Raw genomic sequence first — 72089 nt, 5'->3', positions numbered from 1 at the left:
TCATTCCCGAGTCTACGTTAATTAACTGAAGACGAAATTTTTAATGTGAAAATGCGAGATGTAACATAAGATGTCATTGATTACATGTTTTAGGTTACTAAATCAGGTTTAGTATAGGCAACTATTTCTAAGTCATATAACGCGATGATGTAGACATATGTACAAGCAAAGAAGTCTCGCTCAGAAAGAAAAATCATAGTACGCAAGACAAACCAAGGGGAGGAAGAAACAAAAAGCATCCAAGCAATAGGGTCATATCCATGTGCATACAACAAACACTTCGTTTGTGTGTTAGACGCCTATATTGTTCGACTTCTCAAAAATGTACCTAGTACGTTTTAGATCCTTCAAAAATATATTAATTTTGGAAGATTTGATATACATCTGACAATATTTTTAAAGAATTCGAACAATATAAATTTATGACACATATTTAGCTAGAGAATACAGTTGCGTAGGCAGCTTCATATATGTTGTTTAGGTTGTATATATATACGATTTCTTTTCGTCTTTTTAGTTTTGCTTTCTGTTTTAATTTGTTGTATTATTATACTATTTGTGACAAGTTGTTAGGAAATATTTTATTTTATTAATGAGATAGCAATAGTTCGTAATGTCCAATTACTTTTGCTCGCCATGCATAACTTGTTTGTTTGTCATTTGGAATTTGTTCTTTATGTGCATCTGCATTAAAAAATCGGATATATTCTTCAACAGAATATAAAGAGCAACGATGATGTTTCACTTGCTATACATATATTATAGGATCGAAATAATCAAGTGTCAATCGGAAGTTAACATAACAAATTTTAAACGGCGTTAAATTAGATGACAAAAGAGAAATATAGTAAGAAAGGAAAACTAAAAGTAGCATATATCCTCTGTAATTGGAACTTGATCATTATACTAAAACTCAGCCTCTAGCTAGGCGTGCTCAACTTGTTTTCTTAATATATAAAACAAAATTTATTACATTAGAAGATCAGGGGGGAAAAACAGATAAAAATTATACTGACATCTATAGAGTGGGAGATCGAACCAACACCACTAGACTGTAAGCCTAGTATAGTATTCATACTCTAATATTTTTCAATTTTGTGATTAGGTTTAGATAAGAGATCCTGACGTGATACATTTTCGCAACGATAATAGAGTACAAACATGATCTTAAACAGATTCATCTCCCATTACTGCCTGATTTGAAGATTTTATCTCAGGTAGTTCTTTGTCAACTTGTTCAACTTCTTCATTAGTGCTCAATATTTTTGAGGATTTTTGTTCCTTGGTCGTACCCCATATTACTAGGTATAATCCAATTACAATAACAGCAGCTCCAACAACCCTACATTCAAGCAACACCAAATGTCAGGGATTTTCGCATAAATAGCCGGCTGAATTCACTGTTTGCTTTTTCTAGCCGGTATACATAGGTTATACACTTATTATACATGATGTGTGTATATATATATATATTGAGTGTAAGTGTTGGGCGGGCAGCTAATGAATTTCAAAAACCATCTTTCTTTCAATATAAACAATATTTACATAACATATCATTTGTAATTACATAAATATATTTAAGATAAATATTATTGGTAACCTGATAAAAATCGTAATTAACATACTATCATATGTTAAATTAGACGGATAATATAAAAAGGTATTAGTGCATATAACTTAAATCCATAAAAAGAAGCAAAAAGAAGGCAAATAATTATTAAAATTACCTTCCCAAGTTAAGTTGCTCTGATAAAATGAATGAACCCAAAATTGCAACAATAACCATATTGAGAGGATTAAAAGCAGTGACAAAAACTGGTCCTTTGACGTTCATTATTAATCCCGAAACATAATAGCCAATTCCAGAATTCACAATTCCCTGCAGGTAAAATAATGACTATATTATATATCTGATAACAAGAATAATAATTCAGTATAATTAGTAATAAAAAAATGAATTAATAATTTTCAAAAAACTTACACAATAAACAGATGCAATTAATTTACTACTGCCCCATTGAATAGACCAGACTGCAGAATTTCCTCTTTCAACCACAAGTGTAAGTGCAGTGCCTTGTAAAGCCCCAGCCATACATATTAAAGAAGTGAGGGACAGTCCTGCTGGGTATGCCTTCAATGTAATCATCTGTTTCATTTTATGTGATGGTATTTGATTAGACATCAGAGTCGTCATGTATAGACGTTAATTAGAACGAATTTAACTTCTATATATTACGGTGTTAAATAGTTTTAACGCTTTCAATATATTTTTACCTATTGTAGCATGTTACTTGCCTTACTTTTCATGTTACTAACCGCACTTATTATGAACTGTTACTTGTAGTTATCTCTTAGGTGACTGATACTGTAAAAGTTCTGTTACTACTGTCAGTATTCTTCAATTAAAGGGATCTTTACACAAATAGTCTGTCATATTAATTGTTTATTTTTCCTAGTCACATACATAGATTATACACATGTAAAATACATAAATAATGCTTATATTATATCTTTACCGGCTATTTTTAGTTTAAGTGGTAGAGAAAACTTTAAAACACTCTGTTACTCCGACTCTTAAAAAATATTGTCGTATTCGTATCGGATCCTCCAAAATGCATTATTTTGACTTATAGTATATACTAATAATGTAAATAATTTTAACACTCTCAATGTATTTTTACCTATTGTATGTAGCATAATACTTGTCTTAGTTTCCATGTTACTAATCTTACATACGATGGACGGTTACGTGTAATCATATCGCAGGCGTTGATATTATAAAAGTTCTTTTACTACTGTCATTATACATAAATTAAACCCTAATTAAAAGGACAAGCATTGATAGAAAAAGATTGTTGTCATACTATCCAAAAATATTATCGTATCCGTATCGGATTCTCTGAAAAGTACACTACTTTAAAGGATCCGCATGCACGTATCCGATAATATTTTTGAAGAGTTCGAGCAACGTAACATATACAGGAGAAAAGGGAAAGTGTAGTATATACCTGAAGATTATAAAAGCAAGCCCAGCAAAAACAACCAACTAAAATGAAGAGAGCACCCTTAACAGGATTTAGCTCAGTAGGAGAAGCAACACTAGTTGTAGCAGTAGAAGAATGTTTGGTCCATGGCAATCCAATTGTAGGTCCTCCAACAAGTGTCATTACCATTGCACCTCCAAGTGTTATTATTGTCCCAACTATTTTTGCTTGGCTATGTATCTTCCATATATTCACATTCTCAAGCCTAAATATTCAATTTATCACCCATTATTCCATAGGAATTACCTTATATTAACAATGTAATAAAAAAATTTACATTATATATATGATCATACAATTCAACATATTACAACAATAATAACATATTCAGTATAATTCTGAAAGTGAAGTCGGGGGAAGATGGGGTGTACACAGACCTTATCCCGACAAATTCAACAACATATTATAGAAGGATATTTGTCTTAAGCTTTACGTTACTACTTACTTAATTTGGGAAAATGACACTGTATAGCCGCTCTCAATATAATAGCCGAAGAAATGTAAATTTGAATGTATATATATATATATATACAAAAAATACACAAATTGTATATATTTTTTCTGCTACCGGATGTAAATAGTTTCTGACGCGGGCTGAAAGTGAAAAAAGACCTGCTAATTTCAATTATTATAAATAGTAATTTATTATTATATTTTAAATCACCTGATAATATACAAAAATTATATTTTCTATTTATAGAAATTAAACTTTATCCCATATCATTGGAAATGACCTGATCCACTACCCTACATCTGTACTTTCTAAGTTTTCTTTTATTTTTAATTTGATAAAAGACAATATCATCCCATCGCACCTATGCATTAATCATTGTATCTTAGGATTTGTGTTTGTCTTGACCTAAGTCCATTTTCATGAGTTCTTAAATAATTTTATTAATGAACAATTTCCACCAATCTAATAGAAGTAATATTTAATTTAAGGAAAAAAGTTGGATTATAAATTAAGTCCACGTAATTAACTAAGTTGAAAAAAGTTATTTTTATATACCTTAGGATCCAGGCTAATAAAAATGTGATGGCTGGTAAAACATTACACATTGCTGTTGCAAAAGTGGCAGTGGTAAATTTCATCCCAGCATAATACAAATTCTGGTCGATAACAGGCCTGCAAATAATAATTTCATTTGAAAATTCATTAGATTCAATATAATAAATTAAATCAAGAAAAAAAATAAGTGTTGGTAGTATTAGGAATATTTACTCCAACAAGCCCAGCAACATAATCTTCCAGAAAATGGAAAAAGTCATTTTTGGTCTTATTTTCCTGTATGTTAAAACAACCAGAGATGGCATTAGTAATTTCTATAAATATAATCCATCAAAATAAAATAACATTTCAATGCTTTAGGTATAGTGGCAGATCCATCCAACCATGGTTCATAGGTTCGGCAGAACCCATTATTTCGGGGTCAACCCCTATATATTTTAAAAAAACAAAAACTCCTATATATAAATAGATTAGATATAAATTTCAAATTTCAATTTCTTAACTCAGAATCCACGTCTATATTCTGGATTCCTTCACTAGCTCTAGGCTTTTGCCTTGCATGCATTCATGTGTGTTTGTGGATAGTGGTGGAGCAACATACGTAAGTTAAAGGGTAGTCAGTTGAACACTCTTTGTCCGATAAAATATAATGTATAAAAGGTCAAATATTGCTATTACTTCTAACATATGTACAGTACGTTAAATCTTAAAGAGGAGTATAGGAGCAACGGTAAAGTTATCTCCGTGTGAGTTATAGGTCACGGGTTCAAGCCGTGGAATCAGCCATTGCTACTTACAACAGGGTAGGCTGCTTACATCACACCTCCTTGGGATGTGACCCTTCCTCGGACCTTGCGTAAACGAGGGATACTTTATGCACCGAGCCCTTTTACATTATGTTAAATCTTGAACAACTTTGACAAAATTCCTGATTTCGACATTGTTTGTCGGTGTGTGAGGAAAAAGGTAGGAAGGGGAATAGGAGGTGGAGGGGTGGGGTGGGGTGGGGTGACGTTAAGAATCAATCACTTCACTGATGCTTACATCAGGGTAGACTGCCTACATCGCACATCCGTGTGATGCGGCACTTCCCCAGAGGGCAAACGCGGAATGCTTTGTGCACCCAGCTGCCCTTTTACACTGCGTTAAATCTTGAACGGGGGTGGGGGTGGGGGTAGTAAAGATCACCTTTCAAAGAGAGCAGCAAAAGGAGCAAATACAACAGCAGCAAAAGCATTTCTGTAGACAGCAAAAGTATAATGACTCATTCCATGATTAAGAGCAGATTTAGCTATAATAGCTGAGCCTGCATATCCAAATTGCAAGAATATGACTGCTAAATATGGCTTTGCTTCTTTCAAAAATTTAATTAAGCATTCCTTTGTACTAGTTGACATGCTTAATTATGTTTCTCTCTCTTTTCTCTAATAACAAATGATAGTATTAGTATTGTTTTTAATTGTTTTGTAATTAACAACTCTGACTTGAATGGTATATATAGGGAACAAATTAAAGTGATTTAAGCACGTAATCTTTATATAAATTAACCTATGGATTCCACTATCTTATAATGGGAGTGTTCAGTTAAACACTTTCTTATAGCTAAACAACTTTAATTTCTATATTAAAAAGTGTTAGGAATAAGTTCACTAATAAATAATCTCTCTTCCCTTAATAGTTTCAACTTGTTAAAAGACATTCTTTTACATTCAGTTGGATTATTGTAAATTAAGTACCTCCGGCGTTTCATTTTATGACGCTAAATTTAAGAAATTGACGGAGAGTTTTGACATGTATAAGCTAAATACAAAACACTAAAATTGTCTTTTTAAACGAGTGGTGGCGAGAGTTTCACATGTCTTTTCATTTTCTCTCTCCTTAAAAAAGAACTTTTATATCAAGGAGCAGATGCGGAGTCAGGATTTGAAGTTTATGGATTCAGAAATCTGATCTGTTTAAGTTACTCGGTTCTAAATTAATAAATTATATATATTAAATAAATTTCTTAAGATAAATACATAGTTTGTTTGGGTTCGTCCGAACTCATAGGTCGTGCTCTAGCTCTGCCCCTGTCAAGGAGATCCCAATAAATCATGTTTAAAAGTATATAATGAGGATGCTAAGATTAAATAGTTTTCGAAAAAAGAAATGTATCATTCTTTTTTAATTAAATTAAAAAGAAAAGTGAAGCACATAAATTGAGACGAAAAAAGTGTCCATTGTTTTCATGTTTAGATTCTTGCTTTTTACATGATCAATTTGTAAATTTCACTTGTACACAAGTGTGAGTAAAATCTTTTTGTTTCTTTAAAGAAAATCAAAACCAAAAAAAACAGGTGGCAGAATCAACATAAAATATGATAAAAACATATGTGCTGAAATGAGAAGGAGATAGAAGTATCAATTATTATTGCACTAAGAAACCATGCCATCTGAGTGGACTTTCAGATTAGATCAAACTCTTTAAAATAATAGAAACAACAAATCAGAAATATTGCTTTATGGTATATATATTTATATCATAAATATAAAAAGATTATAAAAATCAAAACAAGTATATTGATTGGAAGTTCAAAAGGATTAGGTGAAATAATCAAGATGATGTTTTGTACTTGTATATTACATGTGAAAAGTGAAAGATTATTAAGCTATGAAGTGTACACCACTATTGTTTTGGAGTTTGTTTGTGTGGATAAATTGGGAAATTGAAGTTGAATGTTAACTTTACGTTGTCTATTAAAATTTCTTAATAGCTGAAAATTGGTGTTAGGCATTTTGAAATATTTGTTGAAGATACCTTTGGGTACTTTCTGAAGGGAATTTCAAGTTTAACCCAAAAAGGAACTAAAGTGCACATGCATTAATAATGAAAAAATTCTCAACAAAAGAAGGATTGAGATCCATTCACCTTTAACTAGAAGTTTCGGGTACTGAAACAAACAAAATATCGGTAAAGACTTTCCCCCGAGTGAATTCAGGGTACACTACTAGAAAATTGTCTAAAACCGTCAAGAAATACCGACCGAAATCGGTCGGAAATTTGGAAAAACCGACCGATTTCCGACGGACTTTAATCGGTCGAAAATATGTTGCTCGGTAAAAAACTAGCTAACGAAGTCGGTTGCAATTTCCAACCGATTTCGATCGGTAAATTAATTTTCACAAACAATCCAAAAAGAAAAAATCTGCCGAGAAAATCGATTGAAGTCGGTCGGTAATTCAGTCTGTATTTTCTAAAATAGTTTCGCATTTTTGCGCTAAAAAAAAGCGACCGAATAAAAAAAGTTAAAAATAAAATATTTTGGAAAACCGACCGACTTCGGTCGGTTTTTTGACCGACCGAAGTTGGTCGGTTAGCCTCGGTCGGTTTTGACCGAATTTCTAGTAGTGGTAGCCCAGTGCACGAAGTATCTCGCGCTTACGCAGGGTTTAAGGAAGGGTTGCATCCCAAGGGGGTGTGATGTAGACAGCCTATTCATCAAGTGGCTGATTTCACGGCTCGAACCCGTGACTTATAGGTCACACAAAGATAACTTTAATATTGCTCCAATGCTCCCCTGAATAAATTTAGATTAATTAAAATCCCAACGCGAGTATCCGGCACCAGATGAACACACACACACCCAAAAAAAAAACATGAATGAATGCTAGATCATTTCTGCTTCTACATGTTTTCAGATGCATGTTACCGTTTAAGGTAATTAGGTAAATTAAATTTGTAAGGAACTCTACCAACTATAATCTGGCACATATATGTACATCTCCCATAAATGATAAGACAAGATAACGACTTATATCATGTTAATTAAATTGATATATACAATAACAGACAATCTTTTATTATAAATCTGTTAGTAACAAATTAACAACTCGAAAATAGAGTAATAACTAATAACCAACTAAAATTATTGCTCTAGAATGGCAATATAATTGGCAGAAAATTTAATTGGTTCAATTAATATGAGCACTATTAATGAGTTTCAGCTATACTAAAATTATAGCAAAGCCCTTATTAATTCCATTCTTTTCCGAACTATATTTGTATAATCAGATTATTAAAACAATCTTTAGACATTAAAATTACCAAAATTATCATGCTAGCTTATTGCTAAATAATTAGTTTTTTCTTGATATATTCTTTCTTGAGTGTTCAGTTTCTGTCAAGAATAGTAACTTATAATAATTTAAGTACTACTATTATTAATATTTTATGTGATCTAAGAAAATATTACTTTTAGATAAGATTTAATACGTAAAATCCGCAATCTACGCTTAAAATTTATATTTCAATTTATTTGAGTTATATATGTTGCAGATAAATAGTGGAGTAATTAGTGGAGTAATATATTTTTGAATTTGTAACGAATTAATCAGAAAAGACAATGATATTCAATGGTGCTTTTTTATTAAAATGACAAGTAGAACTTTCGATGTCTCCGTTATCATGTATCTTTTATTAGCTAAACACTTTCTTCATTAATTAAAACATTTTAGATGGTAAATACTGGCACGTGATGATACATGTGCAGATAAGACTTAAGTTTATTTTTCTTAATTTATATCATGTCATCTCAATTTTGTTCCCTAAGATTTGTAAATATTATGGGTTCATCTGAATACAATAACTTTGGCTCAATTCATGTATATTTATTGAAACAATTACTATAAATACGTACGAGTAATATATTTGAAACCTAATTTATTAAATAGGTTGTGATAAAATTCCAAACTTAAAACAGTAAAGTCTAAATCCGGAATCTCCTCTATTTAATATTGTTATCGTAAGTTAAGAGCCCGTTTGGCCATGAAAATTTTTTTTACTTTTTTCGAATTTTTTTTACTTTTTTCGAAATTAGTGTTTGACCATAAAATTTTCAATTTTTACTTGAAGATTAATTTTGGAATTTTTTAAAAATTTGAAAAACTCCAAAAAGCTGTTTTTCAAAAAATTTACTCAAATACCTAAAAAAAATTCAAAAACAACCCAAAATTATATTTATGTTCAAACACAACTCTAAGTTTCACATACCATTTTCACTATTAAAAAATCCTTTTTTTTCAAAATTTTACAATTCTTATGTCCAAACGCCCACTAAGTAAAAGATGACAATGTAAACCACGATTAGAAAGAATTAGGAGGGACAGTAATGGGTTGTCTTAGTTCTTTAGGAACCATAATTTGGAGTAAATTAGGTCAGTACTTTTACATAGGATTTCTGATATTTTTCATTATCTTGTAATTGATAAGATAAAACAGGAAAATGCAGGGACACGTTAATGTGACAAATTAAAGTACTTTACATCCCATCTGTAGATTAATTAAAACAGTATGCAACAAACTATAATGTGACAGTTTCACAAACATTAGCTGTGGGCAAATACAAATCATTCCTAGTCAGATGGCGTTCATTTTGGGCAGTGAATGCCCTACTATTTGACATTTGCTGTGATTCCCTTGAAACCATATGCCTATTGCCCTACTATACGCGGGTTTCGGAGAAAAGTCGGACCATATGAGTCTATCGTATGCAGTGTTACTCAGCATTAATTCTACAAGATACTATTTTCACGGCTTGAACCCGTGACCTCATGGTCACATAACAATAAATTCACCAGTTACACCAAAGCTAACCAGCAACTTTACCTGTGACCAACTTTTTCCGACCGTAAAAAGGGAAAAAAAGTAAAAGTAAAAGCATGACTAGATAGAGGAAAATTCAAATTGGTGGACATACCTTTTATTGGAGTGTCATCCAATACTGTTTCACTTAGAATTTTTTTTTTTTTGGTTAAAAATATACTCCCTCCGTTTCAATTTATGTGAACTCATTTGACTGGGCACGAAGTTTAAGAAAAGAGAGAAGACTTTTGAACTTGTGGTGTAAAATAAGGCACATATATTTTGTGTGGCTATAAATCATTGCATGAAGGTAAATTGTTTCCAAATAAGGAAAGGGGTCATTCTTTTTGGCACGGACCAAAAAGGAAATAGGTTCACATAAATTCGAACGGATGGAGTATTACACAGTAGTGTCACTGCTGGGGTATTGTAGAACCCCCAGGATTGCAATGTTTTGAGATATGGAGTCAACATTACATTCCACAAGATACCTAACAACTTCAGTTCCTAGGATGTCTGCCCAAGAACATCATTAGCAAACATCGGAGGAACTGATAGTAGGCTAGAGCTACCCAAAAAAACTGTCTTCGCTGCTTCCTTTGTCATTGCATCTGTCACCCTATTCTGTTCCCTGTATGTGTGTTTCACCACAACTCTGTCCATCCTTTATATTAATAACCTGCATTCACAAATTATAGGATCATATGTTAGGTTACCTATGGTTAGCATTTGTACGATTTCGGTCGAGTCAGTGTTGATGTCCAATGGGATCCAATTGTTTTGTTCAGCAAGTTGCAGTCCTTTTAGGAGAGCTTTCAATTCAGCCAAAGTGTTTGTTTTATGTGGTATATTCTCCATGTACCCCATTATCCAATCACCACTATGATTTCTGAATACACCATCTATTCCTCCTATGCTTGGGTTGCCTTTTGCTGCTCCATCCGTATTCAGCTTAAAGGAACCTCTTCTGGGTGGCTCCCATTTGACCGTGATTTGGAGAGTTATTTTGGTAGAAGTATTTTTTACCAACATAAAATATTCAGTAGCTTTAAAGATGGTGTTGGCATTGTTGATTCTATCTTTTTTGTTATTGAACAAGTTGTGATTTCTACATAGCCAACAAGTTGTGATTTCTGCTTCACTTAGAATGATTCTTATATTTGTGCAATAACCACAACAAAAAACTGTATAATTTCATAAAGTGGGGTTTGGAATAGTAGAGTGTACATAGACCTTATCCTTACCCTGGGAAGTTATAGAGGTTGTTTTCGATAGACACCAGCTCAAGAAAAAATGAAGGAAAAAAAAAACAAAAACAACAAACATAACAACGACAAGATAAAGTTGATAAAATAATCGAAACGAAAAAACAACATATAGTAAAAGAAATCTGTGGATAAGAAGATACGTTTTCTTATATTTATGCGTATATAATAATTTTTTAGTATTAACATGTATGTATACACAAGGTTGAGACCATCTTAATAAGGTACAATCAATTTGAGATAGGAAGTAAAGTTTTAAAACCATCATAATCTTAAAACAAAACTCACAAGTGAAAGTGTGACAATAGAATGATGTTGCTTGTACAAATCCTGTATATGTTAGAGTACATTCAAGATTTCAAGTTTATAGGGCAACTTCTTTGTGATACTTCTTTGTGATTGGATGCAAACTCAAATATGTATATATTTTTAAAATAAAATAAAGTATATGATCATTTGCAGATCTAACCACTTGTAATGGGATATATATATATATATATATAATAGAGTCACAATAACTCTAAATTTATCTGAATTCTAGAATGGCCTTTGTATATAATCGGTTCAATTGAACCCATAATTTTTGACGTGGAACATAAATTAATGTGTAAAAATTTACTAAAATTGTAACAAATAATAGATTGAACCCATACTTTTAAATATATAATGAGTTTAATGCTAAGAACCTTAAACATTGAACCCACAAAATTTAAATCCTGAATCTACCTCTGAGACAACTTACCCCCAACACACACTCTGGGTCATGAATTATATCTAATATCTTGCTAAGCTGTTTTCTTATGAGTCCTTGAAGCGGGCTCGCTTTACCCGTTAAGAGTAGGTAACCCGTTCCCTGTCTTTATTTTTATTGCATTCTATCTCATCGTATCAAATCTGCTCTTTGCATGTTTTCATGAATCATTGGACAATGTTTGCGACGCGGAAAGTACGTTGCCATTATTGAAACAAAAAAAGTAATACTAATGTTCGATTATCAAGCGTTATTGTAAAATGGACAGGATTCCTTCATACTTAATCAAAGACGAATTCATGTCCTGAGAACGGAAAATGTCACGACCCAAAAACCACCAGTCGTGATGGCACCTAACTCGATCCACTAGGTAAGCCAACGAACAGTCAAAACAATGCAAATGAGATTATAGGAAAAATAGTGAGGAATTATCTTAACATTTACAAATTAACCCAAGAACTGGTAGTACGAATCATGAGCTTCTAAGATTTGAAATTTATAAAATCGATACAAATAAATACACGATCTATTTGAAAATTACATAAACAGATTAGCAACATCTAAAACTACTAAGGACAAGTGGCAGTTATATATGGAATGCACGAACATCTTCACAACTCCCGACATCACCAGCAGCTCTGCTCCAAAAATTTACACGCAAGGTGCAGAAGTGTAGTATGAGTACAACCGACGCCATGTACCTAGTAAGTATCTTGTCTAACCTCGTCGGAGTAGTGACGAGGCTTTTTAGTTAAAAGATGCTCGCTGATAAAATCTATACCGTAAACTAGCAATAGAAATAAACTACAATATAACATAATAGATTACACGAAAGGAATGCACAAAGCAATAGCGAAGTACTAGAAGAGATCACAATCCAACAGTTTTCAATATCTTGACCAATCTTTTCTTTAGAGCGATAACTAATAAACCACAATAGTCACCCCATAACTTTCATAGCATGAGCAATATACTCTGATATCAAGTCAACTGCACGGCAACAACCTTCATGCATTCATCTCATCCTCACCAAATATGCATAAAACAATACCAACTGGATGGCAGAAATGTCGATAACAGTAATAACAAAATAGGAAATACACAAGTAACAATGATGAACGAGGATATACATAAGGGCAACAGTAACAGACTAGGCGGAAAGCATAAGAGCAATGACAACAATTAGGAAAAGGAGTATAACTTCAGCTAATTGGCATGGTGGAGGCATAAATATAGATATAACAAATAAAAGGGGAACACATGAGCTTTATAAGTTAACACATAGAAGCATGAATGACTAACATAGTAGAAGGTCTGTATTAAAGTGCAACAAAGTAGATATGACAAAGATGTAATTATGACAGCAGGAAGTAGGCATGGTATTTGCAAGTTTAGAAAGTAGAAGACATGAGCGAAACAATAAAAAATAAGACAGAGAACAAGGACAGGGCATTAACGACAAGTCACATAAGAACCATAAATACGACAATAACAGCTCAATGTAAAGGCATAAACGTATACACAAGGAAAAGATATCACAATATATGTCCCTCGTCCTCGCCTGCACAGAAACACCCATTGTGCTATGAACTCATGATAATTTTAAAGCATGATAAATAAATGAAATGGCATGGCATCACCCTTCGTGCTTTACACTCACATAACATGGTATGGCATTACCCTTCGTGCTTTTACTCACAAATGATATGGCACAGCATCATCCTTCATTCTTTTACTCTCAATAATATGGCACGGCATCACCCTTCGTGCTTTTACTCTCAAATAATATGGCACGGCATCACCCTTCGTGCTTTACTCTCAATAATATGGAATGGCATCACCCTTCGTGTTTTACACTCTCCCTCACATGATAATGTATATACAATGGCATGGCATCACCCTTCGTGCTTTACACTATTCCTTACCAAGCATATGTATATCAATAACAAACAAGATAGGAAGCATAAATAACGTCAAGGAGAATGTTGAAACGAATATTCCAAATGAATCTCAATTACAACTTTTCAAGCCAACAATAGTTCAATAAACTCGTAAGGACCTTATTATTCAAGTATTTTAACAAATCTCACGAATGATCTAAAACACGAGTATAGAAGCTAGTATCTCAAGAATATCGGCCGTAGGTATTAATGATTACGCATAATGTTGGCCGAATTAGTCACATCAATGTATTCTCAGAAATTTCATCAATTTTGATCAAGTTATAATAAGCTAAGTCTTAGTTTCTAACATTTAATACTATGTTCTTGGTATCTAGGAGTCAAGTAAGGCATGAACCAAGAATGTCACGTGATTCTACTAAACACAATTTATAATATAATTTATCCTCGAGCATGGTTAACCCTGGCACATGCATATATGTTCGTCAGCTCATATATGTATCACATTCGCATGTAGTAAACAATGTCAAATAATATGAAAAATTCCTTCAACAAAGTTAGGCAAGACACTTACCTCAATTCGGCTAACTCAATACTCAATTTAGCTTTTTTCTTTACAAATTTACCTCCGTCCGGCTCAATCTAGCCAAAGACGACTTAAATACATCACACAATGCAAGAGAAAATAATTTCAATTAATAAAGCTATGACGTTTATACAATTTCCAAAAAGTCAACCTCGGGCTCATTCGGTCAAAACCTGGGTCCAAGGGTAGGTCTTGACTACCCATAGACTCACGAGTCCAAATACGTGTTTTGTTTTCAAATCCAAGTTCTATTCGACTCTCAAATCCCCATATTTTTATATTTCAAAACTTTGACAAAATCCCCAAATTTTTCCCTTGATTTCTCATGAATTTGATGTTAAAATCTTATTTATAATCATGAAATGTAGTTGAGAATAGATTAGAGGTACTTACCAATGATTTGGTATGAAAAACCCTTCATAAAATCGCCTCTCATCGAAGCTAATCAAAATATAACAAAATAAAGTTAAGTCTCGGAATTCTCAGCTATATGCAGGCTGCAGATGTCGCATCTGCGATTATTTGCGAACCTCGCAAATGCGAACAACTCATCGCAAAAGCGAGTTTGAAGTTCTCTGCTGACTTTGCAAATGCGACCAAAAAGGTCGCAAATGCGAACACCGGTCATTCGCAAAACAACCACTTGGTCGCAAAAGCGAACTAGTCCAGCCTAAGCCTTTATCGCAAATGCGATACTGAGTCCGCAAATGCGAACTCAACAGGCTTCGCAAAAGCGGTAAGTTCTTCACAAAAGCGAGTCCCTTCCCAACAGCCCAGCTTTTCAAATGCGAGGCTGCTTCACATTTGCGACAAATATATTGCAAATGTGATGACACCAGTACCAGCACTCAAAATCATAAAAAACCATTTCGGAAGCAATCTGAAACTCACTCGAGCCCCCGAGGTCCAAACTAACCATGCACCCAGGTCCAGAAACACAACACGAACTCGCTTGCACGATCAAATCATCAAAATAACCTCTAAAACCACAAATCGAACACCAAAACGCATGAAGATCAAAATAAACTTCAAGAACTTCTAGAATCGCAACCAAGCATCCGAACCATATCAAATCAACTCTAAATGGCACCAAATTTTGCAAACAAGTTCTATATGACGAAACGAATCTACTCAAGGCTTCAAATAACGCTTAACAACCACGAAATGATGAATTGCACCTCAAGTCAAAATCAATAGACTTTGAAACTTCAACTTCTGTAACCGATGCCAAAACCTATCAAATCACGTTCAATTGACCTCAAATTTTACACACAAGTTCACATTTTCCATCACGGACCTACTCCAACTTTCGGAATCGAAATCCAACCCCGATATCAAAAAGTCGACTCCCGGTCAAACTTCCCAAAAATTCAACTTTTGCCATTTCAAGACTAATTCGACTACGGACCTCCAAATTACAATTCGGACGCGCTCTTAAGTCCAAAATCACCCAACGTATAGGCGGACCTACATAGGGGCTTGGGAGGTCACGAGAACCCGTTAGCCTCGGCAAAACCTTGTATATATATTTTATGTGTAGCTGCATATAGTTTGGGGACCCCTTAAATATTTTTCTTGGCCTCCTTAGTAACAGAAAGGTGCGTTGAAGCCGATGGTCGGGTGTGTTGCATGAGTTCTGTTCCTTTAACTGACGATCCGATTTCGAAACCAGCATCCTGCAATATTTGTTTTTAGCTATTTTACTTTTTATAACGGGAAATATGTACTAGTACTAATGTACAACTGTACAATTTAATAGTTGGCTTATTTATATTTTTTATCTTCCTTTTTCTGAATTTAATTTTATTGTATAATTATACATAATAGTCAACTTTATTATTTTATTCGTTCTTCAAAATCCTACCCCCAAAATCAAAAATCTCAAAAGGCCAAAACCCAAATTCGTCTCTCTCACTTCAAAATAGAGAAGGGAATACAAATCCTTCTTCCTCAATTTCTCTCATTACTTAGAAAAAGTAGCAGGCATCAAATCTCTGTTTAGTGTTTTTCTTACTTTGACAATTATTTTTTATTTATAAGAGCATGGAGAATTGGAGGTGGAGGTTATCTGATTTTATTTAGTTTTCAAATTTTTTGTTCAACAATCGCCAATAAAAATATTTTCAGTAAACCCTAAATTTTTAATGTCATTAACTCTTTAAAAAGTTTCACTCTCCATAGTGTGATTAACTTTTGGAATATAGTGTATAGATAACACTATTGTTGAGTATCACTGTTCATTTTTGGTTTTGTGTGGTTTTCGAATGGAGACATGTTCACTTGCTTATTTACTTGTGAAGTTGATTCTAATTTTATACGTCGCGATTACAACGGTAGAAAGAGCACTTTCGTCCAGTATATAAATGAATTGTGTAGTAGTATTAGTGATGCATTTTTAAATGATTGTTTAATTTGTTACTTTGAAAAAGAAGTATTTGCAAATGTAAGCAATGATGCTATTATTGACCGTTTTCAGAATATTAAAACGCATTGAGTTCAAGTATGAGTGGATGATATGTTTTTGTTATATTAGTATCAAATTAGATATTCTATAACATTGAAGTTTGTATTTTGATGTAAGTTATGCCTTCTTTAGTTCTTTTTTTGGGAAAACTGTAGATATTAATGTATGTCGCGAATTACTATTAAGGCCACTAAGCTAGTTTTACATTTTAAAGTTTATTCCAATTTAGTCCATGTGTGTACAAGGATGTGCAGAAAAACTTTTTTATTTATTGGAAAGCTTGTTTTAAAATTTGTGTTCGCAGGTCAATTGAGAAGTTCGATGAAATCGAAGTGTAAGCTCTTCTTACTTTATTTTTGCTTTTTACTTATCAAGTTTATATTATATAGTGTATTATGTTGCTTATCTGGTCTATCTTGGAGTTTATATGTATTCTTTTATTGGCTAATAAAATTTTGGGTAGGTCACTCTATGGGGAGAAATTCAAAAATAGACGGATTTATAAGTGGTCATTCAAAAATAGCTACGGTTTCAAAAGTAATTGAAATTTAGCTACTTTTCAGTTTAAAGACAAATCTGAACGAAAACACTATTCAAAATCCGAAAAAATACTCCAGCATAATATACTAGAGTTCCAGTATAATATACCGGTCCAGCATAATATACTGGAGATTAGAGCACTGGAGCCAGCAAAGTATACCGGTCCAGCATAATATGCTGGAAGTTCATACACAAGTGCACCGAACTCCAGTATATTATGCTAGACCGGTCTCTGTTGCAGCAAAATAGTGGTTATTTTTCAATGACTTGGCAAACGCTGGCTATTTTTGAATGGCCAGTCCGAAAACTGGCTAGCCCGTGCTATTTTGCAGTGGTGCCCCCGTCATATTCAAATTATGGGTCCGTCTCTAACCCAACGGAGCTAACGGAACTGACGAAACTCCATTCCGAGACCTCAAACTACCGAGCGAAGTGCAGATGCTCAAAACGACAGTCGAATAGTTACAGAAAACATTCTGGTAGAGAGCGTTTTCTCTTTTAATAAATTTTATACAATGCAAATTCGAGTCAGTCGGAACCCTAATACAGATATCAAAAACGGAATAAGAACGAGCAAAGAAAACGTAGTGCTGGAAATTAAAGGTGAAGGAAGAGGGCTCGTTTCATTTTTACGGCCTCCAGATTTAGTCTACATGACAAACACCTCATCCTTTCACTTTATCCCTAATCAGTGACGCCGCGAGCAGAGCAGCAATTCTATGTGTTTTTCCGTAGGTTTTGTAGTGTGATGTGACTAAGCTACTTAATTTTTGGACTTAAGTTTGTGCAGTAACGGTCGAAAAAAAAATTCATTATCAGCGTAATTTAACATATTATATCAATTATTTTGAAGGAGAATCCTGGCATAACTGTAAAGTTATTGTAATGTAATCACAAGGTCACGAGCTCAACCGGTGAAAATAGTCTGTTATAGAAATGCAGGTTAAGACTGCGTATAATAGACCCTTGTGGTCCGACCTTTTTTCGGATCTCGCGCATAGCGAGAGCTTAATGCATCGAGTTGCCCTTTTTTTACTGATTATTTTAGGTTATCAATTACTGTTTAATAAATAAAAGTAGTTTGCCTTACATTATAAGTGACCTGATAATATTAATATTTGTTAACACCATCATCAATATAATATGGAAACTTTATCAAATTTCTCAAAGTAATATCATAAATTATAAATCCCTTTTATGAAATTGATATGAATATTTCAAAAATCAATAAAAAGGGAATTATCCGAAAATGAAGTTATGATTGTTTCCACAATTGTAAAGGGGACGACATCTCGGAGATTTGCATCTATACCCGCTTTTGGGTCACCTTTTAACTTGTGTCCGTTTTGCAAAAAAAATTGCAAGTGTACCCACTTTTTCGCGTAACTTCAGCATATAGGACTAAATTAGCAAAGGCAATCACGCAAAACTTCAGCATTCTAGTAGACGGCCTGAAGTAGCAAGTGTGCTAAACCAAGTGTGCTGAAGTTTTTGTGTGTAATTGCTGAACTTAAGCATAGTAGCTGAAGTTTTGTTCTCTATTTGCTGAAGTTTTTGTTTGTAATTGTTGAACTTAAGCATAGTAGCTGAAGTTTTGTTCTCTATTTGCTGAAGTTCTTGTTTGTAATTGCACTAAATAAGCTGAAGTTTTTTTGTCCTTGATTCATTAGTTTTGTCATAAAGCTTGTTCAAAAACTTCAGCAGAAGATGCTAAAGTTATTTAGTTCATTTGTAAAAACTTCAGTACTAAATAAGCTGAAGTTTTTTTGTCCTGGATTCATTAGTTTTGTTATAATCATACTACTATAAAATAATCAGATTGTCAACAGTATCTAAATCATAAAATTTTGAAAACAATAAACGTGAAAAGAACATAATTATCATGAAAAGAATCACTAAGTGTGACCTTAAACTTCTCATACGTGGAAATATTCACAAATTATTGTCTATTAACTTACGTAATTATTTATAATTTGTTTTTAAATAATCGGATAAACATACTTATGGCAATCATCCCATGAACTGAAGTTTCATAGCAGCACCAACAGCAGCAGCAGCAGCAGCAGAAGAAGAAGGAGTAGGAGGAGGAGGAGGAGAAGGAGCAGAAGGAGAAGAAGAAGAAGAAGAAGAAGAAGAAGAAGAAGAAGAAGAAGAAGAAGAAGAAGAAGAAGAAGAAGAAGAAGAAGAAGAAGAAGAAGAAGAAGGAGAAAGGGGGCTGAAGTTGTTTAGAAAATGGGTACAAGTTAAAAAAAAATAAAAAATGGGTACAAGTTAAAAAAAATTAAAATGGGAGCGACCAAATAGGGCGCCCCGTGCAATTTTTACCGATATCTCTAGTTTATTGGGTCAAGTGCACATATAAGCCAATTTTAGGACCTATATTTGTAAGTTTAGCCACTTTGGAAATAATTTCCGGCATACGCGATCGAAGTTGCAAATATTTGCATCTGAAGGTATAATTTTTTCCTACAATTTGACAGATTACTTACAGTGGCGGAGCCACATTGAAGGAAACTCCTTCGCCGGAAAATTACGTTATTTTGCTAGATAAATTTTTGTATTATGTACATTTACTATACGCTGACTTCCCTTGACTTTTTGATGTATCTAATTATTTATATTTTGACACCCCTTGATGAAAATTATGGATCCGTTACTGATTATGCAAGCAAACTTCCGACGTACTCGTCTGAAATTAAGTTTGGAAGCCTCAAACTTCAAATATGTATTTCTGAAGTTTGAACTACTAATATCAAAAGTTTGGCATATTGCTTGTTCAAGCAAACTTCCAACATATGCGTGTGAAATTTGGCCTTTAAAGTTAGGCTTGCCAAGGCCAAACTTGTGATATACGCATCTGAAGTTAAGCTTGGAAGTCTCAAACTTCAGACATACACTCAAAGTTCAAACATGTATGTCTGTAAGTTAGAATTATCAATTTGAGAAATTTAACACAACGCTTGTGCAAGCAATTTGGACATATGCGTCTGAAGTTTGGCCTTGGTTTTAAGTTTGGTTTGCCAAGGCCAAATTTCTAACATACACCTACACGTATAGAGTTGAGCTTGGAAGTATCAAACTTCGAGATGTAATATATGTTCGAAGTTGAGTGGTTTTTCTTAAGTTTGAACTATCAATTTTCATCCCTACAAATGTTTCCAATAATTTTCACTTAATTCAAACTCACTTCTCGAATTCGAAATTCAAGACTCACTTCTTCAAACGTGCAACAATGATGATTTTTAAGAGATTTTTCGGTTCCAATTTAGTTCCTGCAAATTAATAGACAAAGAATCGTCAAAGAGTTTCAGCCGTTTCTTTCTCATGCAAGAACAACTTGTCATTGTCTTAGACGAATTGCATTACATCAAAAAAGACATAAACCCAAGAAGCAAACATCTACTGTAACAGGAAATTAAAGGACTACCATTAGATTAGGGAAGCCTTTTTTTTCTAAATCAAGTCTAGGAAATACTAATAAACAATTGAAGAAGATAATACAAATTATAGGAGAATAAGGAGAGCTTTCATTCATTCTTCTTTTAAATGGGTCAATTACAAACTGGAAACAAAATCTGCAAATGTATCGCCAGGTCCGAGGACAAATAGTGGAGTTCATTCTCTCACAAGAATTGAAGGGAGTACAGGACACTTAGTTCTGACATTTTATTTGTACAGATCTAAGATACTATAAGTATTAATTGAGTTGACCAATACAAAAGAAAAAAGAGCACAAACAATATGCCCCTGTTTCCCAAAGAATCAAAACTTTTATCAGAAAATAGTTTGTAATCGAGTTAGATCTCTTATTTCACCATTAGTCTTGGTACTTTGTGCAAAGAATACAACAAGGCCTCAGCTTCAGAATGGAGAATTAATTGGATCCTGTTGCAAGGCTTTCTGGACAAGCTCGGTCTGTTCTTTCACATGAACCTGTTGGAAACCAGTAGCTGTGGCAGCAGAAGGAGCACGACCAACATATTTTATGTCATCCATATCACCTCTGCCAAGTGCTTTCATTGCAGTGCAAAGACGTGGGGCAATGTAACTGTATGCACCCATGTTCATTGGCTCCTCTTGGCACCAAACAATCTCCGCGTCTGACAACACGACAGTTAAACGAAATTAAATTAGCTTTGCTAAACATTTGACATAACTTTACAGTAGCAACCTCTATAAAAGGTGCCATCAAAGCCGAATCAGTTAGTCTTTGTCTACATGCAGTCCTGCCTTAAAGGTATTGCTAGCAACTGTGCTTCAGGTGCAGAAACTTATCGTATTTGCTATAAATGTTTAGTGCAGTTTCTGAATGTTTTAAAAGAAAACATAGCATTCCCTGTGATTCAACAACAAAGGATAGGCCAAATATTTCAGAAGACATACTTGGATATCGCTTCAATTCACGTTGAACAAGGTCGTATGGGAAAGGAGAAAGCTGTTCCACCCGACAGATTGCAACGTCTTTCCCATCAACCTTCTTCCTCTCCTCGTCAAGCTCATAATACACCTGGCATAAGGCATGAAAGCATACTTCAATACTAGCACCTTGTGAGCACAAAAGAACAGTTATTGAAAGAAAAGTGCTGCAGTGCCTTCGGGGACATTCAGTAAAAAGGTTTTCTTGATTAAAAAAATAAAAAAATAAAGAGCGGAACAAGTAAAATAAACTCAATTTTTTTTTACTATTATCCATGCTATTTTTGTCACCCAGTCTGCAACCACACACGTTTATTGCTAAATGAAGCAACTATTTGTGTCTGACATGAATATCAACAAACTTAAGAGGAAATACAAATATACAACAGAGCAAGGGGTCAATATCATAAGAAAGAAATAAGAAAACGCACCTTTCCAGAGCAGAGGACCAAACGTCTGATACCCTCTTCAAGATCTGAGTGGTCGTTCTGATCTTTTATCAAACGCTTAAACCGGGTACCTTGTTTGTCAAAACCTGGGTGACCTTGGACATCATCAAACTCAGACAGGTTTGACTTGCACTCCTTGTGACGAAGCAAGTTCTTCGGGGACATCACAATAAGAGGTTTACGGAAATCTCTGTGAATCTAAGAAGGTGGTGATGCGCTACATGAGAATACATAAGTGACGAGCTAAAAATTTAAAAACTTGCAATCAGACATACCTGACGCCTGAGCACATGGAAATAATTTGCAGGAGTTGTCACATTCACCACCTGCCAGTTACATTCCTGGATCTGTTTCCTCAATGTAGGTTCCATCTCCGGAATGACAAAGGGATTATCATCACTCATCTGCCATGAAAATCATTGAGCAAAGGACGAAATGAGCTATATACTTTAGAAGCATCAAAGTAACACACATTCATAATGACCCTGGGGTCAAGTAAAGATCTTCCCCACTTTTTGGAGGAGAAAATATATAGAGAACCCAAACACCATGTCCACCATGCGGCTAATTGCGATTGATCTCCATGGTTAACTAACACAGTAACATGTAGCTAGTCACTAGCAAAAGACAAATAAAGATATCCTAACCTAACAGTGCAAGACGCAACAACTCTGTAAAGGGAAGATGGAACATGATACTCTTCAAAACTGCTTTGAAGTATAGGATATAAATGCAACGACATTGCCGTAGTATGTAATTGGACCTTATTACTATCTAGAATACATCGCACAATGATTGCATTCATTAGATTCATATGGCCTTGACTTGTTCCATCTTGACCTTTTTTCTCTCACAGAGAAAGTCAGCATGTCAAATCATATTTATTTCAGATGAATCTTAAGGCTCCTTAGCCAAAGAGGAAGGAGCAAGTTCTTCAAATAAGAAGTAATGCCTTGTGGAAAATGGAATTAGCAACAATACCTGGAGGAACCGTTCCAAACGTGCACTGGAATGCTCAGGGCCCTGGCCGTCATAACCATGTGGAAGAAGCACAACCAACCCAGTCTGGCGCAACCACTTGGCCTCTCCACTGCTCAAAAACTGGTCAAATATTACTTGAGCTCCGTTGGAAAAATCACCAAATTGGGCTTCCCAGAGAACCAAAGAGTTTGGATTTTCCATTGAATAACCCAGTTCAAATCCCAGAACACCAAACTCTGAAAGTGAGCTGCACAAAAAAACAAGGGCAAACATAGAGTCATATATAGTCCTTACACAGCCCTTATACGTTAAAAAATTGGAGACATAACCACTTCCGAATTATACTCATGCAAGAGTTAACTCTACAGAAGTGATTGACTTTGTTATACTCATTCAAGCATGTGTGTTTTTCTTGCCACTAGAGAGGCCCCACCCCCTTGGCTCTATGATGTCACGATAAATGCATGCTTTAGTGAACACAATATGTTCTCTGTTTTAACCTCTTCACAATAAAGGTTCACTATCTTCTTTTTAATTCAGTAAATAGAAGATTTACTAATTCTATTATTTTATATATCAATTGAAAAAGAGAATCGAGTCCCATTACATATAGATGGTGAGCTAATCAATATCAGGTATCAAAGGGAAATTGTTAAACTATTCAATTATATAATAATTGAATGCTTTAATTATTTATTTAAGTTGATTCAAATTATTCTGATGTTTTATTACTTCTTTATTTTTGTTGTCGTGGCAATAATTGTTTTTAATTCCTGGTAGAAAGAAAATATTGAACGATTTAGCGTATGACAAGTACATTGTGCTCTAGGAAGCTCACTTCAAGCAGTAGAACATCACTGATCAAACCTCATTGGATAATCTTGATTATGGTAGTGAGTGGCTGAGCAGAGATTTTGATGCAAAAGATGAACTGGACAACTGGTTATAGGAAGAGATGATAATTTAAAACAGATTAGTGTGGCAAGGGCTTCAGGAAGTCAAAAGGGACCTACAAGGCGACAAGGAGGAAGAACAAGAGCTAGCCAACCACAGCTTCAAAATCTCAATCCCAACATACTAATATACAAGAGGGGGGAATCAGATCAAGAAGAGATTCAGATGTATAACAATGATGATGCCAATGAGGCCTAACCGTGCTATGGATTAGATGAATATGCTAATGATTACAAATATGAGTAATAAACTTCATTGATGCTTTGATGCGCTTTTGCCTAACCAGACTTCTATGACATTGCTATACTTTTCATACGGATGAATTTCTTTGTTTTTATAAATTAAAAAAATTATTAATATTTCAGAATAATTTATGTAAATTTTCTAGCATTATATATATGTGGAGGTAGAAGGTCTTCAATTTTCGCTTCTATTGACTAAATCACAATTTGTGCTTTAAGGGCAGCAGGTCTTGGTGCATTTTTGCACTTTTCACCTTTCACAATACTGTAGCCCGGAAGGTAAAGATATATATCGTTAGGTCATCTGTAAGGTAAGTATTTTCTCCAAATCACGAGCTGAAACATTTTGAATACCAACTGTTCAGCGGGTTGTGAAGTTCCTAGGCAGAAGAATTTTGCAATGACAACATCAAGGATCAGTTACAGTGTAGTTTCATAAGCATCCGGAAGCACTTCTAGTTATGCAACGATAAGTAGTACCACAACTAGATACACTCGGCAGAGATCAAATGGAAACACAAAATCCAAATGCCTAGACAAAATATCCAGATAGAAACTGAAATATATGAAAATAAAACACTGCAAAATTTGCATAATCAGACAACCATCAGAACATACCTGTTGCTCACGGTGAACATCTCTTCATTTTGGTTCATCATAACATGATCAAGAGGACAGTACTTTGCCCCGGTCTCCTGATCATGAAGAACAGAATGTCTGTGACTGAAAGTACCTCTCTCAACATCCTGACCACTCAACCTAACATGATTTCCTTCAACAAGCAATGTTGCAAAAGCAAGTGCTTCTCCCAATGCCCAGTCAACACGCTCCCCTGTCTCAATCATTTTCTTACGCTCATCATAAACCTTTTTGATTGCTCTGTGAGGCTTAAAGTCCTCTGGAAGAGTTGTGATTGCTTTTCCAACGTCCTTCAAGATCTCAGGTTTGACACTACAAACCAGCATTTATCTTGAGTCTCACAATGCAAGGTTGAAAATAAACTATTTACAGCAAAATAAAAAATAAAAGTCATACCCAGTGTTTCTGACACGTGAAAGCTGTGCAGGTGACTTAAATCCAGACCAAAAAGCTGAAAGCCAATCTCTTTTTTGAGGGATATAGTCTTTACTAGCAACAAACTCCTCATTAAGGATCGTATTGATCTTGTTATGTATCTTCTCCACATCATCTTTTGTCACCTGACCAGATTGTAGGAGTTTGTTTTGATAGATCTCCAATGCAGAAGGATGACTTCTGATGACCTATAACAACCATTGAAGAAAAATAATAATGCTTTGACTGCAGTCATGAGGAATAGAAAAAGATCAATTGATTTCAAGAGAAGGTAAACATATTTATATTGTTCAGTTACATCAGTTTTAACTGATAACAGGAAGTTAAATGAGTAATTTCAGCCCCATATGTGAAGAGAATATAATTCTGCATAGAGCACAAGGTATTTCAAGAGCTACTAACCTTATACATCTTGGGCTGGGTGAAGGATGGTTCATCAATTTCATTGTGTCCAAATCGACGATAACAGACAATATCAACCACAACATCTGAGTGGAACGTCTGGCGCCATTCTGCAGCAAGTTCACAGGCATGAACAACACCCTCAACATCATCGCCATTGACATGGAAAATTGGAGCACTCAAAGCCTTAGCGACATCAGTGCAGTACTGAGAAGATCTTCCAGACCTTGGATCAGTAGTAAAGGCCACTTGATTATTCACTACAATGTGAATGGTCCCTCCTGTTGTGTAATTTGGAAGAGCACTCAAATGCAATGTCTCGTAAACAACACCTTGCCCAGCAAAGCTACCATCTCCATGGAGCAAAACACCCATGTTCTTTGTTCTATCCACATCATTAGAATAGTATTGCTTTGCTCTAGTTTTTCCAACAACAACAGGGTCCACAGCTTCTAAGTGGCTGGGATTTGCAACCAATGATAGATGAATTCTCTTACCACCTCTAGTAGGTCGATCATACGAGGTTCCCAAATGATACTTGACATCACCAGTTCCCACATAACCAGCTCCGTCCGCAGGTTTTGTACCACCGCTAAACTCACTGAAAATTTGCCTTAGTGGCTTTCGAACAACATTACCTAAAACATTTAATCTACCTCTATGCGGCATCCCAATTACTATGCTCTCAACTCCCAGATCTGCCGATCTATCAAACATCTCCTTCATGCCAGGAATCAAGGTCTCACAACCTTCAAGCCCAAATCTCTTGGCTGCCATCCACTTGGTCGCCAAAAAGTTTTCGAACTGAGTACTCCACATCAACCGGTCAAGAATAACTTCACGTCGTTCGCGGTTGTATTCCCTTGGTGTAGGAGTCTCAATACGTTCTCTCAACCAATTACATTTATCACGATCAGGAATGTGCATGTACTCGAAACCAATGCTGCCACAATAAGCCTGCTCAAGCCTTGTCAATATCGCCCTCAAGGTCTGCACAGGGCGATTCTCAGACAAGAAACCAGACATCCTCCAAACACCAAGGAAGAACTCTCGGTCCAGATCAGCTTCAGTGAACCCATATGATACTGGATCCAGAACATCTGGAATTTCCCTCTCCTCCAAAGCCAACGGGTCCAATTTGGCTTTCATATGACCATTAACCTGATAAGCTCTGACAAGCAATAGAAGATTCATACTTTCCTGAATCGTCTGGCCAGAAATCCCAGGCGATGTGGCAGCTAAGCCAACAAAATTCCTGAAAAAGTTGTCCCACGATTCATCCACACTATTTGGATCTTGTTCCCAAGTCCGCTGAAGCTCCTCAAGGTAGACACTGCTGGTACCATCTAAGAAGCTATCAGTCAACTTTGAAAGTGGTACAGGCCTCGGGACAGGTGCAGATTGCGCCTTTGGCCTGATAACTGTGGTATGAAAATATCTACTTTGTGATGGAAGAAGGCGACTTCTTGGCACGTAAGAACCACCCTGAGACACAGCTCTTCTAATGGCAAGCTTTGCCACACTAGATCCAGCTCTAAACCATGCCATTGTTGTAAATCAAGCCCTCAAATTGAATTTAAAAGTACTTCACAAGTTTCAATAAACCCTCAACCAACTAAACTTCAACACACAATCATTATACCTTGAGAAATAACCTAGTAAGAACAACAGGAAAAATACAACAATCAATAATTTGAACGGAACAGCAAACAGACAGAAATCAGTCAACACTCATAATCAATATCTAGAATTCAAGTAATCTCAACAGTCTAGTTTTTGGTATTAGAATGAAATGGCTCTGCATCGATCAATATGGTTACTGATGATTCATACAGTCAACATCAACTAGGTTGGAATTAAGGTGCAGTGGATTAATAAAATAGTTTAGCTTCCTCTTTTTATAAAGGTGGTGTCCAGACCAGCTTGCGCACATCTTGACTATTCCACTGAATACCTACTACCTTCCACCAGCACAGGAACCATATAACTTTGCCTCAACAGTTTAGGCAGATGGAAGAATCACCTAGTGTTTATTGCTCAACTGGAATTTGAACTTGAGATCTCATAGTTCTCCTCCCACTTCATCGACCACTATGACCACTAGGCCACACCCTAGGGTATTAAATAGTTTTTGAGCATAGCAAAATGGTTACAGATGATTCATATAGACGGTCCAACTAGTTTGGGATCAAGGTATAAGTTGGTCGATTGAATACTTTAGTTTTAAGTATCAGAATGAAATGGACCTAAATGAAGCACAATGATTACAGAGGATTCACACAGTTGACTCCAACTAATCCGTGCGTAACACGTAATCAACTGATCTAATAATTTACTTTCGTAAAAAAAAAAAAAAATCCTTCACCAATTTTTAAATTTTTAGGCACCACAGTACATAGCTATAAAAGCAAAATTTTACGATCCAGCAATCTCGCCTACAACAGCAATTCAAAACGCTACAGGATCTAAAATTTTAATCTCGAAAAAACACCAAATCTAACGGAGAAAAGCAGATTTAAATTCGAACAGGATACAGATTACGCTGAATTATATGAAATTACGAGCTAGCATTGAAAATAATCAATGGAAAAAGATAAATACATGAGGATTCGATGGAGTATAATATTACCTTTGAATAGTGAGAGATTGAAAATGAATGAGGGGCAGGGGTTTGTGGGTTGAGGGAAATGACTTTTTTTAAAAGAGAGTGGAAAATCAAGGCCACGTTCAAAGTTGAGGAATCAGCGCCTATATTTTAAGCTACTTTTCTTCCCATGTTCTCGAACCTCACCATTATTCCCCTCCCAACAAAAAGGGCAAAAGTTACATTTATTTACATCAAAAAAAAAACTAATTAATGCAATATAGTATTATATATTTTTCCTGCATACATTTATGGTAAAAGTTGTTTACATTGTATTTATATCAAATAATATTAATTTACCATATTAAGTAATTTAATAAGATGATAATATATACACCTTCCGGTATAATTAACTTTTTTTCCATCTTGCCAGAAATGCTGATTACTACATAACAATAAAAACCTTAATGTAAAAAGTATATTAGTCAAAGGCTCTTATTATAGGGCACTAGTTTATTAAATGACGTGTAAAAGAGAAATATTATAATTAAAATGGACCAGTAACTTCAGTGGCGGATGTAGAGTGACAAACTTCAACTGAACCTAGTACTTTCGGGACAAATCATAAATTTATATATAAAAATTTACTAAAATTATACTAAATAGTAGGTTTGAACCCATAATTTAAAAATATAATATATTCATAGCAAAAAACTTTCAGGGTTGAACCCATTGAACTTAAATTTTGCATCCGCCTCTGAGTAACCATGACTACATGAGAGAATTATATTTGCAAACAAAAAGCATGCATTTAATAAATTATGTGGTGTAGACGTCGAGAAAAAGTAAGTTTTTATCAATATTGTTAAGTGATATGTATTTTTTTTTCTTTAATTTTTAAGCGGTTAAATGTGATGTAAATATTTGATGCAAGTAACATTTACCGAACAAAATGAGTATTAGTAGTAAGTTAATACTAACTTTTTGTTCTTTATTAGGCTCTCTATCATATGTTTGAAAGATAAATAAATCGTGAGTTTTTTTCTTTAAAAAATTAATAAACAGTTACAATTAATTACCATATCACATGTAATCTAGGAATTCCTTTTTATTATTATTCAATTCAATCAAGTATTAAGAAGTTATTTTCCTCTTCTTAGTTCTTTCTCTTTTCATATAGTGAAAAGTTTAGTTTTATATATGCAAAGGCATGATTCTTAGAAATTTAATATATATATATATATATATATATATATATATATATATATATATATATATATATATATAGACACACACACATTAAATTCTAAGAATCATGCCTTTGTATTTTATGTAACTTCGTCATGATTGGTGACGGATTCAGTTCTTTCTTCACTTTCAATAATACATTTTAAACTATAAAACAAATTATGTCCTTATCACTCTTATTGCTATTTGTATTTAAAAAAATCATAAAAATAGATTACATTGACATTTAGATGGAGCAGAGATTAGATCTTTAGAAATCGAGAAGGGTGCGAGGAACAAAAGTGTGCCCCTTTGTGTTTAAAAATCACTAAATAAATATTTGAAACAAATTGTAATTTTATAATTTCCAAATATCAAAATAAATTGGAACTGATGAAACAGTTTTTCTTAATTTCTAAATTAGAATTTTATTCTTATATTATTTTGAAACATTGACCAAGTGTTAAACTAAGACTAGTAGATTGTCGGAATCTTATAAGACTAGTAGTCGGTAGACTATCATATATATAAAACAACAACGGTTGTAGTGGAGTAGAATCTTATAAGACTAGTAGTCGGTAGACTATCATATATATAAACCAACAACGGTTGTAGTGGAGTAGTAAGTACTCTTTCATCCTTAATCAGAGGTCTCGGGTTCGAGTCCCTAGGTATGGAGTCGTCTTTGTTAGGGGGGCGCTTTACCTCCCATTGTGGGACTTCCCGGCGCAAATTCGGATTTAGTCGAGCCCCAATGTATATACTAAACAACGAATGGGAAACCAAAAAAAGACTATCATATAAGTATTATACATTTGATGTTTCTTTAAAAAAAAATTAGATTTGACTTGTTATAGTTAATTCAAATTCATAAAACGTACTACCAAAATATATATATATAAGATCGTTTCTCTTGATAAAACAGAAAATCCATATCATGTGAAATGTAAGATTTAACCTTTTATCAAGCAATTTTTTTATTTATGATGTTCTTATTCTAAAATCTAAATTTCCTTTGCTTAGTCAAAATTATTTTCTTTTCTTTATACATTATCCATCTTTTCCAAAATGAACTGCCCCATGTAATGGTCTTTTCTTGTGCGTGTTTGGCCACATTGTGATATGGGAACCCATACTTCTCGAATGCAAAAGAAACTTTATTTCCTTCTTGTTTTTAAATTAAAATTCTTTCAAATTGTTTCTTTCTCTATTTTATTCGTCGAGTATAGGATATTGCTGTCCCTACGGGGACATCCGATAAAAAAGTAAAGAGTTATTGAATAAATCTTAATAATTGAATAAAAAGTATAGGGTTATAGGGAACGAGCAGGATTATGAATCCAAGTGGAAGGTAAAAGCATGGACTTTTTTCACTTTTAGTCCGTATCAAAAATTATTTACAAATGATAGCCGAAAAATATATAAATTTGTATAATTTTTAAATATAACATACATAATGTATATATATATATATATATATACCAAAAAATATACATTTTTTCGGCTATTATTTTGAGAGCGGCTATACAATGTCATTTTCTCGCATGTTAAAACTCCTGCATTACGTTTCTACTTTTTTAACATTCTACTCGGAGCAAAAACTAACAGCTCCAATAATTAAAAGAAAAATAAATGAAACTGTTGGAAGATATCAAAACGCAGGCTAGTTAACTGCATGACAATAGATTCACAACGACAGTAGAAAAGCCTTTGACACATCAAGCTTGCCATCAGATGGCGAAGAAATATTTGGTAATGAAGTTAACAGGAATCAGTTTTTCATCCCAATCAATTTTTACATCCAAATGCAACTAACGAACGTTCTTCCCACACGATTGTCTCCATTCACGAACCACAGCAAGATGACTTCTGTGCAGCTTGACCAGAAGTTCCGGCCTGATCCGATTGGTTGATCCTGATTGCCTGAGGCTGCATGAACCGAGAGAACATATTCATCACGAGATGAAGTAATAATAAGGACGCATTCTAGATGTGTGTAGAAGTTGAATCAACTCTAGTCCATTGAAACAAAAGAATAAAGAACGAAATATCAAATATCTGCGTACCTCAGTCTTGGAATCAGATTCCGAAAGCCTTTGTTTGATATCCCTAGCAATTGAAAAGAAAACTTCTTCCACATTCATGTTTGTCTTTGCACTCTGCAGCAGATTTCATCATTTATAAGTACCCGAACTTACTCCATCCGGCAGAAAATTTCAATTTCGACATTAGAAAGACATGGACTTACTGTTTCAAAAAACTTAATGCCATATTCATCAGCAAGAGCTTGACCCTTGGAAGTTGGCACAGCCTAGATAGGAAAAAAGGAATAATATCAACAGCATCTAATGGAAACTGTGTGCATCAGAAAATAAGTACCTGATCAAAGGAGTGAGAAAAACCAAGCAAATTAGTTATACAAACAGACTACAAGTAATATTTCCATAGGTTGGATGGATGCCCAAGGTTCCTGAGGTGAATGCCCATTATATAACTAGCCAGATTCAGGAAGATGAGAAACTCCCACAGTGACAATTTCATAATCACAATAACCTACCCTTTTGCTTTCGTCCATATCAGCCTTGTTCCCAACCAAAATCTTATTGACATTGTCAGAAGCATGCTGCTCTATGTTGCGAATCCAGTTCCTGATGTCTGAATGGTTCAGTTAAACATTAAATAATAAGTTAAATCTGCTCATCAATGCTAGATTTGGGCATGAAGCTGCAAATCAGACCATAAAACCAGCTAAAGCTTGAAATTTGGAAACAACATTATCACATCTCTGCTGCAAAAGAAAACCTAAATAGTGCTGAAGGATAGAACATTTGACATAAGCAGGACGCTAAAGCAAGATAGTGAGAGAATTTACTATTGAAAGATGACTCGTCCGTGACATCGTACACCAGCAGAATACCCATGGCTCCTCGATAATACGCTGTGAACAACAAAATTCAAACATGATTGAGAGGCACATTGAAAATAAAAATGAATTTCACATTTGAACAGACCTTCTAATTCAATTCAATCTCCTAGCAATTTTAGTCCAAGAAGTTTGTACAGGGGCGGACTTACGTAGCCGAAGGGGTCAACTGAGTCCCCGTCATCAAAAAGTTTCTGTGTTATATGGTATAGTACATTTTGAAAAATAGAAGTACGTGTATATACATGTTATTAAATCCCCTTGATACAAGGATTCTCTCCACAACAATGTTCAAGGAGATTCAAGATCTGTATGAGATCTTGTATTCCAATCCCATAACCACCATTTCCCTGCCTGGCTTTTCTTGGACCCCTTAATGAAAATCCTAGGTCTGCTCCCAGCTTGCACCATAACTAAGTACTCTCTCTATTCCAATTTATGTGGCACTTTCCACTTCTCGATCCAAACTATGTGAACTTTAACAAGTATTTTAAAATATAATTTTTCATCATACTGACATGAGAAGATTTGCAACTTACAGTAATTTTCATATTGTTTTTGAATGTCTAAATTTTAATTTTGAAATATCGAGTTGATCTAATCCAATTTAGCTTCAGATACATACATACATACAACCACCCAGTAAACAATTTAGCTTCAAAGAATAGCCAAATTGACCCTCAAGAAACGAAGGGTGCCATATAAATTGGGTCAGAGGGAGTACCACTTAAATGTCATGACTTTCACTATTAGCCACCTACAAGCTTCAAATAAATACAGCCAGTACATGTGATCGCTCAAAACTCTAGTTTTCAAGACAAAAGTTACAAAAAAAGAAGCCCTTGTTTCCTTTCACCAGAAGCTTGCACTCTAGGATATCTGAAGATCCAAAAAAACTTATCTTGTTTCTTTTCATCCTTACAAAAAGTTAGGAACCTAGGACATTTGCCGAATACACACTAGATTTAGATATACCTGTCGTGATAGTGCGGAAACGCTCCTGACCAGCTGTATCCCAAATTTGTAACTTAATCCGCTTGCCATCAAGTTCAATTGTTCTTATCTTAAAGTCAATTCTGTAAAAGCAGAGCAATCCTGTAAATTTGGAGGAGGAGAAGAGAAAAATGCAAGGCCGAGAAAAGGTTGAGGGAAAGCAGTAAATAGTGCATAAGGTATACAATTTATTAGTTTTTTTCAAAAATGATGATTCCCAAACTAGACAGTTCATCTAGCATCCTGCATAAGAGAGCATAATTTTCTACTTTTTTGGCCAAACATGATTTTTCCTGCTACCAATCAAGATTGATGTGTAACTTTTTCATCAGTTTCTTAATATTCTGCCCTTTATTCGACTAAAAAGAGAGCCTTGTCGACATAAAAAAACTAACTGCTGACATAATACTGTGGTAATCCCAAAAGATGCATTTTTTGTGTTTGAAACACAATCTAATTAGTACTTCCAGAGGAGGGAGGGATGGTCGAGGATACAAACCCAATAGTGGTGATGAAACTTGTTGTGAAGGAACCATCTGAGAACCTCAGAAGCAAACAACTCTTTCCCACACCTACAAATAAAACCATCATAAAGAGCAAGGAACTGATAAAAGATGTTATACATAGAAAATATTTCCTTTGTGGCAAATGTCGTCTTTGAAAATCAATAACTAACCTACTCAATCATGAAATGAAATGAAACTGTTACATTTTCCTTCCAATTCAACCGTGAGCCTCATGTACTTAGAATGAGAGTTTGACCATATTTATCCCCAATTTCCCTCTATACATCTGGACAAAATGACCATCCTCACTCCTCTCGTTAATATATTTCACATTTTTAACTGTAATACTACTAAAATAAGTATTAAAAAAGGTCGTGGTCTTAACTTTCATATTCAATTTTTTCCCCTTAGGCTTAAATTAGTTACAAATATATTAACTACAAATACTTTCTAGAAGCCCTCTCATGGAAATTTTTATCCTATGAAAAGTTTTTCCCTAAAAAACCTGCAGTACCTGAAGTTCAACCTGTAAATAATAGTACTCCTAGTTACTTTCTGAATATAACAACTTACTAGAATTGTGTTTTCAACTAATTCCACAATTATCATAAGAGGGAACTTTTAAGTTTCAGCTACTTTCTAAAATTCAAGATTTAATTCGTAATTGAAGATACCATTACAGAAGAGGCATGAAGGGGGTGTGGTTGTGGTACAGGGTTCGGTGTTGGTTATAGTGGAAAAAAGGAGAAAATGAAAAGAAAACGAGAAAGGGGTATTGTGGGTGGGGGGGCATACATGAGAGCCGTAGTGAATATTAAAGGGAGTTTTATGAATGTAACGTCGAATATCTTGCAATGCCTTACAAAATCATTTAACAAATCAAGCATTTTGGTAGAAGCTAGTCAAGCTTATGAATAGCACCAAATATGGATGTTTGACATCCATTCATCAAGATCTAAGTGATCCACGAAGTATAGTGAAAGTATTAACGTCCATAGATACTGCAGTGGGCAGTATACCAGTTTTCTTAACTGACTTTGACAGAACGCTATCCCAATCCATATTTCAATGTTTTAAGAGATTGTAACAATATTTTATCTAAGATGCCATCAAAACTAACCTTTCAACCATTACTTAAATACATTTCTTCCACCTTCTTCATTAAAAAATTATATAAATCAAATTAACATATTCATTCATAGCGATATGACAAGTAACATCTTAAACTTCGTGTCCAATCATATAAAATGTGAAGCACAGAGTAATAGAAAAAGGGAAAAGAAACTGCTTGTACTAATGTAGAATACATAGATAAACTAATTCAGAATTTTCAGACAAACAATTTTTACGTGCGCTGTTAAGCTCATTCTAACATCTTAACTAAATATCTCCAATTTCAAGTAAAGATCCAATTTCTCCCCATCCCTAAGCTGCACGTTTTGTTTCTGTTAATCTCATTTGCCTGAAAATGGGTACATAAATTTAAAAAATAGAAAACAAAACGAGTAAAAAAAGAAAAAGTAAAACTAACCGCTATCGCCAATGAGGAGGAGCTTGATAAGATAATCATAATCTGCTCGAGCCCTAGCTGGTGGAGCTGCCATCGTCTTCTCCAATAAATATCTGAATCACCAAATGCAAAACCCTAAAAATCAGAAAATTGATTATATCATAAATCAATTTGCATTTTTTGCTTTTGTATAGAAAAGGAATTAAAGTTGTAAATTAAATAAAGTTAAATATACGTATCAAGAGATTGGGACCAGAAATGTGAGAGAAACACAGAGGTTTTTGACAAGGTCAGAAAGTCGTCGGCAACATTGGGCTGAAAGGGGGAAAAAATGGTCAGAACAAGAATATACGAAGCCCAGGTGGGGTTAAGTAGAGTTTCTTGTCTATATTCAAGACTAGTGGTTATTGGTATTTGTAATCTTTGGAAATTGGACCATTTCTTCCTCCACTCCTTTTAAAAAAAAAAAAAACAAATGAGATTCTTTTTTATTTTATTTTCTATTGGGTGTCTAGTCTCTCTACCCGACGGGATAAGTGTAAGGTCTACATACACACTGACTTTCTCAGACCTCACTTGTGAGATTATATTGGATTGTTGTTTTTATTATTGTTGTTGTTATTCGGTGTTTGGTACTCGCTTGGAATAGGGGTATTTGTCGGTCGGTATGGTACGGTATTTAGATATTTCGATTCAGCTTTTTCGATATTCGATTTCTTAAAGTATTATATCAATACCATACCTAATTAAATTCGGTATGGTTCGTCTTTTCTCCTTTCGATTTCTATTTATTGGGTTTGGTAACTTCGATTTGTTCGGCTCGAATATTAACTAGTGTATAAAGCCATAGATTGTAATATTCTTAAGTGAGGTATTCTCAAATATAAAAAATAAAAATACTACAATATAGTGAAAAAATAGGGAAACCGAAAATGATAAATCCAGATAGGAGAAAGGTTTAAACGTAAGTAGACAACCAAAGAAAAGGGAGAAAGACAAGTATAGTAGTAAAAAGATGGTAAAGGTTAAAGAAAACTATAAAAATAGCAGATCATAAACTTTAGAACTTCAATAACTATAAAATAACATAAAGTAAAATTTAGAACTTTTATATTTATATTATAATCAATCATATGTGTATTGTGTAACTTAATATATATTTTGGTACGATATTGGTATTTCGGTATTTTATTTTTAAATACGATTACCATACCTAATGCCAATTTTTTTTAAAAACTTAAACCAAATAGCATACTAAATACCAAAATATCGAATACCAAATATCAAAATCGTTTGTTTTGATACGATAATTTGTTATTTATCAAATTATACACAACCCTAGCTTGGGTCCTACTAATTCAGATTTGCATTGAAAAGTACTCACGTTAGTTACGTCGATAGTATTGGCTTTAGTTATGCGAAAAATAAATTTGGAGCCAAATATAAAGGACCGGTTATGTGTTTGGCCTTAGTCATTTAACAGTAACTAAATGAAGGATAAAAAAAAATTCACTTTTAGAAATATCAAGGATGCATTTGCTCACATGAATATTCTAAGGATGTACTTTAGCTTATGGCGTACTTTAGAAATGTTTTTTGCCACAGTTTTCTTATAACCAAATGAGTATTTTACAACTATAAAGTTACCAAGAAGTAACTACTCGATAAAATAATATGTGTATGACATCCATTTTTTTGTTATGAAGGAAACTACAATGGCATAATTGTTAAAATAATACCTCCTACTAACATAATAATTTTTCCAAAAAAAAAAAAGTGTTTCTCAAAAATCGAAAAGTCCTTGTATTATTGGAAGTGTAAATTTACGGCCAAAAATTTCCCCGTAATAAGAATAGAACAGTCAATCAATCAACATCAACCGCGAGGGTAGAAGAATTTAAACTCATATATTACAATTTTTATTATGATTGTTTTCAATTATAATCGTAAAGTCTCCTTTTAGATAGTGATAAAAGAAAATAATGAAATGGGATGTCATTTTAAAGTTCATTCAAGCGCATCACGTCACCGGACAAATCGTAAGAACTAGCACCATTTTTGCAAAACTCTTGGAGTAAAAACACATAGGGCCCCTTTGGACATAAAAAAGTTTTTTTTTTTAAATTTTATTTCACCTTTTTTCAGAATCAGTGTTTGACAAAAAAAAAACACTTTAAATTGAATTTCAGAATTTTTTGAAATTTGAAAAACTTCAAAAGTTATTTTTCAAAATTCTCACTTCAAAGCACTCACAAATATTCAAAAATAACTCTAAATTGTATTTATATCCAAAAAAACACAACTCTAATTTTCAAATATCCTTTTCAACTTGAAAAAATACTTTACTTATTTTCGAAATTTTACAATTCTAATGTCCAAATGCCCACTTAGAGCCCCGTCGGTCAATAGTTCTTAATCTTCAAGCCACGATATAAAATATTTTAAATGTAAATAACAAACGTAGCTTCATTTTGTTTTATGTTAGTAGCAGGGGTGTTTGACGGTCGGTATGGTATGGTATTTAGACATTTCGGTTAGGTATTCGGTTACGTAAAATGTTATACCAATACCGTATCTAATTACATTCGGTATGGTTCGATTTTTCTCCTTTCGGTTCGGTAATTTCGGTTTATTCGATTTGAATACTAACTAGTGCATAGAGTAGTAGACGGTAATATTCTTAATTAAAGTACTTAAAAGTACAAAACTAAAAAGGTTTGTTGATAAAAGTTTTGTCCAAAACCAACATATACCAATCTAGAGAGAGAAAATTTAGAGAAATATCTTGTTACTTGCTTAGAGTTAATTGATGAACTTAGAGAATAAAGAAAAGAAAAATTTTAGATTTCTTATATTTATGTTATAATTAATAAAATGTATATTGTGTAATATAATATATATTTCTGTACGGTATCGGTATTTCGGTATTTCATTTTAAAGTATCAAATACCATACCTAATAGGAGTACCAATTTTCTCTTAAAACTTAAACCAAATACCATACCGAATACCAAAATATAGAATACCGAATACAAAAATTTTTGATTTCGGTACGATAATTCGGTATTTACCAAATTATGCACAACCCTAGTTAGTAGTGTTTAACTAGGAACAAAGTTTAATATGTTACTTTAATTTATATGGTATATCAGTGATGATATAATAAAGAGAAACTTTCAGAAACCACTATGTTTTAGTGGTTATTAGTTAGTTGTAGCTACCATTTATTATATTATTTCTTATAACTATATTTTTAGTTTTTAGAGTGTATTCGATGTATTTAAGCTACTGTATTCATGAATACAGTAGTATTTCTAGGCGTGAAACAGGGGATTACAGCTAGACAGATTTGTGTATTTGAGTGTATTCGACTGTATTCATGGCGTGAAATATGGGATTACAGCTGGACAGATTATTGTATTCAACTGTATTCACGACGTGAAACAGGGGATTACACTACTTTTAAACGGAAAGTGAATCAATTAACATAATAGGCTCCTAATATAACTCAACAAACTCAATTATAACACACAGATTTTGTATCTCTAGTTATAAAAAAGACTCTCGACCGAAAAACACTCCAAAAATATAGCAATCTCCAGAGAAATTATATAATACATCTGAATACATAAATTATACTATTAATTAAAAGAAATTATATGAACACATTCATGGAATATAGCGAGACAGTGAATATAATGAATTACATAGAATACAGGGGATACATTGAAATACAATGAAATACATAGAATACAGTGAGATACATTGAAATACAATGAAAAAAAAGAGACAATGAATACAATGAAATACAGCGAGATACATTGAAATTCATTGAAATATATTAACAGAAAATTTAAGTGGCTCAGCCCCAACTCCGTCGTCTTTGTTCAAGAACAACCCAAAGCTTACGTATACCGAAATGGCAACACCAAGCGCGTAAGCACCAATTGTCGCCGCAACCAATTCTTTTCTGGGTTTCACCATCGCACCAACAACAACAATCCCAAAAGCCCCCAATGGAACCCGCTTCAACAACTCTTTCCCAGCCCCGAAATGACAGCGTCTTCAAATACCTCCACCGCGAAGTCCTTAAATTCAGTATTCCCAAGCACAATTTCGTTCTCTTTCTCCTCGCCGGACCGGTGCGTGGAGATGACTTTTAAGGCCTTATCTATTTGTAATCGGGTCGGAGGCGATTTGACCCAGTTGGTTATGAGAGGGACGGAGGGATAGAGAGAAGTGTGGAGGCATTCGGAGGCGGAGAAGAGCTGGTAGGGTAAGTAGAGAGAGAGAGAATAGATATGGGGTAGGAGATTGGAGAAATTTAAGGGGATATGAGAGAGAAAAATAATACAAAACTTATTTTATGGCTTAAGGGTAGGAGGTGACCATAAATAGATATTTGGCTATTAAATTGCTATTAGTTTAAAAGAGAGTAAATATCACATTAAAGCTAATGAGTGAATAATTTAATACAAACTTAAAGAGACCAATTTGGACATAAAAAGAATTTCGTTTCTTTTCCAAAAAAAAGATCAATTTTTTTGAATATTAGTATTTGGCCATGAAATTTTCAATTTTCATTTGAAGATGAATTTTGTAATTTTTCAAAAGATATGAAGAACTCCCAAAAAACTATTTTTTAAAATTTTCACTTCAAATCACTCACAAATCTCAATACAAATATAGTTTTCAAATACCATTTTTATTTTAAAAAAAATTCACTTTTTTCTGAAATTTTACAATTCTTATGTCCAAACGCCAACTTAAGTTCTTCAATTTTGTGAAAGGTGAAACTTTTTTGGGCCAAAATTTTGTTCAAGTCAAACTTAAAAAAAAGGTTTAGCCAAAAATATGTGCACCTTATTTTTCCGTGTTATTTGTACATCATGCCCCTTTTATAATTTTTAATTTAAGAAAATGACCTGTAAAAATAAATCTCCTATATGCAAAAAAAAAGAGGTAAAAAAACTAAAAACAAATTTATAAAGAGCCAAAAAAACGAATTGACCCTCCAAACGAAGTATTTTGAGACGTGTTAAAATTAAAAAAAATAAACATATCACATAATTTAGAGGAAAAAAGATAAAAAGAGAAAGAAAGGGGAAAAACAAGGACCCCTCTTATTCGTATCTGGTCTCATCATCGACAAGAAAAGACCAACTTTATCGGAGCCCTAAATTTTCTCCTCTCTTCAATCCGCTCTCTCTCCTTCAAAATCATGGTTAGTCGATACTATATTTTTTTTCCTTTAACTCCTTGCGTCAATGTAAAATTTATCTATAAAGTTTCCAGTTGAGCTACTACTTCGATCTGTTAAAGGATATGCATAATAGACACGATTTCTATACTTATAATGAAATTTACAAGTTATTTTTCCGATTGCTTAATGTTTTATGGATCTGATTTCACTTTATGCTATAGATTGATGAATATTATGTGGTTTACTATGAAGACAGCTTGTGAGATTTCTAAAATCCAGCTTTAGATCTTTGTTTCAGTAGCCACTTGGTTGTGTTGATTTTTTTTAGTATTTAACTCAAGGGTTTGGTGTAGCTAGTGCTGGAAAAATGGATAAAATTTGGAAGTATCCGCACATATTATCTGATAAAAATGGTTTGGATCCTGATTTACTAAAAGTGAGTCAAATATGGATCAACCCATATTATCCGCTCAAAAAAAGGATAATTGGCGGGTCGAAAATGGGTTTCGCCCAGTGATGCGTACCAATTCATTGCTTGAACGATACGGATGAGTTAACCAAGTCACCATGCGTATCAATAAATTGCTTGAACCAATTTATTGATACATGGATATGTATTCATGTGTGCTACCAGATATTACAGTTTAAGAGTTTGATCACTAACCATCTGTTCCTCCTTTGATGAGCAGCTTTGCTAATGTCTTATATGAGTTGTATTTCAGTTGTATTTTTGCAATCAAATCTTATGTTACTTTAACTGACTTGATTTTTGTAATGCGTTGTCAAGTATCAATATATCATGCAATCTGGAGTTGATGGATTCCTTTGCTCTAAGTAACTTCTTTGAAAAGCATAATTGCATAAAGGAATGTCTTTGCTTTACTTGAATGATCTTTAACTGTCTTTTGTTTGACTGCATTGAACCTGCGGCTGCAAACTTATGTAGTCTGCCGTTTGGACAAACATGTGTTGTTTTGACAACATATACTGAGGCTAGGAATTCTCCCAAAAAATGATATTCTCTCCGTTTCAAAAAGATTGACACTATTTCCCTATTAGTCCGTAAATAGGAAGCATTTGTAACCACACAAATGCTATGGCATGTTTAAGACCAGTAGACCACAAATTTCAAAATTTTTACGGTCACACTAATGGTATGGCTTATTTAATACCACATATTTCAAAAGGCCTGTCCTGCATGCACAGTCTTCCCGTGTGGGTTTGACTATGTAACTTTTCTTCCCTTGTGGGTTTCATTATGTAACTTTTCTATGTCTAGGCATGTAGATATTATCCTTGGTAGGACTTCTGCCTATTTTGAAAGTTTAGGGTAAATCTCAGGTTCCAAAATAGGAGATGTCGAGAGATAAAATTTACGGTTTATTGGATAAATTTCTTGCTCGGATTGGGGCTATAAAGCTCCATTTGAACTATATTTGGTTGAAGATAAAAAATGAATATTTGTGAATTTCACTTGGAAAAAAGAATTGATATCTTGTGAGTTAAAATCATTATTTCACTTGAAATACTTCTCAAACTAGTTTTTCGACGTTAGATTCTATATTTAAAGCTGAACTTGAAATAATTGACAAATTGTAAAACAGCCGTTGATTTGCAAATCATGTGTGTCCAAACACTTACTAAGTTTCTACCTGTACTTTATTCTGTTGTTTGACTTTTATGAGGTTCGAATAAAAAAGAATCTATAGCTTTATTCTGACTTGAAATTTTTGGAACGACATTGGCCTTGACTATTCGATATTTCTGGTACTGGAACACTTGTACCTTGGAAGTTACATTTGAAATTTGTACTAATTTCATTGATGTGATAGTAAAGTCTCACAGGTGGATGCCTCTGTCTGCCTTTTTTTTTTTCTTTTTTTTTTTTGTTTCTCCTCTCTCTAGGTGGTAATGAGAAACTAATTCCAAATTAGCCTCAGCTTCTATGGCAATTTCGATATCTACTTGTGGACGAGTTTTTTCTGCCATCTTCATTTTTTGTCACTAAGAAAAAAGTAAAAGAAAAAGAAATCATCTTTTGACTTATGTATTGTGGTCTTTTCACTAACATCAAAAAATAACGTATTCTGCTCTTTTGAGGCAGAAGAATTGAAGAATAACCAACCTAATTTTGGTTATGTTGGAAATGCAATTGCTATCTCTCTTGTATGTGTTTTCTTCACAATCATTTGATGGAGGACTTTCAAGTGGGAATTGTAAATTCTAGAAGAAATGAATAAGACTTGAAAAATCTGAAATACTGGAGGCTTTGGGTCCTTTCTTTGCTCTTCTATTTGTTGATTCTTTTTTCTTTAAGGGGAGGAATATCTGGAAGAGTGATTAGACTAGTTGGATAATTTTAACCTAATGATTTATAGGCGCAAGACAAATTTGTTGATCTAGATAGGGTATTTATCCCATTATTGTTCCCTGTATTTCTGTTCAATGTGTTGCCTTATATTACGTTTGGGGTAATGTTGTATGTTGTACCAAATTGTAGGCTAACGCAGCATCAGGGATGGCTGTGCATGATGATTGCAAGCTGAAGTTTTTAGAGTTGAAGGCAAAAAGAACTCACCGGTTCATCATCTATAAGATTGAAGAGAAGCAAAAGCAAGTTGTTGTGGAAAAGCTTGGTGAACCAACTGAAAGCTATGAGGATTTCACTGCAGGCCTCCCTGCTGATGAGTGTCGATATGCTGTCTACGACTTTGATTTCACGACTGAAGAAAACGTCCAGAAGAGCAGAATATTCTTCATTGCTTGGTAATTTCTTATTAAATATAGTAAATCTTACCATTCTCCACAAAAAAAAAATAGTGATTTAGACTTCCATCGTCTTACGAAATGGGAGCCTTGGCGTAACTGGTAAAGTTGTTGCCATGTGACCAGGAAGTCACGGGTTCGAGCCGTGGAAACAGCCTCTTGCTGAAATCCAGGGTAAGGCTGCGTACAATAGAACCTTGTGGTCCGGCCCTTTCCCGGACCCCGCGCATAGCGGGAGCTTAGTGCACCGGGCTGCCCTTTAGACTTCCATTGTTCCCCTGTTACTCTTTGCCAGCTGGCGTGACTTTTTGTGTGTCTTGTTGAATCAATTGTTAAAGGTCACCTGACACGGCAAGAGTGAGAAGCAAGATGATTTATGCAAGCTCCAAAGACAGGTTCAAGAGAGAGCTTGACGGTTTCCAGGTAGAGCTGCAAGCAACTGATCCTACAGAGATGGGGCTTGATGTTTTCAGAAGCCGAGTTGGTGGAATTGAATGTTGAGTGCACGAGTTTCTTGCTTATGCTAAGTGATTATAGTTTGTGGGGAAGTAGAACGTGGTTAGTTATACTATTGGCTTGTCGTTCGCGTTCATCGTACTCTTTTAAGTCTCTTCTTCTCAGAGAACTTCCAATACTCTTTAATATGTTATATTGTTACTCATGAAGTCAAGGAGCTACTTTGTTATTTTGAGTTTTAGTTCATCTTGCTCCTTTTAACTTCTCAGAGAACTTCAGTAATCTTTTATATATGTTTGTTACTCATGAAATCAAGGAACATCTTCTTATTTTGTGCATCATCATTTTGAACAATAATTTGACTTGTTCTTCCACTTAATTTGATATTTAATTTGTTGCGAAACTAAAATTAGCTGACTATAATTATATGAGTTTGTCTATATCAGAACATGTATCGTGGCAATGAGGCCTTACCACTTGGCAAAACTCGAGTGTCCAGATTCTTGAAATGTTATTCTCTCTGTCTAAGAGTAAAATAATGTTCTTGTATCTAAATTTACTCTTACATAGGTGGTTTTTGTAGCTTGGATTTACCTTTGCACTTATTCCATTAAATTGTGATATGCAACTGTAGATTATGTCTTTCTCGTAAAACATCATTAAACCTTACCCTTTATCTCTGATATTGTGGATCTGTTTGCCTATGATACGGGAAGTTTGGGGAGCGCATTTAAGGGTGTGGTTAGCGGCCAATAAAATAGGTGAAAACCGTGGGGAACTAAGATCTAAAATCCAACAGAGACGAAAATTTTTTTTCCATCCGTGCCTTGGTGAACAGAATTATTGATTATATGTGCTGATGTAAGGTAGCAAGTACCGAGTAAATTAATTGAGATACACACAAACTGACTTAGATACCGTCATCATAAAAGTAAATTTGAAGATAAGTGATTTTAAGACTACAACAACAACCCAGTATAATCCCACTTAGTGGGGTTTGGGGAGGGTAGTGTGTACGCAGACCTTACCCCTATAGACCCCCGGCATCCTTCCAAATAGACCCCCGGCATCCTTCTCTCCAAAAACTTTCCACCTTGCTCTTGGGGAGACTCGAACTCACAACCTCTCGGTTGGAAATGAGGGTTGCTTACCATCAGAGCAACCCCTCTTGGGAATTTTAAGACTACTTGGTGTCCAAACAAAGGGCAATGTAGTGCATAATTAAGTTTAAGTGAATCCAAAATCATAAGCGACTGTCATTGCATCACTATTGTTTTGAAAAATATATAGTGCAAATTTAAAATAAATATTACAATTAATTAAAAGTACTTCAATTAAGATAAGTATATATGATTTGAATATAAGGCAAATAAGTGCATACACCTAATGCAAATAATGTCCATTCGCGCCTATGTGCGAACATTTTATTCTTTCTCATCAGTTTTCATTTGGGTGATTACACATTTCTACCTTACTTTCCTCCAATAATAAAAATTAAAACACGATGCTAAAGAATTATTTTGATGATTTTAAGCTTATATAATAGTTTAAATCGTTAATAAAATTAATTTCTCTAATTGCCTGAAGCAACAAGGGGTCCATAGCTCAGTGGTAGAGCATTTGACTGCAGATCAAGAGGTCACCGGTTCGAACCCGGTTGGGCCCTAGGAATTTCTCATTTTTTTTTAACTTAACGTGCGAACCGATTTTTGCAGCCCTAGGAATTTCTCATTTTTTTTTAACTTAACGTGCGAACCGATTTTTGCAGTTGTTTTCATTTTTCTTATTGTTTTGACAAGATTTGTTAGTCAGCATGTTTGAAGAGTGAGCTACTATAAGTCAGGATGTATTCATTATTTTTGCTTCGTTAAGAAACATCAACAAAACCGTAAAATGATTTTTCTAAAAGGAAAAAAGTTTTTTTTATATGAAAAAGTGGTTATTGTTGTACTAAAAAGGGGTGTTTCTTCAAGGATAACCAGAATATGATAACGGTGTTTTTATGAGTTGCTACAAAACCAATTTTAGAACATATGAAAAATAAACAAGAAATTTTAAGCATTTAGCAGAGTAAAAAATGCGTGGGACTAGGGTATAGTGTGCAGGTAGACTAAACATACAAAATGCATCTGAACAAAATTGGCTTCACCCTGAGAAAAATCTTTGGCAATGTACCTATATGATTTCCTATACATTTATAAAATCCTATATAATTCTCTAGCTCTCTACACAGATCTGGTCTGTTGTCTTCTGCTGCTATTTGTATCTATCTTCAGATTTACACAATTCATTACCCTACCAAAAAGCTATCCCAAAATTTGCTTCAGAAAAGATGTTAAAGCAAGTTGTCACTCAAGTTTAATGCCTTTTGCCCTTGCTGCTTCTTTTACAGATTCTGAATTTCCTTCAGCCTCCGACAACTTGAGATAAGGCTTCCAAAGCATTACAGAGAATGGATATATAGAAAGAGCTCTCTTCAGCAATTTGACAGATGGGGACCGACAACCTGTAAGATCTTGCAAAATATCTGCAGCTTCTACCCATACATATTCTGGTGCCACAGGAACAGCCTGAAATAATGCACTTATCAAGAGACAGCTTGCCCAAAAAGAGATGCTGCCCGGTACATTAGCAGTATTTGAGGTTCTGGTTAACTGCTTGCAGGCAGTAATTGCCAGATGATAGTTGGAAGGAAGCACCAACATTAAGCTCTCAACCATGTCAACAAAATCAGTGACTTCATCTTTCTTTTCAGGTAAGAGAGATGGGCCATACCATGCTTCAAGAACTGAGTTCACTATGTAAGGCTTCAATGACACGGGACACAGCAAGTTGCCAACTAGCTGCCGGACTCTAGGCTTCTTGATTCTTTGGACGAATTGCCTGGATAATGGCTCAGAGGTGAGGGAAGCACGTTTATCAGCCAAATAGCCACACAGAAGTTTCAATACTTGCCCATCATCGTGCAAATTATCTGCAGTCAAGAACAGGAGATGCTCTCTCACACAGTGACTGTAATTCTCAGGAGAAGCAGCCTCCAATGCCTTATCAATGGCTAATTGAGCTTCAGTATAGTCATTTTGTAATAGTTTATAGATGGAACAGTTCAGCAGCCCAAATACAATATCGTTCTTGCTAGAATTGGAAAAGAGAGCAGCAATATCAGATACTGAAGCAGACTGCGGTGAAGACCGGGAGTTGTCACTATCTACTGTTTCCAGACAACTATTTTTAGAATACCTGTGTTTCCATGAAGACTGGAACCATCGAGCCATTAATTCCTCCGCAAAATCTCTTTTACAATCTTGGAGTGCACATTCAACATATTGGTTCCAAATACATTGCGCTCCAGGAACTTCATCATACCAGTTATCTAAAGCATCTTCAAAACCTTCAAAACTTCCATCTGCAAAATCATGCTCTGCCCGAGCTAACATCAAAACGAGTTCTAGACATGATGGATACAACTTGACATATCTCTCTAACAAATTCCGACTACATTCTATACCCTCAAGTACCACTATACATCTAACGTGATTGACAGAAAACAGGTGTGCTGCCCTGAGATTTGCTTCATCTTCAAGTGACTCTCTGTCGATGTACAATGCCAGAGAATCTACCGCTAATTCCATCAAAGAGACACCTCGTCGCTTCTCATCGGAGGTCAACTCAGCAGATGGCCAATCTATGGAAGAAAGTTCTTTCTGATATTCAAACTGCTGCACAATAGCATCAGGAAGTCTCCTGTACACAACCAAGTACACACAACAGAGCCAGAAAATACATTTATCAGAAATGGTTAAACATGTAATGATATCAGGAAGAGACGGTTTGAGTGGGTTATCAGATTTCTCTTCTGTGGGATATAGCTCATTGATTTTCTCAATGGCTTTAGCAACATTCTCAGACATGCACAGACAACTCATCATCTGCAAGAATATATCCAATATACAATCACTGGCACTGGCAGTTACGTCAGATGCAGATGCATGGCGATACAGGACCAACAGTGCAGCATCATATGCAGCCAGCCTCTCCTCCAGCTGTGTTCGACTATTGATATAGAAAAGCCAGAGTTCGTAAGAGCCTTCACTGTGCTCAACCTGGATTACAGAACAAGAAGATTTATCAGTACATATGTTGATAATTTCGTGAATCAAACACAAACTTACAAGTCAAAGTAAGACCTTGGCTGAAGCGGATTTAAGACAAGTTTTTAGGAACCCCAAGCCATTAGGATTAAGGGCTAGTACATAACATGGACACAGGGCCCTTAATGAATAAAAACAAACTGGCGTTCTCAGATGCAATTAACAAAATATATAGCGCACCACCAGAGCCAATTATCTAACATGTTCCTATCCCTAATTATGTACAAATGTTTCTCAGCACATAGACTTCCAAATGGTATAAACATCTTGAGCCAACTCAAATATTCTGTTTTAACAGTAGAATTCCATGTAGAAATACTGCATACCGCACATTTGAACATATCATCCTTCCCAATAGACTTCTGACTGCTATAGTAAATTAACAGGTAAACAATCCAGAGAACTGCAGACATTGGATTAGCTTCCAAAGCTCGAGCAAGGAGTTCAAGAGCCTGCATGTTTTAGCAAAAATTAACAGGAGTGAGATTACTGACCCTCCAAGTATGTAACCCATAATCACAACCAAAACATACCTGTATCCTTCCCTTGGGTTTATTAGCCTCCTGACCGAGATTAAGAAGAGCCATCTCTACAATCTCGTCAGCATCAGTAGATAGTTCCTTGCATGGATCCTGCAAGACATTAGAAGGTAAGTTACAGCATTGACAGCAGGTGGCAAAAGAAGGACAGAAGCTATTTATCTGTGGTACAAAGTTTTGTGGAGAAAAGAACAACTCCATTGGGAAAATCAAACTTCCATCGAAGAGAAGAAAATGAAAGGCTTTCATAAGGAATGACATGACATGTTTAAGACCACAGATTCAAAAGAGTATTTTTGGTATGTATAACACCTTTAGTTTAAGACCACGAGATTCAAAAGTCTTCTTTACATTCTTAAACTTCGTGCCCAGTCAAAGTAAGACACATAAAATGAAGCGGATGGAGTATTAGGGAAGAAACCCCACGAAATTACACAATACTGTCAATGGAGAAAGGAAAAAAAGAAGAAGAATGAAGACCAAATGCATGGGAGGTAGCATGAAGGTGTTGAATGTGTGACTATCTCATCTAAGAGCTTAAGTTTATCTTCAACACGCCTCCTCACGTGCAGGCTTGATTTCTTTCATGGGCCACATGAAAAAATCTTTTTCGGTAATGGTTGGTGGTGAGACTTGAACTCAAGACCGCTGCCTTCAACAGAAGGTCGAGAAAAACTTTGCTTGCTGCATAGCAAACTCGAATATATAGAAGGACAGGAAACAAGAAGGGATATTCCACCATTGAAGACTAAAATGGCATAAGAAAGGAAAGAGCAGACTAGTGAATTGGGAAGTTAGAAAGAGTCACACGAAAGGTCCTAGTAGCATGATATAAAAGGACAAAACCAATAACCCAAAATTTGCATTCTTTAAACAGATTCAGTTGTCTCAACTAATAATTACAAAGGTTCCAAAGGAAATAAAACATATTTGTTACCCAAAAAAACCAAAACATATTTAAGTTACAAAGTTCGTACAATCACCAAATTTTTCTCATGAACAAAGACATTTTGGAAGCACCAAGGAGATGCAAAATAATTTCTCTTGATTCGTGTATTGAAATTAAAATTAATACTTCCGCAGCTTCAGTGGTATTTCAGAGGCATGCTAACTATAACAGTTGAAATTAAAAAATTAAAATTTAGCTTTTCCGAAAGAGTTACATAAGAAGCTAAAAATCATCCTTGTCTCCTTCCCTCTTCCTCACCCACCCCCACTAATTACGAGAAAAGAACAGGTTGATTTGACGAACCGGTGATCCATTTCTGCTCTGAAAATAAAGTGATTGCCTATTCCAACCACCTTGGACCTCAACACGAGCATTAGTGCCATGAAATAAAGGCTCATCAGAGGGCAGATCGGTGTGTAGCTGATTTGAGAGAACAAAGGAAAGACTGAAGCACTTAACCCACAGTTGCCCGTATTTGGGACTTAGAATGGATTTACATGACTGTAGATCAGCTTTCAGATCATCCAAGCCAACCAAATAAGTTGGGGGAGCCAAACCAAGGCAGTCAAGCGACTTGGTGAGAGTTCTTGTGGAAGCAAATATCTGTCCTTCAGTTGGTGATCCAACCTTGTCTACAGAAGAAAAAAGTTATGAAAATTTGCATCATATGTTAGGTCAAAAGGAACTATAAAGATGTCGTATACACTTCAAACAGAATATCCATACCATCGTTATCCAATGTCATCTTCATTCTACTGCCAGAAGAGTAGTCTCTAACATGTTGCCAAGAACACTCATCATTGTTGCATTTCCCCCGAAGTTCGAAGATACATAGTGGCCAAAGAGGGTCAATGGCAAAATCGCAAGTGTAAGACCCACTCTTACTGCCAATTAAATCCACTGAAGCCGCTTCAACTGGACCCGAACTTGAAATGCTTGGTATGGTTCCGCCACTGAAATTGTTTTCCCCCTGATCATGAGAAGTTTGTACACTGGAATTTCTAATCTGTAATTTGAGTAAATTCATGGAATCTGAAACTTTAAAGTGCAAAATAGCACTCTTCAGAATAGGATATGAGAAGGTGACCAAGATTGCAAACTGAGATTTGTTGTCGCCTGTGGTGATACTACTATCTAAACAAATATTAGATGAAAGCGATGCAAAATTAGAACCAAACTTCTCATTGGTGCACTGATGATCCACTTCAACAGGTATCTCAGACATCGTACTCGTCATGTCACAGCCTAATAAAAAGTTCAAAAGGAAAGAGAAATCAAAAGGTCAGCTCAACCAGAATAAAGAATGTCACAATCTGAAATAATAAATTGTGACTTTCGTTGTTATATGACCTCCAAAAGAGAACGGATGACCTTCTAAAAGCAGAACTTCTCAATTACTATCGTGGATAATTGAAACCAAAAGTTTACAAAAAACAAGAAAGAAATTAATCACTCCTAATAATTGTTACAAGCGAATAATTCAAATACGTGTGCTCAGTCTTGCAGGAGGATAACATAATAGATTAAGATGTAGCACATTTATAAATAGGATTAGCTGAAATGGACGAGTGCTATGAGAGTACTATGCTATAGGAAGATACCAAGCAAAATGAAAGATAGTTCTATACAACGGTTGTGGGACGGCTGAAACCAACAATGTTATATAAAAGTGAATATTGGACCTCAAAGGTCCAACATATCCACAAAACGATAGAGATGCTAAGATGGATGTTCTTAGGGGTGGCAAATGGGTTGTTTGGGTTGTATTTATGCTGGTAAAGACGGACTGACTCATTAAATGGGTCATTTCCCAACCCTGCCCAAAGTTCACTTGGGTTAAGATGCGCTGGGTCAAGATGGGCTAAACAATGGGATGTAACCCAACCCACCCAAATTGACTCAAATCTTTGCAATATTCTCAACTTTTAAACAAACATATATAAAAATTAGTATCTTATATTATGGAATAAATGTCAATTCATGCCAAATGATTTCATTTTTCAAATTGGATTTAGAATTTTTATTTGATAGTTCTTCATCTTATAAAACTAACAAAGATCACAATAATAAAAAAGTAGTAAAATCAGAACTTCCCACCCACCCCAACCCTAATACTACCCCCCGAACCCCCACCCCCACTTTTTCAACAATTTTTTTTTCTTTTAATGATGTAGAAAAAGTATTTTCTTTCATTTCAATAAAATAAGTACTTTCATGTCATGATGTAGAAAAAGTATTTTCTTTTTCACAAAAGGAGTACTTTCTTTTCATGTTGTAAAAAAGATATTTTCTTTTGTTCCAACAAAAGTAGTATTTTCTTTTCATGATGTAGAAAAAGTATTTTCTTTTTCACAAAATGGTACTTTCTTTTCCTGTGGTAGAATCATGATTGGGTCAAGATGGGCTAAGTAATGGGTCATAGCCCAACCCGCCCAATTTGACGCAACTTTTGTTCTTTCTTTTTAAATATATAAATAAGCATTTTCAACCAAATATTCACAAACAAGTGTTCATAATTATTACATATTACAAGAAGATGAATTTTTCTAATTTTTACTATCACAAAATTTTTATATTTCTTGAATTGTCCAAGTGACATTACTTCACTTAACAATTTTCTTCTTTTCCATATAAGTACAATTTAAATAGCATAAATTTTCCTATAAAATTAAACTTTTTAAAGTCATTTTCCAACTGAAATGACAAGATTCCAAAAATTAGACAACGTGGAAGTGATATCAAATAGTAATACTTTAGTATCGTTACTGGAGCTCACTTTGTTTAGCCTTGGTTTAAAGTTTGTGTACAGATGGGTTTAGTTTGGGCTATCTCACGGGTTGACTTTGGGCTAGCTTTTGTCATGGGTCAAAATGGGTTATGCCCAAATCAACCCATCAGCAGAAATGTTTCCTGCCCAACCTGTTAAACACTGGGTTGGTTGGGCAGGTCATTTGGGTTTGGGCTGCATTTGCCAGCCCTACATGTGTTGGCATGTAATATTCGACAAGATTGGATCATATCCGACTAAGGTGAAAGTAACATACGGAGGATAAAAAGAGAGAAGTTTGTCTGAAGCTTGATATACTTTGACCATGTCCTATGTAAACCTTCAAATGCACTAACCAACAAAAGTGATACTATGATGATTGAAGGTGCAAATAGTGGGGATGAGACAGACCTAAAATCACATGAAGTAAAGTGCCTCAAAAGATCTACAATCTCTCTCAAAATCATTGGATACTTAACTAAGAATAGTACGCAAAGTAAAAATTTAATATAGACAATACTGACTAGTTGTGATTGAGGCATAATTAAACAACTAGTTTGGGATTCATATAGTCGACCCCTCAATAGTGTTGGGATTCATACAGTCGGCCCTCAACGACCAACTAGTCTGGAATTGAGGCATGATTTAACGACTTCTCAATGTCAATATCATCATAAATATGAGAGGAAGTTGCCTTAAATGGTTGTCCATAACATATATGTATTTCCATATGGACTAATCATAGTGTGACACTGATGATTGAAGGGGAAAAAGGAATGAAGTAGATTTAAAATCGACAGAAAACGATGTTGCCACAAAAGACGTAAGGTTTATTGGAAATAATGCAGGCTTAGCTAAGAACATAACACGATGGATATAAAATCCATATAGGCAATATCAACTAGTTTGCGATTAAGACTTGGTTATTATTATTACACTTGAATTAGGTCCACTGTTTAACACTAGTCTTTTTAGAAATTTGTATGTCAGTGTCAAAATAAGGTTGAGATTTCGAGAACCTTTGGCTTTAGAAAATTCTCAACTGGTCTAATAAATAAAGTATTTATTGGAATGAAAAGGACCCAAATAGAGCGCAATATACAGAGGATTCACATAATCGACCCTAACTAGTTTGGCATTGAGGTTGACAGACCGATTGATTTGATATACATGTTTCATCTACAACATCCAATTAATTGTTGATTAAGTTCAGAAAGAAAACTGTGAAAAACAATTGAGTAGTACATGTATATATTATTTGTCACATAATATAGTGCATCTTACTAGATCCATTTACTATATTCTATTAGAAGTATTTCTTGTTTATCTAAAAGCATCACATCACCAAATAACCAAAAAGGTATTTTAGTGTTTTTTTTCTTTCTTTTTTTGAGAATTTCTCATTTTCGGATCATATGCACGCATATTGCATTAATAGAGATAAGCTACTGCAGGGAAATATGTCCACAAAGGAACACTACCTTGCAAGTCAGAACCTTGCTGTGGCTCATTCTCTTTCTCTGAATCGGAGCATAATCTATTGTCTATTACCACCCTTCCCAGAATCTCATCATTTTCTGCTCTCCCTTCAGCTACAGCTCTCAGGGTCTCTTGTGGGGTCGCCTTCTGGCACAAAGTTCTCATCCTTAGTCTTTCAAAGAGCTGAGAGCGCAAAGATGCTTCAAGGAGTAAAGAATCCTCAGAAATAGTCACTGCTGATTGCCCCTCTGATGCATTATTCATACTTTTCTCCATATCAACACTAGATTTTGCCTTTCCTTGATAGTCTGGACTGTTTTCTGGAGATTTATACTCGGTGAGAAATGTCTCTTCGTCCACATTTTGAGACATAATAACATCCTCAGAAGGGGAGCACGGGTCATTTGCATCATTATCTTCCTTATGAGGCTCGAATGTAATACCATCAGGCTCGGGATCAGATGCCAAATTGTAATGCTCTTGATCACTAGAGACATTTTGAAAAGCAACATTGTTTGGATGGATATTTAAATTGCATCTATATTGATTGTTAAAGTCGAATATAGGCTGTACTGCACAGCTTGAACTGGGAATCAAATGCACGTTAACATCAGAAATTGCAGGTACGGGGCCCAACCCAATTCCACTTTTGTCAGGAAACCCAGAAGACAGTAACAAATTTGGATTTCCCATCATAAGATCTCGAAGCTGGGCTGAATATTGTTCTCTTTTATTGTATAGGTGAGAGCATCTAGCATTAGCTTCAAGCAAGGCCCTTTGAGCCTTTCGGTAAGATTTCAGAGCATTTCTTTCTTCAACCTCACACTTGTGCCGATATTCCTGAGCTTCTCCCAGCTCCTTATCATGAAATTCTTCTAAATGAAACAACGACTGTAAGTCTATGCTGCTACTCCCACAAATATTTAGCTTGTCACAGCTGTTCCAAATGCTTGGAAAGTTCAGAGATGTCTTTTGCAAGGAGAAAAAGAACTATCAGAAATATGCAATTTTACACTTTGGTTTTAGAAAAAGGAGACAAAAAACACGTGAAAGAGGAAGTCAGGAAAAAACCGAAACATACAACATTGGCACCAAAATTGCCGCCTGCACCATTGGTCGAGGCTGCAATAACATTAGAATCTGGAGCGGGCTTCTGTGCGCTTCCATTAGATCTGCCTAGATTGCTGTCACTTTCTGCAGTTACTTTAACATCAACACGCCCAGAAGTCACTTTCTTCTGTAAAAGAGGCTGTCTGCACTGACCACTAAGCTCACTGGCATGCTTGGTCTTGACCTTAGAATGAAAAAACGAAAAACATAACAACTATCCATGAAGAAGTATACTATAACAATCAAATGCAAATGAAGCTAACACAAGTTGACAAGAGACGACAGAATACCCGCTTTATAAGTTCATGGAAATTCGATAAATATGCAATATAAAGCTTGTTTTGACTACATATCCTCCATATAAAAAACCCTATGATATCACCATAATATACAGCTTAAACTATATAGATGACTAGGAAAATCAAGTGTTTCTACTTCGTATGATCAACCTTTTAGAAAAGAAAAAAGACATACTTCTCGAGAAAGGCATTTCACTTGCAAAATAAGTTTTAACTCTGTGACTTGGCCCAATGCAGAAAGTAAAAGGCAATTTATATAGATCGACATTTTAGCTCCTTCAACTTAATGATAGTTCTCTGAACTAAATACTAAGCCTACTTACCCACCCCCACCCCCTAAAAACCCCCAGAAAAAGGAAAAGGAAAAAGAAAAACTGATTAGGAGAACCTGATAATGTAACAAACTGAGAAAGTACAAGCTCTATTTACAAGTCGTGTCTTTGATGCCAAGAGGAAACATTGTTGCATTGACGGGCCAATCACCAAAAATCAAACTGATGACTAATACTTATTATAAGGCTTTTATCAGGCTCTATCAATGTTTTATCAAACCTATCTTGAAACAAGCACCTTATACTTATAATATCTCCGCATGACACTTACATTAAGAATCTTTGAAAGGCTAAGATAGTTAACTCAATCCACTTATCACAGAAACTTTATCTTCACTATTTTACCTCTGAAGAATATTGTCTTCTAAGTGCAGTATGTGCAGTGAAGAGAGGGGGGAAACTTTTACTAAATGAAAGACTTTTGGGCTAGTGAAACTAGATTCAAATGTCCACACAAAGGCTCCATGAGCCAAAACAATACTCAACCAGTCATTCAATGCCCATCCTCGAGGCTGGTGTAACACATTGACAACCAGATGGAGATATGGTGATATATTCAAGAATTTACCAATTTATTGGCAGCTTTACTTGCAACTTCTTTTGACGAATTGTTGAAATTCTGATTGTGATTCCTTACGGCATCTATACCTGTGGCATTAAGCTCATTTGAATTAGACATCCACTAATGTCATTAGAAGAAAGCTGCTCGTATACACAAAATAGAGTAATGAGTACCATCTTTCAGAGAGAGAGGTGGATTTGCTGAAGAAGCACAGCCCTGATACTCATTTTGTTTCAGTTGTCCAGCAAGGACTGAGCAAGTTGGATATTTTTCCCCATGACTGCTATCATCAGCTCGTTCCAGTTGATCGGAATCCTTTAATGCACACATTTCTGATCTTATGACCATAGACGTAATTTCTTGGGAGTTTGAGAAACCCCAACTTGGATTCTCTGAAACAATTTTTTGGCGTTTGTTGTCTGGTTCTTTTAGTTCTTGCAAATAATCATAAGTAGTTTCTTTGGATGCCCTCACCACCAAATTCCTTTTATTGACAAGATTTCTATCCCTACATGAAGCTGAAGTTAGGTTTGTGGTATTCTGAGATCTCTTAAGATTCAATTGACTCTCCCGAATCGCGATCAAGTGGCGCAAGTCATGCAATTCGCTAGAGTTCGAATGTACATTTGTTTTTTTCCTATGGTCAAGGATAGCTACTTTATTTGAGTTGTTAAAGTTTCTCATACTATGCAAGTGCCCAACATTTCCATAAGTGCCTCCTTTAATTTTGGTGAATGAAGACGCAGGCCCTTTTCTAGACATCAAATTTGCGTCCTTTCTAGTAATCTTGTGCAATTTATGAGATCTTCGAGAAGCAGGTGCTGGTGGTTTATTACTTCTATCCGCAGCCGAGGTTCGGTTTTTACTTACTGAGATTTTCTTCTGTCCAGAATTTTCACACTCACTACCACTGTCATCTGAGAAGCTTATCAGAAATGGCACAAAATGCTCTCGGTTCTTTTTAGAGCTCTTCGGATGATCTGATTCTGGAAGAGTTCCTGAAGGCACATCAATCGAGCAACCCATTTTACTGGAAGAAGTACATTTTTCTGCAAAATATACAGGAAAACAAGACGCAACAATATAGCAAATAAGTCGCCGGACAGTTAGATAAGCGAGAAAAGTAATTTAAGACCTGACGAAATAAGAGGTAAGTTCCACAGATTAAAAAATGTAGAACTAGAAGAATCCTTAATGCATACATAAAAAAAAAAAAAAAAAAGACTATGAATTAAGGAAGGAGAAGAGTTGTACCAAACGAACAAAAAACTACCAGAGTAAGTCAATTTTAGCATTCACACACAGAGAGTGAACTTAACAACGATGTGCATATATGCTGACGAGATGATTTGATCAAAAGTTGTCAACAGCCATTCCTCATTGGTAGATGAAACCAAGGGTTCAAAATATAAATAAATGTTTTAATACTCGAGCTTTAGGACATACCTGCCTGGGTATCCTGGGAATTCTCATTCACTGTATCAATGTGAACCTGCTGCTCCAGTGGAGCAGCACTGGTGCTCGTAAGCTGATCGGTGGAACAAATATTTTGATCCTGTGGAAAACAATCTACAATCAACTCAACACTGTTGTAGCTTACTAATCTAGAGCAGCTTCTATTTGCCCCATGAAAATTACTTACATATTCACCATAGCAGAAACTCACTAACAAATACAGTTCAGGAGGACTCAAAAGCAACATGAAAGTGAAAGAAAGGAAACCGAGGGGATAAGTTTTACTTCTTAGGCAATAGCAACTAAATTCAAGAAGGTTAAGGAAAGACTATCAGGAAAGAAACTGCACCCAATGGTGTGGCCTAGCAGTCAAATCTCGGAGGCAAGAAAACACTAGCTAATTTCTCCTCATCTGCCTACATCATGGTAGCCAGAGTTACCCTGTATTTCTGCTGGTGGGAGACTGGGAGCAACAAATACCCATTGAAACAATTGAACTACGCTCAATCTGGTCCAACCACCACCATCATTAAAAAAAAGTAAAAAATATCTAAACCCTAATTAATCCTACAAAGACAAATTATTGAGTATTAGAATGAAAGGGATGTAAGGGAACAGAAATTGAGGATATACAGATTGGGATTGAGGTGTGATGGTTGTATGTAGCGGTGTATTTTCTCAGCCTTTACACTTTGGGAAGTTAAATTGCTAAAACAAAAGCTGTTGTACACGAAATTATGCAAGTGTGCGTCTGAAAAATGATGAATTTAAACATATACTTAACAAAATGAGCTGTATTCTGAAGCAAATGGATTAAATTAATATCTATACATTAGAAATAGAGGTAAACGAGAAGGGTTTTTACATACGCCGTCGTCGTATGAAGAGAGTTCTCCTTCTTCTCTGGTTTCTGAAGAATCGTTCTTCAGAAAAGAGCTCTCTCCTCTTACTCCTCCTCCTTCCTCACTAGGGTTTTCCATTGGGTGCTGTACTACGTTTTCACTCTGCTCGTCGATATTCTCCATTTCAACCCAAATCTCTCTCTCTCTCTCTCAAACACACACACTCTCCTCACGCGCGTATTTATGGAAAATGGGGAATCTGCTTCTGTGCAATGGCGGTTGTGAGGGACTCCGGGGGTTGACGTAATTGCAGTCTATAACTGTAAGAGAATTCAGGTGGTACTGGTACCATTCTGCGGGTTTTAACAAAAATTGTCCATTCAATTTGGAGGGAATTTTGCAGTTTTAATCTCTAAAATATCAAATAAAATTAGGATGTTCGTTCTTGTGATATCTAGTACTAGTATCTAGTTAAAAATACGAATTGAATTCTTTACACATTTAACAAATTATTCATCGTTAAACTATTTTATTATCTATCTTAATCAAAATCTGAAATGTTAGAACATATTTGATGATAATATAGCTTAGAAACAATTTTAATATAGTATATTTCTGTTTACCCTCAAAGTCGGATAACAATTAAATTTATACGGGGTTTTAAGGATATGTGATCTAACTTGATACAAATTGAGAAAATCAAATTAATATTGAAATCAATGAACAAAAAGTAAATGCAAAACCACACAAGTTGAACAACTGTGGCCTTGAAAGTTGGTCACCCTCGAGTCAAAAGTGCCTTAATCGGTATCGGAACAGAATGATAAGATAATAAGAACTAGTAATAACAGTTTATTGCTTTGGAATGCTTGTTACAATGCCTCTTACAAACAATCACACCCCCTTTATATAGTAGAAGAGTCCTACATTAGATACAGTTCTATCAAAGGTAAGGAATCTCATGATTTGCTAATTAATCGATCTCTCATTTATATGTGCCGAGATTCACACCGTGATATCCATACGGTTGCGGATATTTCGGCCTTCCATTATTCCGTCCGATAGTGTTTCCTCGAGCTTATTCGGAGTCGGGGTCGGTTTCGGAGTCACAGGCTCGATGATCTTGAAGATGTATGTTGTAACTTCGTACCTTGGTTCGATGGAACTCGGGGTCAATCTTCAACCTATCACATTTCAGTCCCGATCTGTCATGCAATGAATGAGCCCGGTTTCGACCGTATACAGATAGTCCCCTCGTTTTTTGGAGAGTAAACGACAAGAAACAATATGATCCCTCGATCTTCGTCTCGATACTTCCCGCTAGAAACGACAAAACAGACGAAACATCTCGTCAGTCACGTCTTAATGACATTAAATGTGCGTCAGTTGCTGGCCGGCCGTTACGAGTTTTGAATCGTTGCTTGCAAACTATAAATACATCCTCATTATCTCATTCAAACTTATACTTTCAAAACTTCTTCTACTTTTGTTCTTAAAAAATCTTTGCACTCTCTAGTACTTGTACCCAGATTTCTTGAGGTTTTTATAAGAACTCTCGTTTGTCTTTTCTCCAAACCATCAAGCGTAATCTGTTAACTTCCTCTTCTCCACCTTTATTCAAAAAGAAAAAATGGCATAGACTACTAAGATATTTCCACAAAAAGAAACTGCCTCTTCATCACGGTCGGGCGGTGAGGAATCGGCGGCGGAACCTCCTCTTGAATCGTTTATTCATGGTGGCTCGATCGATGCTTATTTTAAGGTGGAAAAAACCTCCTCGGTACCGAGTCGATGCGAGCCAGTCTCGAGGTATATATACTCGGTCACCGACGGTCTCCTCTCTAAGGTCAAGGAGGACTGCAACTGGGTTGGTAAGCACGTAGTGGTGCCTTCGCCCGAGAAAGCGATTACTACACACATGGAGGTTTTTTTAAGTGTTCACACTTATTCCTTCACGTTGGGTCCCTTGGTCCCAGTTATCATCGCCTTCTGTAAGAGGTACGAGGTGGCCCTCGGTCAAATGCATCCTTCTTCTGGAAGATAGTAATTCTCCTACGCTTATTCGTAAGCAAAATCGAGATGTGTCTTTTCAACATTGATCACCTCATGTGTCTGTACAGTCCCCACCTTTATCAGGGGGATTAATAAAACTTGACCGTCGGGCCACTAAGGCCTTATTCTCGATCATAGACGAGATTCGGGATCGAGGCTGGTTGGGCTGATTCGTTCGAGTGAAAACATCGGATTTAATCCCGGTAGAAGATGTGCCATTTCCCGATAAATGGAACATGAAACGTAAGTATAACCTTGCTTTTAAGATTTCGTTTATTGCTTTTGCTTTTCCTCCCTTCTTATCGGTGTTTCGTGGTGCAGCTGTTGCTCGGATGCCCGATGCAGTTCCTCGACTCAAGGAGTGAGTCGAGGGCATCGTGTCACAGAAGCCCTACTCCGAGCGTGCGTGGCACGAACTTTCAAAGGGTTAGTGGGGGGCTCGTTCCCACGGTGAGATTCTTTTGCTGAATGAATGATGCTTAATTTTCTTGTTGTGTTCCTTCTCACTTTTCCTTCCTTTGCAAACCTTCCCAAAGATGTTGAAATGAGGCCCCCGTCCGGAGATGAAGATATCCTCCCCCAATCACCTGCTTCAAGGCAGGATAAAGAGAAGAAAAGAAAAGGGTATAGTGCTCTGAAGGGCATACTCGGAGTGATATAAAAAGGCCGATAATGAGATTGTAGCCAGTTCATCCCAGATAGCGGATAGTGCTCTGAAGGGCATACCCGGAGTGATAGACCTCTTCGGTTCTCCATTGTTTATTGAGTCTATGATTGTCGATGCTTAGATGCTGAAAGAACGACCCATCGAAGAGCCACAAGGGGCGATAGACTCCTTTCAAAACTTCTTTGATGGCGTAGACTCTATTGCTACAGAGGATGTCACCGGGTTGAGTGATATACCGGTGCCTAAAAAAGTCTATCATCAGGGCCGAGTGGACCTGCCTCGAGCCCGAAACTAGTCAACTGGTGTTGATAACCAATTTTTCCCTCATATATTTTAAATATGCATATATATTTTCAAATAGCGCACATGCATTATTATTAGATTTACAAATGTCACAACCCAAAATCCACTAAGGGTCATGGTGGCGCCAGACAACGCTGTCAGGCAAGCCAACTGAAAATACTTAATTAAATTCCAATTTTAGTATTTGTTGAAATCGTTTTCCTTATACACTTAATAATAAATAATGAAATTTACAGAAATAACCACGGAGAATTTAACAAACTTAATATTGAATAATCCAAAAATCATCCCAGAACCCGGTGTCACAAGTGCATGAGCTATTTCTAGGAAGCAATACAATACAACATCCGTCCGGAATACAATGGACAGAAAGTAAATACAATACGCTGAAAGAGACTATACTAGCTGTGGGTCGCCTCGAGAAATGCAGCCCACCTAGTCCCCGTATCATCCACGCTGCTACGCCCAGTAGGCCACTAGAAGTACATGTGCATGTGCAACAAAAATGCATAGCAAGTGTAGCATGAGTACGAAAACAACGTGTACTCAGCAAGTATCCCGTCTAATCTCGAAGAAGTAGAGACGAGAGGTCCACTTTGACACTTGCTAGTGGTCCAATAATAATAGAGTGAAGATGTGAGGAAAACATGGATTTATCTAGCAATTATAACTCATAAAGCCGGAAAGCAGGTAACACTTTCTCAAATAATAAGGGATTCTCCAAGATCTACTTTTCATTATCTTTATCAATTTATATCGGGCCATGAAAGGCAATATCAACATTTAAAATTCTCAGGCCGCAATACAATCATGTGCATATCATGTCGAGGACGTACGACCGATCCAACAGAAAATAAATTGTGCACTGTCGAGGGTCAAACGACGCGAACCATAGATGCATCTATTTAATCTACTGAGGCGTTCGGCCCGTTCCGAAATTAAACACACACAGATAGTCAATCAAGAAGTCAACAGGAAACAATTATCCAAAGAAAAGCCAGTTCTCTTTTAAAGATTTTTTAAAATGAAGTTTTATCTTTTTAGAAATTCATTTACTAATTCAATGTGATTTAAGCAGATCAAACTATCAACATGATTACAATTAATCCAAGTATAGCATGCTTTTAGGTCCTAAACTACCCGGACAATAGCATAATAATAGCTACGTACGGACTCTCGTCACCTCGTGCGTGCGTAGCCCCCACAAAATAGGAGCATATAACCAATTAACTCACCTATGGGGACAATTTCCTCTTACAAGGTTAGAAAGGAGACTCACCTCGCTCCGAAGATCCATGACCAGCATTCCACGTCCTTCCGAAGACTCGAATCGATGCAAAATGCTCCAAAGCTAGCCAACAATTATGCAAATTCATTAATATCTACTCATTTACTCATTACAATCCAATATATAGCAATTCCTAACCCCGATCAAAAAGTTGACAAAATTTCCACGTGGCCGAATTCCAATTTTTTTCAAAGATAAAGTTTACCCATGAACTCACGAACTCAAATATATGATTTTCTCTTAATTTCATACCCAAAATCGTGGTCAAAATCCAAGATTATCAATTTTCTAGGTTTTCCTCAAACCCCCAAATTTCTACCCACTTACATGCTAAAATCCATACAAAATCAATATATTTAACTCAATATAGGGGGTTAGCTTACCTTATCGTTGATGATGAAAATCCCCTCTTGAAACTCTCCAAAAATCGCCCAAGCCAAGAAAATATGAGAGAAGATGGCCAAATCCCGATTTTTAAAAGAACTATTCTGCCTCCAGCACTTCCGCACCTGCGGTCCATTGACCGCTTCTGCGGCTCCACAGGTGCGGCTCTTCTACCGCTGCTGTGGATATCTCACCAGGCCTCCCTTCCACTTCTGCGATTCAACCGCCGCAGGTGCGGTTCCGCTTCTGCGGCTGCTCGACCGCATTTGCGGTCCCCTTCACTTTTGGTCCAAACCACATCTACGGCTCCTCTGGCCGCTTCTGCAGCTCCGCACCTGCGGCCCAATTCTCGCAGGTGCGGTTATGACAACAACCATCAACTTCAGCTTTCCAAAAATTCCATTTTCAATACGTTAACCATCCGGAATCCACCTGACGCCCCCGGGACCCCAACCAATCATACCAACCAGTCCCAAAACACATTACAGACTTGCTCGATGCCTCAAATCATATCAAACAATGCTAAAACCACGAATCGACCTCCAATCCAAGCTTTATGAACTTTAGGATTTCAAACTTCTACTTTCGATGTCTAAACCTATCAAATCACGTCCGATTGACTTCAAATTTTGCACACAAGTAATATTTGACATTACAAACCTACTCCAACTTCCAGAATTGGATTCCGACCCTTATATCAAAAGTTCCACTTCCGGTCAAACTTTTCAAAAACTTTCAAATTTCTATATTTAGCCAAATGACTACAAAATGACCTACGGGTCTTAGAATTCACTTCTGATCGTGCTCCCAACTCCAGAATCAACATACAGAGCTACTCCTAGACTCGGAATCCCAAACGGATATTGATAACACTAAAATGCACTTCAAGCTAAACTTATGAAATTTCTTCAAAAATGCTAACTTCCATAATAGGCGCCAAAACGCTCATGGGTCATCCAAAACCCAATCCGGGCATACGCCCAAGTCCGAAATCATCATACGAACCTATTGGAATCTTCATATCCCGATTCCGAGGTCGTTTACTCTTAATTCTCATCTTAGTCCATTCTTTCAACTTAAGGCTTCCGAAATGAGAATTTTCTTTCCAAATCGACCCTAAACTTCCCGAAATTCGATTCCGACCGCGCGTACAAGTCATAATATCTGAAATGAAGCTGCCCAGTGGCCTTAGACTGCTGAACGACGCGCTAGAGCTCAAAACAACTAGTTGGATCGTTACAACAAACATGCACAAGTATTTTTATAATTTTTTCTATAATTTTAAAGGCTTTAAATGAATTTATTTCTGTATTTTCTTTATACAAATATCCAATAATTATCCTTCATACTATATTATGTTGATTTAATCTAAATTTATAATTTATGCCTATATAGTGCTTAAATATTTTAATTGCATTTTTTAAAATTACATTTGCATTTTTAAGGCTAGAATTGCATATTTTTGCAATAATAGCACATATATATGCATAATTATACTATCTATACAGAAAATGGCTTTTTATATTTTTATAATGTTAAGTAATTATTTAAATCATTTTCATGCATAAATGATAGTTTTTTATTATTTATTAATTATTTTTATAAATTATTTTACTGATTTAATTGGATATTTAAAATCTAGTCCCTAAAAACCCAATTTTGGACCTAGCCTAACCCAATTACCCCAGCCCAATACCCCATATCGTCCAATCGCCTACACTCTTTTAATTAACCAACACCCCCAACCCTAATTCATTTTACACCACCCGCTGTCATTGAATCATCCCGTCTCTCCCTCACCTCTCAAACCCTAACCCGTTGTTACTATTCTCCTATGATTCCTATCCAGAAATGGAATCATTCTAAAATTCCTTACCATATCTGGTCTTACCTCTTTACCAGCTACTTGTTTTTTATATTACTTGACTGGCTTGCCTCAAATGGCAAGTTAATCTCGAGAGATTCGAACTAGATCTTGTTCAAAACCTCTCATATTTTGGTTGTTTCCGTCTGTGTTCACCCTAACTTCTATAAGTATGAATATTTTCGTATCTTTCAGTTAGGGTTTCAGATTTTGATTCGGACCAGATTTGGTTCGATTTCTGTTTGTTTTATGACTATTCTCCATCTATATTTGCTCTATTACTCACAAATCTATCTATCCTTTGGTTGAATCCTTTACTTAAAACTAGGGTTCATCAAGATCCTTCCATATCTAAAATAATTTTTCTTTTTCTTTTAATGCTCCAGTATATCTATCTATGTGTTTATAATTTCTTTACTATTTTTGACCGATTCTATTTGCCCTAAAATTAAGGGTTTCTGATTTTTCAAAGACGAACTAAATCTATGTCAATCTTTAGTATTTCCATATATGTGCATCCTTATTATAGTTTTCCTTTTAGTTATCTACGCTGATTTTACTTACCCTAAAGTCTAGGGTTTTTGATTCTTCAAAATTAAATAAAATATGGTTCAAACCTTAATTATTTCCGTGTATATGTCTTCGTGCATTTTTATTAAGGCTCTTATGTATTTCTGCCTATTTTTACTCACATTAAATTTAGGGTTTTTGTTATTTAATTATCTTTCCTTTAATGTTTCTGTCTATCTGACTCTATGCATCTTTAACTCCTGCCGTTAACTGTTGACTGATTTTACTTACCCCAAAATTAAGGTTTTTGAAATCTTTACTGAGATTTCAGTCTTTCCTTTCTTATATGATACTGATATTTCCTTATTTTGTTCGATTTACCTATTCTCATTATTTCTTTACCTTATTTGATCTGGTACTTGACTATTGATTGATTCTGTATCTTCATCTAAATAGTACCTGCCCGATTTTATGCTATTATGTTCTATTAATTGATTGAAGCCGACCTTGAATTGATTCTACTTCTATTTTCATTACTTATTTGTCTATGATTGACCTATTACCTTATTTGTCTGTTTCATTGAGTACTATTTAAACCCCTTCCTCACTCCCTCTAGAGTTAAGCAGTGGGAATTCTAAAGATTCCCCGGGGGAAAAATAGAGATGTCTCCTACGTTACCCATAATATGTGGAAGTATCGACGTAATTTCATAGAGTCATTCAGTCTGAATGCTACATGAAGAACATAAGCCAGATGACGGAACGGGAAGACCCAGGATGTAGAAGATCATAACATGAGTGATTCGGCAGATTTGGATTCATATATATATCCACCCATGTGGTACTTCATTCTACGATATATATAAGATCCATCTGTATAAATATCATCATCTACATCCAGAAAGCCGTATGCTTTGGATTCTCACTAAAAAAGAAGCTTAATCTCTCTCTTGTTCTCTTGTTCTGATTTATGTGCTAAATATCTCTTGATTTTGGCCGACTGAAAGCCAAGGCCAAAATTATTCTGAACCCTCATTGTTGTGGTATACTTACTTGTTTTCTCACTTAACTGGTATGCCCTAAACTTTGCAAATTCAATTCTCTATGCTTTGCTTGACTAGCATGTTTCAATTCTCAACATGATTCTGTCCTTCACATGATTGTGTGATTCCATTTAGTAATACTGTTAACCTGGGACTAATTATTTTTGAATAATGTGAATCTTCTCATGAGTTAGCCTAAGGTTTAACTTGTTTCATGTATTACTTGTTAATCCTCTTCCTATTCTGAACTTTGCACTATAGACATGTAATCAGTTAGCTTATTGCTTAACTCGTATGTCATGTTTATTCAACTCAAATGTTTCTATATAAGTATTGCGTGTGATTAAACCATAACTGTTTTGACTACTAGCATGAGTATTCAGCTTAACTAGACTTCAACCTATTTGAACTATGTATTTAAGCATGACTTTTATATGTTTCCTTGGTGCAGTTTTGCCTGCAATTCTATGTTTTGAATCTTCTGAAATCCAACTATCTTTTAAGGACCTACCCTTTATTCCTTTTTATGTACTGATTTTCAAAACCACTACTCTTAGTCCCTTAGGTTCTCAACCACCCCCAGTGTGAGTACTGCCTAGGGTCCTTGAGACTCCTTTGAACTCTAACACACTGGGGGCTAGTTTTCCAATCTTTTATGAACTCTTTGCTGAATATGTGGTTCTGGTGTGAGCATTCCTCGGGGTCCCTAAGGCTCTTTGGGAACTTTAACACACTAGAAGCCTGATTTTAATGTGTTGTGGATGAAACATTGCTATGTTCCAAAGCTGTTATGTGGGAAGACCCGGTTCCCAGGTTCATTTGGGCCTATGAAGGCTTCCTATAGTGTACTAATACCATTATGTAACTCATTCAGCTATTCTGGTCTGTAATAACCATGTAATAACATATTTGGGGATATTTAGTAAAACTGGGGGTTTCCTTATATCTTTTGTTAAACTTGGGTAGAAATCCTGCCTATAGGAATTACTTATGCTGATTAAACTGTGAGTACTATATTGTATTTAGAAATCCTGCCTATAGGACTTTCATGATCATTTTGATTATGTATTTTACATTTACATACTAGAGATCCTTCTTATAGGAAATTCGTTCAATTCTGTACATTAGAAATCCTGTTCATAGGATCTATACATGTTTTCAACAAAGGTGCATTAGCAAGCATGCCTATAGGATCTTGTTGTTTGAATTAACTGTCCTTCCTGGCATTCTGTTTAATTTCTGCCCGTACACAATCAATAGATATTATGCCTATAGTTTTTAAATCAATCCAGCAATAGATATCATGCCTATATGACTAAAATTAGTTTCAAACCTAGAAATCATGCCTATAGGGTTTAAATCAATATATATCATGCCTATAGGACTAAAGTCAATTCAGCAATTAGAAAGCATGCTTATAGGAAATAAAATCTATTTTTACGAGTTAAAATCAATGCTACACCCAGAAACCATGTCTATAGGTCTGCAATTAATAAGCTCGTAGAAATCATGCCTATAGGATCTTGTTGATCGATTCTGAATTCAATCGCTATTGTCAGTCACTTAGGCAACATATCTGCAGGACTTAATAACGATTCTCGGTTTATAATTGTGACATATTACTGCCTGAAGTGCCCAGATTCATGCTGAATAAAACCAGTAGGCAAACAAATAGGTCTTAATACTAGCCTTAATAAACTACCTTTATACTCTGTTTTATCATGTAGATATCCTGCCTATAGGATTCCAAAGTTAACGAAGTTTGCTGATTCAATTGTGTGCTTTTGTTGCCTATGTGTGGAGGTCAATATGAGCCCATACTTGTTCTTTATCTGAAAGTCCTATTTGTTTTGTTTGTCGCCTAGATTTTACATTTAAATAACATAGGTTGGTCTAGAACCATCCCAAATAAAGGTCCTAATACCTTTGGGGCCATAGGAAAGGGGCGGGTAGTGCACACATAGGGAACGAGCTAGAAATTTCTAGAACACTTAAGTAACAACTTGAAGATAGTAATTGGGTAGTAAGGAGATGATAGCCCGTACGTTAATGCTATGAGTAACACCCCGACTTGAGGGAGTTATAAAGAATTGCATGGAATGATCCTATAGCTAAAAAACTTAGGACCACCCCCTATCCTCCTATTTAAAATAAATTGAATATTGTATTTATCCCAATTATTTTCTTCCCCTTTTAGACTAATTCACTTAATTTAAGTTCAACTGGGACCCACTGTTGTAGACCCCGAGGGGTGCCTAACATCTTCCCCTTAAGGTAATTGCGAGCCCTTACCCGATCTCTGGTGATGTAAACTGGTTACATGAGTTATCTGCTCTAGGTGCCCTAACGCACCTTAATCTGTTAGGTGACGACTATTTCAAATCCAATTCCCTACCCTCTCAGAAAAGAGTTGTCCCAGAAATGTCGAAACCCGATTTCACGAGAAAAAGGTGCGCGACAACATGGCGACTCTACTGGGGATATCTTTAGGCTCTTACCATAATGAACTTGTTTGTGAATTAGTCTCTAAGCATGTCTTTATTATGTCATTAATACTTGCACACCCCTTCACCTTTCTACTCTATGTGAATTTATTTGCCTATCTTCTTTCATTTATGATTTCTCCTCCCTGTTTTATCACTTTTTACTATGGAAACTGACTTGTCTCCTTGTTTTCCTTTCTTAAATGTCTTTACAATTATTAAATACCGTATTTTATCATTATTCATTATGCAAATACTTGGCAACATGTTATTTTATTTTGCATACTTCATGCTCAATATCATATTCCACTTGTGCGTACTAATACTATAGCGGAGCTTGATGAGTGTCCGCAGCCTTCCCAAAATCACCCTTTAAATTTAGAAAGGCTTATTTGCAGTAAAACTAGTCGATCAACGATGCAGTTGACGGTTCCGTGTCTTTCCATATCAAGTTGTTCGCTTGAGGGTACTAGACTAGGCTTTTATAGAAACCTTACTCTGATAGTAAATGTACATGCATCATGATCAAACCTAGCATGGGTTAATATATTGTCCGCATAATAACCCTCTAAGAAAGCCTTGTCCATAGCCCATCTAGATTTCCATAATCCCAACGGGCGCAACTACAATATTTTCATTATTTGGAGAGATAAATGCTGACATGCTAATCATTAATGTGTAAGTAGTCGAACCCGGAGGGGGCAAAGGTCTAACTCTGTTTATTTTTTGCAGAAAATAAGGCACGAAGTTCCCAGGTCAAGCATGGTCGGAAGTATACCACCGTTGTTGTTAGATTGATGGGAAAACCTTTCACCGAGCGACAAAAATCACGTGAAAAGGGTTCTTGGAAATTTGCCTTCCTTATTGGACATTCAACCAAACAACATGTTGATCGAGGCTGCTACTATGTTCTGGGACAGAGAAAGAGTTGTATTCCATTTTGGCAAGAATCTCAAGAAGAAACCAACGGAGACTTTCCGCGAGTATGTTACTCGATGGAGGTCAGAAGCTGCAAAAGTCAGGCCGGCACTAGAGGAAGAGCAGATGAACAAATTCTTCGTCAGGGCCCAAGATCCACAATACTATGAAAATTTAACAGTCATCAAAATCACAAGTTCTCTGACATCATAAAACTTGGGGAAAGGATTGAAGAAGGATCAAGAGTGGGATGGTAACCAATTTCGAGGCATTACAGGCCACGAATAAAGCATTGCAGACAGGGGGTATATCAAAGAAGAAAGAAGTAGGGGCAGTAATGGTGGCCCAAGGTCCAAAGTCTCCACTTACATACCAAACACCTCCACCCACATACCAACCTTTACCTCCCAGATATTCTTAACTCGCTACTGCCTATCACGCTTATAATACCCAGCCAACCTATTACCATTCACCTCCAACCCGTCAAAACTATCAAAAACCTAGACCCAATTTTAATCGCAGGTTGCCCAAACAATACACCCCTATTGATGAACCCATCGACGAACTATACGAAGGATTGAAGGCTACCGGATATGTTACCCTTATTCCTGTTGTTGCCATGGAAAACTCCTCCCAATGGGTCAACCCAAACAAAATATGTGCGTACCATTCTAGCATAAAAGGGCATACTATTTATAAATGTCGCACTCTGAAAGACAAGATTCAAACCCTGATTAATATCAAAATTATACAAGAAAAAGAAGCCACGCCAAATGTCCGCAACAATCCCCTCCCAGATCATAGGGGTGAAGGAGTAAATGTGATAGAAACTAATAAAGAATGGGATCCTGAAGGGTTGATTGGGCTCATTAGGAAGGGGATACCCTAAACCCACAGTCTCACTTACTCTATTTGTGGTACAGATACAACTGCTGGTTGAAGTTTAAGTAGACACATCAGTCCCATTTGAAATTGAAGTAACAACACCTGCAACTACACCAGCTCCATTTGAAGTAGAAGTATCCATACCATTCACTGTGACAGTAGCACCCACACCTCCTTTAAAGTCCAACGAGATACCCTAGGATTATGTTGCCAAAGCTAGGAGAAAGGGAAAAGCAAAGATGGAAGAATCTAGTGCCGTGCAGGGGATGACCAGAACTGGAAGGATCTATACACCCGAAAATTTGGGAGGAACAAGCAAGGAAGCTGCTACCAAACAACTCGTCATTGAAACTGGACCAGATGATCTCTGGAGGAAAGTATAGGCAAGAGAATACTCTGTCGGTGATCATCTAAACAAGACTCCCGCCCAAATATCCATCTTGTCGCTGCTGAAAAATTCTGAGGCGCATAGGAATGCTCTAATGAAGGTGTTGAATGAAGCTTATGTGCCCAACAACATCACCGATGGAGAGATGTCCAATATGGTAGGCAAGTACTAGAAAGTCACAAGATCACCTTCCACGAAGATGAACTACCACCTAAAGGATTAAGTCACAACAGGGCATTGCACATTACAGTACAATTTGAGGACAAATTCATCGCTAGAGTTTTAATAGATGGGGGTTCAAGCCTCAACATTTGTCTATTGACTACTCTAAAAAGGTTGGGTAAAGATTTCCATGAGATACGAGTAAGGAGTATGAATATGAGGGCATTTGACGGGACTTAAAGGACACAATTGGGGAAATTAACCTTTGTTTGCAGATGGGCCCGACTTGGTTCGATGTTGAGTTTCAAGTATTAGATATATCTGCTACGTACAATCTTCTTCCGGGATGACCTTGGATACATGCCGCTAGAGCTGTGGCTTCTACGTTACACCAGACCGTGAAATTTGAATGGAACCATCAAGAGGTAATCATTCACGGAGATGGAAGTAATCCTATTTACACTAGTCAAACTGTCCCGATTGTCGAGAATAGAAAAAAGTTGGGTGGAGAAACTTATCACCGCATCGAGCGTGTCAATGCAATTGAGAAATATAAGTGGTAGAGTAGCAAAATAGAAAGCATACTGTCATAGTCAGGGTATGAACCCGACAAAGGGCTTGGGAAGAAACTCCAGGGCATTACCAAACCGATACAGTTGAAAAGTCATGGCACAACTTTCGAGCTCGAATATTAGTATACATGGCAAGAATATGATGATTGGTCGCCTCCATAGCGTAGTCCCTATTACCCTATCGAGCAGCCGATATTGCATCTGAGTTAGACCTTTCACC

General features: G+C 35.6%; 5 protein-coding genes and 1 non-coding gene across 10 annotated transcripts; 2 read left to right on the top strand and 4 right to left on the bottom strand.

Annotated features, from left to right (window-relative positions):
• Nucleotides 1-862: 862 nt before the first annotated feature.
• Nucleotides 863-5531, bottom strand: LOC104244629 (WAT1-related protein At2g39510). The gene is made up of 7 exons (XM_009800098.2): nucleotides 5242-5531; nucleotides 4267-4329; nucleotides 4054-4170; nucleotides 3009-3249; nucleotides 1982-2146; nucleotides 1728-1879; nucleotides 863-1342 (listed from the first exon to the last, which is right to left on the bottom strand). Exons 1-7 carry the CDS (start codon nucleotides 5448-5450, stop codon nucleotides 1168-1170), a joined length of 1122 nt encoding a protein of 373 aa, XP_009798400.1. The 5' UTR covers nucleotides 5451-5531; the 3' UTR covers nucleotides 863-1167.
• A 15153-nt stretch (nucleotides 5532-20684) lies between these two features.
• LOC104244628 (uncharacterized) lies at nucleotides 20685-28427 on the bottom strand. The gene is made up of 9 exons (XM_009800097.2): nucleotides 28328-28427; nucleotides 25699-27353; nucleotides 25258-25484; nucleotides 24841-25173; nucleotides 23027-23273; nucleotides 22321-22449; nucleotides 22028-22243; nucleotides 21564-21687; nucleotides 20685-21280 (listed from the first exon to the last, which is right to left on the bottom strand). Exons 2-9 carry the CDS (start codon nucleotides 27244-27246, stop codon nucleotides 21042-21044), a joined length of 3063 nt encoding a protein of 1020 aa, XP_009798399.1. The 5' UTR covers nucleotides 27247-27353; nucleotides 28328-28427; the 3' UTR covers nucleotides 20685-21041.
• Nucleotides 28428-31158: 2731 nt separating this feature from the next.
• LOC104244627 (ras-related protein RABE1c-like) lies at nucleotides 31159-35816 on the bottom strand. Of its 4 annotated transcripts, none has more exons than XM_009800096.2 (9): nucleotides 35695-35816; nucleotides 35463-35554; nucleotides 33925-33997; nucleotides 33408-33508; nucleotides 32382-32447; nucleotides 32067-32164; nucleotides 31758-31820; nucleotides 31576-31668; nucleotides 31159-31438 (listed from the first exon to the last, which is right to left on the bottom strand). In XM_009800096.2, the coding sequence occupies exons 2-9, from the start codon at nucleotides 35533-35535 to the stop codon at nucleotides 31355-31357; spliced, it is 651 nt and encodes a 216-aa protein (XP_009798398.1). In that variant the 5' UTR covers nucleotides 35536-35554; nucleotides 35695-35816; the 3' UTR covers nucleotides 31159-31354. The 4 variants fall into 4 exon arrangements, with proteins under 4 accessions (XP_009798398.1, XP_009798394.1, XP_009798395.1 ...); XM_009800092.2 differs by having other exon boundaries at nucleotides 35677-35807; XM_009800093.2 differs by having other exon boundaries at nucleotides 35463-35576; nucleotides 35677-35802.
• Nucleotides 35817-40495: 4679 nt separating this feature from the next.
• On the top strand, nucleotides 40496-44203 carry LOC104244625 (actin-depolymerizing factor 2). The gene is made up of 3 exons (XM_009800090.2): nucleotides 40496-40664; nucleotides 43144-43409; nucleotides 43748-44203. The coding sequence occupies exons 1-3, from the start codon at nucleotides 40662-40664 to the stop codon at nucleotides 43908-43910; spliced, it is 432 nt and encodes a 143-aa protein (XP_009798392.1). The 5' UTR covers nucleotides 40496-40661; the 3' UTR covers nucleotides 43911-44203.
• A 1256-nt stretch (nucleotides 44204-45459) lies between these two features.
• On the top strand, nucleotides 45460-45531 carry TRNAC-GCA (transfer RNA cysteine (anticodon GCA)). The gene has a single exon. It is a non-coding gene; the product is annotated as a tRNA-Cys (tRNA).
• A 458-nt stretch (nucleotides 45532-45989) lies between these two features.
• Nucleotides 45990-58782, bottom strand: LOC104244624 (uncharacterized). Of its 2 annotated transcripts, none has more exons than XM_009800087.2 (11): nucleotides 58378-58782; nucleotides 57500-57608; nucleotides 56227-57102; nucleotides 56060-56139; nucleotides 54832-55044; nucleotides 53753-54719; nucleotides 50231-50749; nucleotides 49808-50136; nucleotides 48550-48648; nucleotides 48343-48468; nucleotides 45990-47968 (listed from the first exon to the last, which is right to left on the bottom strand). In XM_009800087.2, exons 1-11 carry the CDS (start codon nucleotides 58531-58533, stop codon nucleotides 46214-46216), a joined length of 5229 nt encoding a protein of 1742 aa, XP_009798389.1. In that variant the 5' UTR covers nucleotides 58534-58782; the 3' UTR covers nucleotides 45990-46213. The 2 variants fall into 2 exon arrangements, with proteins under 2 accessions (XP_009798389.1, XP_070027859.1); XM_070171758.1 differs by having other exon boundaries at nucleotides 56227-57051.
• Between the last annotated feature and the right edge of the window lie 13307 nt (nucleotides 58783-72089).

The sequence above is a fragment of the Nicotiana sylvestris genome, chromosome 4 (assembly GCF_000393655.2).
Source record: "Nicotiana sylvestris chromosome 4, ASM39365v2, whole genome shotgun sequence".
NCBI classification, from domain to species: Eukaryota; Viridiplantae; Streptophyta; class Magnoliopsida; order Solanales; family Solanaceae; genus Nicotiana; species Nicotiana sylvestris.
Note: the sequence above shows the minus strand (reverse complement) of the source record. Positions and strands in the feature narration are given on the sequence as shown.

Excerpts from the sequence above, each read along its gene's own strand:
- LOC104244629 (XM_009800098.2), bottom strand. The coding sequence starts at position 5,450 with ATGTCAACTAGTACAAAGGAATGCTTAATTAAATTTTTGAAAGAAGCA. Across the intron at positions 3,250-4,053 it reads TTATTAGCCTGGATCCTAAG|GCTTGAGAATGTGAATATAT; the intron begins GTATATAAAAAT and ends TTGAATATTTAG. Across the intron at positions 1,343-1,727 it reads GAGCAACTTAACTTGGGAAG|GGTTGTTGGAGCTGCTGTTA; the intron begins GTAATTTTAATA and ends GCTTGAATGTAG.
- LOC104244628 (XM_009800097.2), bottom strand. The coding sequence starts at position 27,246 with ATGGCATGGTTTAGAGCTGGATCTAGTGTGGCAAAGCTTGCCATTAGA. Across the intron at positions 25,174-25,257 it reads TCACGTGTCAGAAACACTGG|TGTCAAACCTGAGATCTTGA; the intron begins GTATGACTTTTA and ends GCTGGTTTGTAG. Across the intron at positions 23,274-24,840 it reads ATGTTCACCGTGAGCAACAG|CTCACTTTCAGAGTTTGGTG; the intron begins GTATGTTCTGAT and ends TTTTTTGTGCAG.
- LOC104244627 (XM_009800096.2), bottom strand. The coding sequence starts at position 35,535 with ATGGCAGCTCCACCAGCTAGGGCTCGAGCAGATTATGATTATCTTATC. Across the intron at positions 31,821-32,066 it reads ATATGGACGAAAGCAAAAGG|GCTGTGCCAACTTCCAAGGG; the intron begins GTAGGTTATTGT and ends TTTCCTATCTAG. Across the intron at positions 31,439-31,575 it reads AATCTGATTCCAAGACTGAG|CCTCAGGCAATCAGGATCAA; the intron begins GTACGCAGATAT and ends CGGTTCATGCAG.
- LOC104244625 (XM_009800090.2), top strand. Across the intron at positions 43,410-43,747 it reads AGAATATTCTTCATTGCTTG|GTCACCTGACACGGCAAGAG; the intron begins GTAATTTCTTAT and ends CAATTGTTAAAG.
- LOC104244624 (XM_009800087.2), bottom strand. The coding sequence starts at position 58,533 with ATGGAGAATATCGACGAGCAGAGTGAAAACGTAGTACAGCACCCAATG. Across the intron at positions 50,750-53,752 it reads GCAAGGTTCTGACTTGCAAG|GCTGTGACATGACGAGTACG; the intron begins GTAGTGTTCCTT and ends ACTTTTTATTAG. Across the intron at positions 47,969-48,342 it reads ATGATATGTTCAAATGTGCG|GTTGAGCACAGTGAAGGCTC; the intron begins GTATGCAGTATT and ends TCTGTAATCCAG.